Source organism: Sinohyriopsis cumingii, unplaced genomic scaffold (assembly GCF_028554795.1).
Source record: "Sinohyriopsis cumingii isolate HCF-2022 unplaced genomic scaffold, ASM2855479v2 utg000873l, whole genome shotgun sequence".
NCBI classification, from domain to species: Eukaryota; Metazoa; Mollusca; class Bivalvia; order Unionida; family Unionidae; genus Sinohyriopsis; species Sinohyriopsis cumingii.
Window position 1 is genome coordinate 899,092 of NW_028315938.1, and position 60,948 is coordinate 960,039.

The window sequence follows — 60,948 nt, forward strand, 5'->3', positions numbered from 1 at the left end:
CTGGGAACCGCAAGATTCGGCCTACGTAGAACATGCTCGATGGTCACCGAATTGTCATTACTTACCCTTAGTGGGACCGAGACATTGAAGTAACTTACCATAATTTGTTCATGGATACTTTACACGAGAACATTTGTGCTTTGCCTGTGGAGTTGAGAGAACGCATTTACCGAGAACTGATCAAAATACAAGTGAAACGTAAAGAACAATTGCATCCGTTACGTCACCGGTGTTTGAACCACTGGTACCTGAAGGCTATACAAGGACTGATTGAGTTGAAAGTGTTCCATTGGACAGACATTGATCAACGACCCCCTGGTTTTAAAAAGGAATGGTTTGGTATGGACGGTTCTATCTACTACATTGTAAACGTACTGCATCGAATTCCAGAAGAAAAGTTAACGAATTAACAACATCTTGTACACAATGTCAACTTGGTGAAAGAGGAAACTTCTGAACGAATTGTAACGTGTAAATTAGTAACTAAACGATTTAGATTCGACAATGAATTGAAACCATGTCTGTGCAAACAGTACATGTCTTGTGTCAGACAAAAGAGGATTTAGTATGACCTATTCATGGATACTTTGCTAGAGAACATTCGTGCCTTGCCTGTGGAGTTGAGAGAACGCATTTACCGAGAACTGATCAAAATACAAGTGAAATGCAAACGCAAAGTTATTGAACCGTTTTTAAATTATGCTCTGTTCCAAAGTATAAGAAGACGGATTATGAGCGGATATTACATCAGGCACAAAGGTAAACGAGGCTATTGGCCACCACCCAAGGATTCCAAAAACAGTGTATATACTTATGGATACTTTACAAGAGAACATTTTGGGCTTGCCTGAGGAGTTGAGAGAAAGGATTTACCGAGAGCTAGTGAAAATACAAGTCAAACGTAAAGAACAATTGCATCCGTTACGTCACCAGATCTGTAACCACTGGTACCTGAATGGTATAAGAGAACTGATTCGTCAGAAATTGTTCAGTGGTCAGACCTTGTTCAATACTTCCAGGCCCCCGATGATCCACGTGTTGATCATTTTGGTTACTTCGAGATTCACCTAGTGCAACACATTGAGAAAGATAAGGTAAAGGATTACCGAAATATTTTACGTGGAATCTACTTAGCGGAAGAGGAAACTTCTAAACAAAGTCTGACGTTTCGGTTACAGTATGCAACATTTAGATTCCCCACTGGAGAACAAAGATCTCTGGCTAGAAAGTACGTGTATTGCATCCGAAAAAAAGAGACTATAAAAACAGGATGCCATGCCGCGACTTATGTCGTATGTAAACCAACAGATTCCGTGGAAGGAACTCAATGACCATATTCAAACCGTGGATCATTACCATCGATTATTACAAGAACTGTATCCATTCAGTTTGGGTCGACAAGTGGTGTGTGTCTTAGTGACTTGTTTTCTGGGATTTCGTTTACCAGCCGATTATTTGTGGACTCTTTACGATCAGTACTTACCACCTCAATGGCCTTAAATGGTCACGAAAAACTCCTTTTGCTCAAAGCCTTGCGCTTTCATCTGGATACTTCTAGACTTCAACAGGAAAAAAAGATTCGTCAACTTTTAGCTACCGAAGACGTGTATGACGATGTGTGTGTAGCTTGTGACTTACATCCCCATTGGACAGATGTCCGTGCCTGGAAAGAATGGGATTTTGAGGCTTGGACCCAAGAAGTGGTCCAGTATGCACGAGAGTTGTTCAAGGACAAAAGTTACGTTTCAACCCGTGTTAGTGACGGTGCCAGAAGAACCCGTCACCCAGGACAGGACTGTCGTGGACAGGCCTGAAAGACCCTTTCGGGAGGACACTTGTGTGACCTTACCCCCTACTATAGAACTGGTTAGAACATTACCTAAAACATGTTGTACAGACACTTGTGTTTATTCCACGTTAATGGTTATCATGTGCCTTTTATCCTTGTACTTAAGCCTTTGGCTTTTATGTATTTTTGTCTTTCGTATTCATGTTTGAAAACATTCAATAAACGTGTCCTGAAAAAAGTATATAAACTCTTGTCTTGTTTGTTTTCGTGTCACAAGTTACATTTCTCACACTATGGCTACCTCTGCTGTCTCTGCTCCCTCTTCCTCTACTGTCAAAGTCATCGACGAACACTTAGATCGTGCCAGTTGGGAGGCTTTGTTTCCTCGCCATCCCTTTAACATGCTCATTGCTGGACCTAGCGGTTCAGACAAAACCGAATTCGTCAAACGTTTGATCGAACATAAACATCATTTGATCGATCGGCCACCTCAGCGGATCGTGTGGTGTTACAAAGAGTGGCAATCGGCGTACAGCCTCTTGCGAGAAAGTCAAGGCGATTCCATCGTGTTTGTGGAAGGCATTCCTAAAGAAGACGACGGTATCGTCTCTGACTCCCGTCAAATCCATTTGGTCATTTTCGACGACATGTTAGGAGAAGACGAAGAAGAAATTAAATTTTGGTATACGCGCAAAGGGCATCACCGTAATGCCAGTGTCGTTTACATCACTCAAAATTTGTTTCAACAAAGTAAAGCCCATCGCACCATCAGTCTCAATGCGCATTACGTAGTCTTGTTTAAAAGCCCTCGAGATAAATCGCAAGTGCAAGTCTTAGCCAAACAGTTAGGAACGCCTTGGCTGACTCAGGCGTACGACGATGCCACTCAAACTCCACACGCCTATTTACTCGTCGATTTGAAACCTACAACCCCCGAGGATTTGCGATTTCGTACCCACTTGTTTCACCACTGGTGCCAAGACGGAGGGCCTGTCCTGTACACGTCTCCGTCCTCGACTTAATTTCACTCCACATAACAAAAATCTATAAAAACCTCAGACCCTTTTTCGTCTGTTTCACACAACGTCAACATGACGTCCCTTCAGTCGCATCTTCCCGTCAAATTGATTCGTGCCTTGTATGGCATCAGTCGAGAAAAAAAAATCCACAAATACGAGCTCGTGTCTTAGAAGCTAGTCTCAAAGAAGTCTTACGATGGTTCACGGTGACGGCAAGTCAAATACTCCAAGTAATCATTCAGATTCCTCATCAAACCAAACGCTTTTTCGATCGAAACAAAGTCGCTTTGGTCCAACTGGCCGATCCCCACATCGACACTCAAACCAAAAAACAAATCATTTTGAAACCTGGAGGGAGCGGTACTCTAGGAGGGGTCATCATTCGCTCTCTCTTAAGATGGGATCCTAATGCCCCCAAAGTTATACCCAAGAAAAAAGTCCAACGAAGCCCGAAGAAGAAAAAGAAAAAGACCAGGTCCCCAAGGAGAACTTCTCCAGTGGCGGTACCCTCCTCTTTCCAGACACCACCCCGGAAAAAGAAAAGAAGCCCCCAGAAAAAGAAACAGAGAAAAAGTCCCCAGAAAAAGAAAAGTCCACAGAAGAAAACTAGTCGCAAGAGAGGCACTTCGGCCAGGACTCAACTTTACACTCGCAAACCAGTGACTGCGTCTCCGGCATCCTCACGTTCATCCATTTCTCCGTTGATGACACCAAGAACTGAAGAGTACTTGGAGACGTTGATCACACCAAGAACTTCTCCGTTGATGACCCCAAGAACTTCCTAAGTGGCAGGACCCTCCAATTTAGTGTCAGTGGCTGCTGCTCACAAAGTACCTTCTCCCAAAATCAAAGTTCAAGAAAGATCGGGCATGTTACAAAGTTTGCTGGATTTGTCCAAGCAAGAACTGGCTCGATTTAGTCCGTTGCGTACCCCTGCACGACGTGTCATGCCTGTCCTTAAACTAATACGACGTAAAGACAATCAGTGGCGACGCGTTCCAGTATAAAAAAGGCCTGTGACCAAGTCGGGGTATCAGTGTTTTTGGTGCTCCTGAAGACTCAAAGATGTCACCCTCCAGAAAACCCCAAGGAAAGAAAAGGAAAGGACTACCACCACATTTAGTCAAACATGGGGACATGTTATCTGTCCTGTCCAAAGCTTCTCCACATCTACGAAAAAAACTCATTCAATCGGCCTCCAAAGAGGTCATCGATACCGTGTGCGAATGCTATTTGAAAGTCTTGAAAGGCACGATCCCTTTGTCCGAACACCAAAAACAATGCTTAGGCAAACATCGTCACATTCTTCGCCAAATGGTTCCAAAAAAAATAATTCCCATTCGTCAATAAAAGAAGATGTTGGTCCAACGTGGAGGCATTTTACCCCTCTTGTTAGGTCCCATACTGAAAGGAGTCTTGGGAACCATGTTGGGAGGACTGGTGGGAGCAAGATAAAAAGGCCTCGGAAGTCCCAAGATCTCAGAATCGACCCCTGACAACCCCATGGAAGGACGAAAACTGGCTTTAGTGTCTTACAAACGATGGATGGAATACCATCGGTGGCAAGAACAACGCACCCCGCATTTACCTCCCAATCCCAATTTGAGCGAGATGTCCCAGTTACAACACGAATTGCAGTCCTTGATGGATCGCCAAGACTTGTCTGAAACAGAAAAATCGCAAAAGTACGGTCAACTCTTGCTACGACTGCAACTCTTTCACCAGAAAGCTTTAGACGAAACAGCTCTACCTACTCTAAAAGATTTTAAGACCTTGATGAAAAGTCCAGCACCATCACCAGTACCAGTACCAGTACCAGTACCACCACTAGCAGTGACCAAGACAGAAAAAGGAGAAGAAGTAGAAGAAGGGTTTCAAACTCCACCAGAAAAAGGACGCAAGTTAACAACACCACCTACCTCCAGAATTGGATGGATTAAAAAGATGATGGCCACCCCTTCATCATCACAAGAGAAAAATAAAGCGAAGACAGAAGTGAAGACAGAAGTGAAACAAGAACCGATATCCCCCGCTCAGACATCCTCCTCTTCAACACCTATTGCCAGTCGCACACGCAAAGCATTGCAATCCAAGAAAATACCCCAAGAGAAAAAAAGTAGCATCCTCCAAGAGTGGGTGCCTTATTAACACACCAACCAACACAAAAAAATGGAAAAAGTCTTAGCCAGCATTTACTACGATCCCTCGCATCCTGCAGGTTACGCAGGAGTTCAAAAATTGCATCGTGCTGACAAAACTCGACTGAAAAGTCTCCGTTTACCTCAAGTGCAACGATGGTTACAAGAACAAGCTACCTACACTTTACACAAACCCATTCGACGCAAGCTTGACAGAAGTCGCACCCGAGTGGAAGGCATCGATCATCAATGGCAAGCCGATTTAGCCGATGTCTCTCATTTGGCCAGCTACAATCGTGGCTACAAATATTTGTTTTGTGTCATCGACGTCTTTTCCAAATTTGCCTGGGTCGTGCCCTTGACTTCCAAATCCAGCAGCGAGTTAGTACGAGCCCTGCAACGGGTGTTGAAACAAAGCGGTCGTCACCCTCTTCGATGGCAAACGGACAAATGCACCGAATTTCTGAACCAAGCTTTCCAAAAAGAATTAAAGAAACGTGACATTCATTTTTTTACCACCGAGAATCCCGAAACGAAAGGCAGCATCGTGGAACGTTTTCAACGCACTTTGAAAGAACGCATGTGGAAATATTTTACGCATCACCACACTCTGAAGTACATCGCCATCTTACCTCACCTGGTGCAAGCGTACAACCAATCTTACCATCGAAGCATCGGACGTGCCCCGCAAGACGTGACTCCCGACAACGAAGTGTTGGTGTTTGAGCGCCTGTTCGGTACGTCCCCGACGAGGGCTGTCCCCGAGAAAAGTGGAATTTTGGCCGTAGGAGATTGGATGCGCATTGGCAAAACCAAATGCACTTTCGACAAAGGTTACTTACCTAACTGGACCACCGAATTGTTTCTCATCACTGGACGAGTGCATGACCGCCATCCTGCCGTCTATAAATTGGAAGAGATGAGCGGAGAAGTGCTCAAAGGAACGTTTTATTTGCCCGAGTTACAACGTGTCACCAAAAAAGAAGACGATGTGTACGACATCGAAAGCATTCTCGAACGCAGAACCCGTAAAGTGGGCAAACGACGTGTCAAAGAAGTCAAAGTACGTTGGAAAGGATATCCACCCAGTTTTGATTCTTGGATCGACGCTTCGCAAGTCATCGACTATAAAAAGAAGTGACCATCATGACCTTTCACACAGACGCAGCTACGTCGACCACTCCTTCACCTAATTCTTCTGTGCAAGATTTACGAAAACAACCCTTGTGGGTGTGGTGTGGAGAACGTGTGCCTAAAACGCAAATCGTCTTTTTCTGCCAAATCTTCGTGGTGTATTGTGTCATCGGGGCAGCCATTGCCAATTTGAGTTTGCAACAAGGAGACAAACAATTGTGGACCATTTTATTGAGCAGTTGCATCCGTTACCTGCTTCCTAATCCCTCCCTGAAATTCACCTCGAACGGGAACCACGGGAACCATGTGTCCAGTGCAAGTGCCAGTCACCACTCCAACCACAACCAGAACCCCATTTTGGGCGGAGACACGCCTCTTACGTCCGGTAACCCCTCGGACAGCCACAGAACTCTGGAATTATGAGTCACCAAAACCAATTCTACTTAACCTTACCCAGTGACAGTTCCATGGAGGTGTTTCCCCACAACACGTTGTGCTGTTACACAGCCAAATTACCGCAGGCCATCAACTTAGATCACGAAGCCCATTGGGAAGTGGCTTTAGTGGAAATCATTCACCCGACCCAAGTCCTCAATGTCCTTCCCAATCAAAATTTTTTGATGTGGAAGTTCATGACGAGCAATTGCAACGCTACTTGGATGAGAACGTCAAATATGACAAGAAAACCCGTACACAAATGTACACCACCTATCACTTGTCCATTCTCCCAGGCTATTATTTTAGTGGTCATCATTTGGTCAGCACCATAGCCTCCAGGTTTAATGGCGTGTTTGGGAAAGCTTTGGAGCATGTCAACAAAAGTGTCACCCTGGAGTACCACAAAGTAGCTCGTCGCTTCTTGATGAAATTTGAACGGAGTAAAATCCTGTCCAATTTATTTTGTCCTGAATTGTATGACATGTTGGGCGGAGACATGAACCTGAGAATGGCCATGATGAAGAAAAACGAATTACCCATCGTTTACGACAACGAGTCTTTTAGCAAGTTATTTCGTGCCCCGGTAGAACTGAACCAAGGACTGAATTTGATGTTCGTGTATTCCGATGTGGTGGAGTACAACGTGGTGGGACACACCTCCGTGCCGTTACTGCGTGTCATTCCTATAAAAGGAGATTTGGGACAAAATATTCCATTCACCAAAGGAAAAGTCACGGTGAAACTCCATTTTCGAAAACGGTTCTCTCACGATTCGTAAGTCATGTATCCAGTATACCGAGGGGTTGCTCGACAGCGAGGACACGGTTTAGGAGATATGCTGAAATCGGCCTTTCGTTCGGTGGCTCCAGTGTTGAAACCAATGGTGACACGCGGATTGCACGCATTGAAAGATGCGGCACTGACGCAAGGCAAAGAATTTCTCCAAAATGTCATCATCGACAAGTAAAACCCTAAAGAAGCTTTCATGAGGGCAGGCAAAAATGTCTTGCTGCAAACAGGCAAAGACATTTTAGGCCGACGAGACACACCTATAAATGCCCTGCACGCTACCGAGTCAGGCATTCAGCAAGGACAAGGCACAGAGAGACGACGAAGAAAACACCCTTTGACCAGACTTCGAACTAGAAAGGCCAAGAAAAGAAGAACCGTTCGAGACTTAGACGTTTTCGATTATTGAGAAACAGCAACAAAAAAAATGATGCACCGAGAATCTTGCGCCTGTTCCAAGTCGGAACTGGACCTGTTTGCCATGCCCCCCACCATGATGACCATGCAAGAATCTCAGTGGGTGGAATTTCACCCCGTCTCCTCATTGACAGCCTCAGCTCCCATCGAGTTTGAAATTAAAGGACAGCCCGAAGATTACATCGATCTGAATAGCAGTTACTTGTACTTGAAAGTCAAAGTTGTCAATGAGGACAATTCGCCCCTAGATGGCGATGAGGTAATAGCTCCCGTCAACAATTTCATGCATTCCTTGTTCAGTGGAGTGGACTTGTACTTGAATAACAAACTAGTCAGTAGCAGCATGGATACTTACCCTTATCGTGCCTACCTGGAAAATTTCTTGACGTACGGAATAGATGCCAAGAACACTCATCTCAATGCCTGTGTGCTATGGGAAGCTGACGAAGCTGAAAAGTTTGAAACATTCGAAACTAATGCAACCAAAGACAACAATGATGGATTTGTAGAACGAAGAAACAGAATCATGGGAGCCAACATAAGTTTAGAACTGATGGATCGTTTGCATTTGGAAATGTGGTTGCAAGATAAATATTTGCTGAATGGGGTAAATGTTCGCCTGAGACTGAATCGTAGCAGTGCGGCTTTCCATTTGATAGGTACTACTGCTTGCAAAACTGTCATCGAGGAAGCCAGACTCTACGTACGACGCGTAGAAGTGTTACCTAAAGTGGGAAACGACATCAGTCAGACGTTGAGCAGAACGACCGCCAAGTATCCAATACGACGCGTGGAAGAGAAAACCTTCACCATTCCCAAAGGACAGCGATCCATGATCGAAGATCATCTGTTCCAAGGACAGTTACCCAAACGTTTGATCGTTGGTATGGTCGAGAATACAGCCTTCAACGGAGCTGCCGATAAAAATCCTTTCTACTTTCAACACTTTGGTGTGTCAAAGATCGAAGTCAGTCTCGATGGCAAAGCCTTGTGTACCCCGACCTTTCGAACCTAACTTTGAGAAGAAGAATTACTTGAGATCGTACTTGTCCTTGTACGAAGCTACCGGACAGTTAGGAACCAACACCAGTCATGGCATTCCGTACGAGGATTATGCAGGAGGCTATGCTTTGTGGGCTTTCGATTTCACTCCAGACCAAGGCAGCGACGAGGGACATTTTCACCCTATAAAATCCGGCCAGATTCGTGTGGAAATTCAGTTTGCAACCCGAGACCCTGATGTAACGGTGAACGTCATCCTGTATGCAGAATTCGATAATACCATAGAAATCAACAGTTTGAGAGAAGTCATTCTAGACTATTAGAAACCATGGAAAACTGTTATCCCTCTTTACCTAGTGGAGAAACTTTGGAGATGGAATGTGAGAAGACTGTGGAAGAAGAAGAAGTGATCATGATGAAGTCAAGATGGCCAGAACAAGAAGCACATTTAATCTGCTGTTTTGCCAAACACTTGGTCGAAAAAATGACGGAACTGATCAAGAAAAATTGCTATGGATGTCAAAACGATCATCCCAGTCAAATTCAACACGATAAATGCCTGATGCTGAGTCAAGAAGAAAAATTGGACGAGTATCTCGACGAGGCTTGGAGTCTTATCTCGGAAGAAGACGTGTGGCACCAGTGGTATAAAGACTTGCGTGAACATTCTTGTCCACCATTAACCACTCAAGAGATCCATCGTATCGAAGCTCTCCTGAATCAGAGTGAGGAGACGAAACGAAGAAACGGTTATTTGTCAGACATTTTCAAACAAAAAGTCAGGATCGAATTGACGACTTATTATTACCTGGGAAGAAGAAGAAAAAAACAAAACATGTATACCTGGGAACTTTATTATCTTTTGAACCACAGTTCGTACACGGCTTCTTGGAATCCTGTCGTCTGTGCTAAAGATGAACTCCCTCATCGCAAACCTCAAGACCATCTAGCTTATGTCATCAACACGGACGACAGTCATCTCCCAGGAACCCACTGGGTAGCCGTCTACTTTCCTCAAGAAGGATGTGTGGAATATTTCGATTCGTATGGATTGCCCCCTTTGGAAGACGATATCATTGACTTTATGAGAAGAAATGCTCAGACCACCCGATTCAATAATGTGAAATTACAAGGCACAGATTCCTTGGTGTGTGGACAATATTGTGTGTATTTTCTGCATCATCGCAGCCTGGGCTATTCCTTAGAACATTTAGTGACTCATTTTGATCCTCGTTCTTCTTCTAGAAACGATGTGAAAGTAGATCGATGGTTTTGTGACCATTATGCTTATCTTTTGTCTCAAGCTAGGAAACGTAGTGTCCATCAATGGCCTAATGATTTCCAACAGTGGAAATCACAATTTCATTCACAACGTTGTCAGCCCTGTTTAAAGTAGAGTGTGAATTGAAAAAAAATGTTTGTGATTTAAAAAAAATGTTTGATGTTATATTGTTGGATTATTGTTTAATAAATGTTAGAGTTGTTATTTAGTGTTAAGTGATTTTTGAATAAAAAATGTTGTGTTTTGAAAAAAAAAATGTGTTTGTCTTTGTTTGACTATAAGAATGTTTGATTGATGCTCTTTGACTTCTTACTATCCCTCTCATGACACTCATTGAACGTTTCGGCTCGAAAACCGTGGAGGGATGTTTTCCTTCACGTCCGCGCTTTGACTTCAAGAACCGGGGAAGTTTCCAGTCTAACCATCCATTGTCGACTCATCCTCCTACGAAGATGTGCTCCAAACTAGCTAAGCTAAACGAAGCCTACGTGAATTTGCATAGGGTCAGACACAGTCTGATACCGAAGCCAGAAGAGATAGAGAATGTGAGAATGTTAAAAGTCACTGAAGACCTGATAGAAGAGCTCTTCAGAGAAGAAGTGAACAGGGAGAAAGAGGAATGTACAGAAAAGTACAGACTTCAGAGACAGAAGCAACAGCAACAACAACAACAACAACAGCAGCAGCAGTAGCAGCAGCAACCTGAACCTGACAGAGGCTTTGTCGATTGTCGTATCGACACCAAAGAGTTCTTCTTCTCTTTCCGAAGAAGCAGACCTATCGCCAGAAAGTCTATCCTCAGAGGACATCGCATTCTTAGAAACTAAAAGATTGCCATAGCAAACAAAAAAAAAAAAAACAAAAAAAAACAGCCCTTGTCAGGGCTACCCCAATACTCTAGAAAAAGAAATAACCATCAATTTGCCAATGTGTGTAGGTAGAGCAGTGTGAATATAAACACTAACTCTTTTTTATAGTGTGAGGGTATGTGTTGGTGTATAGGATTGTGTGTTTGTAAGTGCTCAGGTACGTTGGTGTGGATAGTAGATTAAGATGATGGTTTTTTTTTTTTGCTGTTTGAGGTGTGCGGAGAGTAGATTTGGGGTTTGATTGCTTTGCGTATGTGGATAGTATATTGAAGTGATTAATGAACATTTTTTTTTTGGAATAGTGATGGGTAGTATTAAAAAGTGAGTGAGTGTTTCTTTTAGGTCCGCGCGTTGTTGGGTCATGATCTAGGTCAGATCAATTTTATGTTTTTAGGGGATGTTTTCCTTCACGTCCGCGCTTTCACTATAAATTGAAACTCGCTGGGCAGTCTAGCTCCCCTTGTTGATTGATCAACACCAGAATGAACACCAGACTAGCGAAACTTTTGGAACTTCATGTGCATCTGGAATATGCCAGGTGCCTGTTGAACGAACTGTCCGTGGAGGCCATTGTCGAAGAGGGAAGAATGAGAGAGGAGGAGGAAAGAAGAAACAAAGAAGAGGAGGAAAAGGAGAGAAGAAGAAGAAATTTCAGAATCCCAGAGACAGAAAATTGGGATTCTGAAGCTATTTATCCTCCCTCTGCTCTCTCCCCAAAAAAAGTAAAAAGCAACTCGGGAACAAGATTTATATGTGGTGCCAGGCCTGGAAGGTGCCATCATTAACCAGGTGTCCATGAAGTTTAAAAAAAACAGCCCTTTTCAGGGCTACCCAATACTCTAGAAAAGAAATAACCATCAATTTGCCAATGTGTGTAGGTAGAGTAGTGTGAATATAAACACTGACTCTTTTTTTATAGTGTGAGTGTATGTGTTTGTGTTTGTAACTGATAACGTAAGTTTGTGTGAATAGTAGATTATGGGTTTCTTTATTGTTTCTTAGCGTATGTGGAGAGTACAGTTAGGGTTTTATTATATGAAATGAGAAAGTGGGGGATGTTTTCCTTCACGTCTGCGCGTTGTTTGGTTATGATCTAGGTAAGATCAATTTTATGTTTTAGGGGGATGTTTTCCTTCACGTCCGCGTTTTTCGTATAAGAACCCACAGTATTCGTCGTCCAAACCATTCTACAAAGAATAAAAAAGAAGATGACTTCGAACCACCTTGTCAAAATGCAAAAATTACAAGACGTTTTGGACAATTTAGGAATAATGGAGCAGATGTTAGTGAAACTCAATGAAGACCACTATTCCTATAGTCCCCATCGAGTAAAGATGGAGATTAATAACTTAAGAAAAGTAAAGGACATAATAAGTGGTGTCATGAAAGAGATAAAGGAGGAGAAGGAGGATGAAGAGGAAAGGATAAGGATAAGAGAATGGAATGAAAAAATTGAAAAAGAAGAAGAAAATGAGAAGAGGAAGAAAGAAGAGGAGGAGAAGAAAGAAGAGGAGGAGAAAAAAAAGAAGAGAAAGAGTGTAGGAGAGAAAATAAGAACTTGGTTGAGAAAAAGAAGAAATTAGAAGCAGAAGAAGAAGAAAACCCAAAGGCCCTTTTCAGGGCCACCCACATTTCTCGAAAAGAGAATGATTTTCAATTGCCTACCCCTTTTTTTTATTTTTTTTTTTTTAAAAAAAAAAAAAAAAAAAATCCCATGTTCAATTCCCCCTTGTCCCTAGATAGACCCACACTTTATTCCCCCATGTTCAATTCCCCTTCTCGCTAGAGTTGCCCACGATTTTTTCTCCATGTTAAATTCCCCTTGTCGCTAGATTTGCCCACGATTTTTCTCCATGTTAAATTTCCATTGTCGCTAGATTTGCCCAAGGGTCTCTGTAATGCTAATTCCAATTGTCGCTAGGGTGCCCCTATTCACTACTTCTTTGATATCAGTTGTTAAAGAAACATCGAAAGTGATGCCATAATTATTGTTCAGGAAAAGGTTTAAATGCACGTGATATTTTTGCATTGACAAACTATTAAAATTATAGAATCATTCCAAATTTACGCTTGTATTTATTATATATGTGACTGTCTGTGGGAAGCTTCAAACTTCGATTATTCCGGTAAAATAAAGTAAACACTTTTAGAATATTTATAAGTCGAAAATAATTACACAGAATCAAATGGAATCAGAAGCAAAACTAAAATATGAAACAAAACATTAAAGAGATTTGACACGGAAAATCTTGGACGAAAACTTAAATTTTTCAAGCAAGCATGACGATGGTGCAGTAGCAAAGTTCCGAAAAGGGGTGTTTGCATTTAAACGGAGCTGCGTACTAATGTAGAAATCCAAATATTGTAGTGGCGCTCGCAAATTTTGTAAGTTTATTATGATTAATCTCAAAACTGTATTCATAACTTCAAGCAAGACTTGCTGCTACTATCACTGTAATATTAACGCTGCCAACTCCGCCAGAATTATTGGGACCATAATATCACATCTGCAAATAAAGTTAGCTATTAGATTAATAGAATTTCTTTTAAAAACCTTCATGTATATCCCTTTGAAACCATCAACTTTTTAACAAAATATAGAATGAAAGTTTCCATCTAGTGCATAGAATTTGAAATATAAGGTACAAATATATAAATAAATGAAGATATACTGACGTCAGTTGGGGTCCTTTTTGTAGGTCTGAATCATTTTAGGGAGACATGGGATTGTATGATCAGTTTATACAATCAAGGAGGGAGTCCCTTGTAACATCTGGAAAATTGAATTATTATTCTAGGTACAAGACTAAGTTTGAATGGAAGCTGACCTGTATACAGTTCTGAGTTCTAAATTTATAATAGCTCTTTCTCATTTTAGAACAGTATTAGATAATCTTGCTGTTTAAATAGATCGCTATGGAAATCAATCCAGAGATGATGGCATTTATTTGGGTATTATGTAATCAGAATGTTATTGAAACAGAGTATCTCTGCTTCTTTGGATGTCCACTGTGTTGTGTCCTTCCAACACACACACACACACACACACACAGATATATATATCTTCTCAGCCAAAACATAGCATTATTAGACTAGGCAAATACGTTTGCTTATCAACGCTATTTAGATAAGACACACTTAATTTTATTACTAGATTCTCTTTGTAAAATAAAAGTGATAATATCAATGAAGTGAATTACAAGAAACAATTCCACTGCCGCGTCGATACTAAGATAAGCGTGAAATTCGAATTTATTCTTAGATGCTTACCTGGCCGAGTAGTCAAATGGCTGCCTCGCGTTAAAGCCGACTCCAGGTTAAATCCAACAAGGCTCGAATACGCTTGTCTTAATGTGCTATCTTACTTTGAATTGGGAAGGAAAATTATTTTACTGTTTACATTTTTTGTGTGAATAATGACAAACCACAGAACAGCAAGAAATATCCTCCTTCGATTCGTTATACAGATTACACACAGAGTAATCTTGCTAGGCATAAAATAAAACAAACATTGTCTTACTATAGACTGAATAACGGACATATCTCATCTTGTGGGTGAAACACTTAAATATTGCCACTCGTGAAAATGCTGAGTGGTCAGACCTTGTTGAATACTTTCAGTTAGTGAATGAGTTTTTCACCTATTCGACGAAATATATCCGTTGTTCACTTGTCGCAAGCAAATAACCCCTCTATCATTAAAACTTCTTCATTGTTTGCTTCTTTAGGATTGTTTTTGCAGACAATACTTGCCAATACATTTATTGTATAATAAGCACACTATCTTATCACTGTTAGACAATACGACTAAAATATTTTAAGCTGATTCTTATGCATACTTTAACTGCTACAGTTATATTATCAAACCGGTTGCACATTGCTTGCATTAATTAACTTCGTGGCCAGAACATTTAGATTTATATATGAACGTCAATGACCAAATTAACCCAGTGCTGGAGTACCCATTTAGTACACTAAGCACGTGCTTAGGGCACCAGACAAAATTCAAATTAATTGTTGATCATAAAATTGAATGAATTATATATGACCATGAACGAGTATTTTGATCTGGAATGATGGCAACACTCGTATTTTCCCACATTTTAGCTTTTAATATTCTTTTTTAGCTTCACATTTTTTTTGGTGGGGGGGGGCGGCATAACATTTTCAGAGCTAAGGGCCCTGGAAGTAGTGAATGGGGCCACATTAGGGACAATGGGACTTAGCATTAAAAACACCCCTGGGACACTTTAGGGACAATGGAAATTTAACATGGAGAAAAACGCTGGGCCACTTTAGGGACAATGGGAATTTAACATAGAGTTTGGGTCTGTCTAGGGACAAGGGAAATTAACATGGGAATAGAGTTTGGGTTTGTCTAGGGACAAGGGGAATTGAATATGGGATTTTCTTTTTTTTTTTGAAAAGTTGTTTTTAAATTTAAATTTAAATTTAAATTTAGAAAAGGGTAGGCAATGGAAAGGCTATCTCTTTTCGAGAAATATGGCTGGCCCTGAAAAGGGCCTTTGGGTTTATGTTAATGTATCCATTAACATAAAGGGCACCGCATTGGTCTTCTTCTTGTCCTTAGGCTGCGTTTCACTGTAGGACCGTAAATCAGGACTCTTTTGAGGCATCCTTGTCTTTCTACGTAGATCCTACGTATCCACAGACTGGTGTTTGTCCTGTGGACAACGGTCCACTTGGATCGGACATACATGGGTATGTCCGTCCGGAACATCATGGAAGACACAAGCGTAGAAGATTGCACATCGGTCCACATCTTGAAGCGACGAGAACAAGTGAATCAATGCACTGAACTGCGCTTATTTATAGGTAGAGGTAGGATTGAAACGGATTGAGATCATTCACCAATCCAAACACGCGTTACAAAATTCAGTCAGCCCGCATCAAATCCGAAGAGATTAGTCTGTGACGTCAGTTGGTCTATATAGATTCGCTAGCGCTTGTGTGCAGTCAATCTATGCGACAGTGATTCAACATGACGGAAATTCAGAAAACGATCCATTGGGGTGCACCAGCAGGGGAGACTGCCCAAGGGAACCCGGACTTACTTTCAGAAGAGGTACATTGGGATTTTGTGGATTTTCTTACCTCGCAAGAATTTGTTCCGGAACCTTCGTCTCATTCTTCGTTACCGCAAGTGGAGAATTTTAGACAGAGACAGAAAGAAGAATTGGAGAAATTTATGCAACGACAAAATGAAGCGGAACAAGCTTTTCTCCTACAGCAACAGCAACAGCAACAAGAAGAGGTAAGAAAAAAACAACAGCAACAACAGCAAGAAGAAGTAGCAGCAAAGAAACAAGAGGGTGAAAATCAAACGGCTACGGTACTGTTGGACATTTTAGCGGAGTTAAGAAGTCTGAAACAAATGTATCAGACTTCTTTATCACGACCGAAGAGAATACGACCTTCCCGAGCTAAACACGCCAACCCTGTGACTAAGCCTGTCGTACCACCCTTGGTGATTTCAACCCAATCATCAGAAGTAGGCCTTGGCCGTGGCAAAGGCTTAAGGCAGTTAAAGTTGATTGGTTAAACTCACTCCTACACCATAAAGAAAAAAGGCCCTTTTCAGGGCTACCCACATTTCTCGAAAAGAAATACAATTTCAATTTGCCAATAACTCAAAAATAAACCCCACCCATTTTACCCTTATAGTACGTGTCTGTGTATGAGTGCGTGAGTGTAGCTTCTTATTTTAAAATCAAAACTCAAAGACACTTACCTTATATCATTAATGTATTCTTTTATCCATTTTTTACAATCCAATTTACAATTCACAACAGAACACTTTAATTAAAAGTTCATTGACTTCTTCTTTCTCCTTGTTTAGTCTCTCTGTTTTTTGAATTTCTTCACCGTTTTTTCCTCATTTTCTTCCCTTCTTCTTTTCTTCTCCTGTTTCTTTGCCTCTTTTAAATATAATTGTCTTCTTTCTTCCTCTTCTTCCTCTGAAGAATCCCTCTCTTCTTTCGAAGAATCCCTCTCTTCTTCCGAAGAATACCTCTCTTCTTCTGAAGAATCCTTCTTTTCTTCTGACTCCTCTTGTTTCTTTTTTGGGCAATCTGGAGACCAATGTCCTTTTTTCTTGACAATAATAACAGATATCGTGACTTTTGTCTTTTTTAGCCCCTGTTTTTTTTTTGTTTTTTTTTTTGACGGTCTGGACACTCTGAAGACCAATGCCCTTTCGTCTGACAGATATAGCAAGTATCCTGACTTTTATCTCGAAAGGAAGGAGAGTAGTCCGTAGGCTGGTCTGAAGAGAATTTTATAATGACCGCTAGCAAAGCTATGACGAAACGTTCCATTTGGGTAGTCTCTTCCATCGTTGTGCTCGGTTTGAGAGTGAAATGAATAGTGAAAGGACAAGACACACACCCTTTTATATACACTGGTTTGTCATGACTATAAATTAGTCTATGGTGTTTAAACTTGAGTCATTTGACGTTTTGCACTCAAGATGAAACGATCCTATTCATTCGAGAAGAAAGAAGAAGAAGAAGAAAGTAAGAGGCAGAAACGTCATCTATCGCCTCGTACCAGGGCTGAAATCTTGGCACAAATTCATGCCAGTGATTTTGAAGAGGACATGAGTGAACCAGAATCCGAACCCTCTAAACCAAGTTCACCACCCTTAGTCAACCCTGAAAAGTACTATTCCATTCGAGAGACGGAAAAGCGCTCCTCTAGAAAATTTAGAACCACGGCTTACACCTGCACGGTGAAGTTTAAAGATTTCAAGGCCGACGTACCCTTGGAGAAAGCAGAAGGGTTTATCACCGAGATGTGGGATTTTTTGCTCACCTCACTCAAGCGACAATGTCAACCCAAAGAAGACGATCGCTTGACACTATCCATAGATCACGACGGTTTGAAATCCCCTGTTTGGATCGAGTTTAGCAGACCCGCAGAACTAACCCCTTCCAAAGTCATGGACAAGATTCAACACGTACAACAATCTAATGACCAGTTTGACATCACCGATGGTAAAGCCACACTGAAAATGGCTCACGTCTCTCTTCCTCAAGGGACAGGACGCAAAAAGATGTTATTGGTGGACGACCTTCGCAACACCAAAAAGAGTCTCGTCCGAATTAACAACCCTCAAGACCACATGTGCTTAGCCCGTGCCATCGTGGTGGGACGAACCTATGCCAACAAGAACGACACGGTAGAATGGAAAAGAACCTGGGAGAACATTCAAAAATCGAACCGAACCAAACAACGAAACGAAGCAGAACTCCTGTTGCAACAAGCTGGCCTGTCCAAAGACACACCCTGTGGCATTCCTGAGATGCAAAAATTGCAAGATGCCCTAGCTCCACGCTACACCTTGAAAGTGCACCCTCAAGAAATGCGCGGACCTCTGTTGTTTCGAGGCCAAGACTTTAAGGACGGAAAATACATTCATCTTTATTATCACGATGACCATTTCGATACCATTACCACTATCACCGGATTCAGTTATTACTGTGAGAAATGTGATTATGGTTATAACAATCGAGAGCAACACAAGCATTGTGGATGGAAATGCCCAGGATGTTTGGCCTCTCCACCCTGTCTGAGCGAAGAACCAGTGCCTTGTTCGACTTGTCTGCGCACGTTTGTCAGCCCTACCTGTTACCAACAACATTTGAAAACACATGGTTCACAGAAGAAATGTGCTTGTCAACTGCTGAGGTTGTGCCCTACGTGTAGACAAGGCATGCGTACCAACAGTACCAAGGCACACGTATGTCGAGGAAAGAAAAAATGTCACATTTGTCACCACATCGTCGACTTGGAACACCAATGCTACGTGCAAAAATACCAACCCCCACCAGAGAAAGAGGACGGTCACAAGAAGAAAAGCAATTTCATCTTTTTCGATTTCGAATGCATGCAAGAGACCGGCATTCACATTCCTAATTTCTGCGTGGCTCATCGAGCGTGCGAGAAGTGCATTCAAGAACCTATCTTCAGTCATTGCCCTCACTGCAGCAAGATTCCTGGAGGACGTGAAAAAATCTTTCGGGGACCGAACACGTTAGACGATTTCGCTCGATGGGTCTTAGACCCCGTCGACAAGACGTGGAGCCAAGAGGACATCGAACGTTACAGAGATTGTCATCGTCATGCCACGGTGATGGCTCACAATTTCTCCGGATACGATGGACAGTTTCTTCTCAGATACTATACGGAACAAGGCACCGAGCGTCCTAAAGTGACTTTGAACGGAGCCAAAATCATTTTCATGCAAGTGGGACAAGTGCAGTTTAAAGATTCGATGAGTTACTTGGCCATGCCTTTGAGTCGAATGCCTAAAACGTTTGGAATGACAGAAATGGCTAAAGGGTACTTTCCACACTTTTTCAATACGGAAGCCAATTAACATGCCGTTTTACCCCATTTACCTGAGGCTCACTATTACGACCCCGACAACATGCGTACCGAACAACGAGAAGCTTTCTACGTTTGGTACCAAGCTCACGCCTCGGACCCTTTCGACTTTCAGGAAGAAATGCTAAAGTATTGTCGTTCCGACGTGGACATTTTACAACGTTGCTGTGCAAAATTTCGAGAACTGTTCATGGAACACGGAGGGGTCGATCCTTTGAAAGAAGCTTGCACCATTGCCAAAGCGTGTTCCTTAGTGTATCGACAACGATTCATGCCTGAAAACACTGTGGCTGTCATCAGTCCTCAAACGACCCACTTTGTCAAACGTCAATACTCGGTCAAAGCCCTACGTTGGTTACATTACTTGTGCGACAAGGAAGACAAGTGGATTCAGCATGCCCGCAACGGAGAGGGCGAAAAGACCATCGGAACGTATTCGGTCGATGGCTGGGACTTAAAAAACCCCAAGATCGTGTATGAGTTTAACGGTTGCTTATTTCACGGATGTCCCGTCTGTTACCCTGACCGTGGCACTAAAAATCAGTTTTTGCAACGAACCATGGAAGACTTGTACCAGGACACTTGTCAGCGGCGCCTAAAGTTAGAACAGGAAGGATACCAAGTGGTAGAAATGTGGGAACACGAGTACGATCACCGTATGAAAACCGATCCCGAGTTTAAACGCCTCGTGGAAGGTTACCAGTTCATGGACCCGCTGAACCCGAGGGATAGTTTGTACGGAGGAGGGATCAATGCCACCTGTTTGATGTACCAAGCCGACGAAGAGAAATGAGAAGAAATCAAATACTTGGACGTGTGTTCGCTGTATCCCTACGTGTGCAAATATTGTCGCTTTCCTGTAGGGCACCCGCAATTGTTAAGGGAACACATCGACCTGAAAAACATTCGACAATACGAAGGCTTGATCAAGTGTAAAGTTTTGCCTCCCACGAACCTATACCATCCCGTCTTACCTCACCATTGTCAAGGCAAACTGATGTTTCCCTTGTGCCGTACTTGTGCCGAAACGTGCAACCAAGATCAGCCTTGCCATCACACCCAGGAAGAACGGGCCTTGACGGGAACCTGGGTCAGCATAGAATTGTTCAAAGCTCTGGACATGGGATACCAACTGTTAGAAGTGTACAAAATTTGCCCCTTTCCCAAGACACAACAGTACCACAAGGGTGATCCTACTCAGAAAGGCATTTTCGCCGACTACGTGGATGCCTTTTTGAAACTGAAACAAGAAGGTAGCGGCTATCCTTCCTGGTGTCACACTCCCGAAGACCAAATAAAATTCAAAGAGACATACTACGAACAAGAAGGCATCTCTTTAGACTACATCGAAAAAAACGAAGGCAGGCGATCGTTTGCCAAAGTGATGTTAAATTGCTTGTGGGGTAAAATGGCACAACGACCGTGTTTACCCAAGACGGAATATTTGACAGAACCTTCCCGCTACTTCCAGATGATTCACGACAAAACCAAATACATGAAACGTCGTTCGAGAGGATTTGATCTTGGTCAATTACGAAGAAGATCTGGACTTGGTACAAGACGACCCTTTTGGAAATGTCATCATTGCGGCTTACGTGACAGCTCATGCTCGCTTAAAATTGTACGAAGCTTTAGGACTGTTAGAAGAACGCGTCCTGTACTTTGACACGGACAGTTGCATTTACATCCATCACCCGAGTCAACAGCACCCTGACATCGAAGGAGACCGTTTAGGAGCCTGGACAGACGAGCATCCCGACGACAAGATTCTAAGTTTCGTCAGTGGCGGCCCCAAAAATTACGGCTACGAATACCGGGACAAACAAGGAGAAGTGCACACAACGTGCAAAGTGAAAGGTCTGACTCTGAATTATCGTACCAGTCGAGTGGTAAACTTTGGGGTATTGAAAGAAGCCTTGCAATCGGGAGAGGATGGAAACTTTAAAGTGACCACCTATCAACCGAACAAGATTGTACGTTTACCCACTCACCAAATCGTCAGTCGACCCTTGGAAAAAGTCTATCAAATTGTATACCAGAAGCGAGTGTGACTTCCCAATCACTTTACGTTGCCGTACGGTCACGTCGGTATTGGTCTGTATATAAAAAGGAACCCTAGGCAAGATCGATAGTTCATTGTTCATTGAAGTATCTTACCATGTCGTTGACGAAGAAGAAACCAGATTGGTTAGGAGTCAAATGTTGGACATCACCGAGACCAGGGATTTTAGGCTTGGACACAAGAGGTGGCCCAGTATGCACGAGAGTTATTCAAGGAAAAAAGTTACTTTTCAACCTGTGTTAGTGACGGTGCCAGAAGAACCCGTCACCCAGGACAGGACTGTCGTGGACAGGCCTGAAAAACCCTTTCGGGAGGACACTTGTGTGACCTTACCCCCTACTATAGAACTGGTTAGAACATTACCCAAAACATGTTGTACAGACACTTGTGTTTATTCCACGTTCATAGTTATCATGTGCCTTTTATCCTTGTACTTAAGCCTTTGGCTTTTATGTATTTTTGTCTTTCGTATTCATGTTTGAAAAAAAAAACATTCAATAAACGTGTTCTGAAAAAAAGTATATAAACTCTTGTCTTGTTTGTTTTTCGTGTCACAAGTGACATTTCTCACACGATGGCTACCTCTGCTGTCTCTGCTCCCTCTTCCTCTACTGTCAAAGTCATCGACGAACACTTAGATCGTGCCAGTTGGGAGGCTTTGTATCTTCGCCATCCCTTTAACATGCTCATTGCTGGACCTAGCGGTTCAGACAAAACCGAATTCGTCAAACGTTTGATCGAACATAAACATCATTTGATCGATCGAACCCCTCAACGGATCGTGTGGTGTTACAAAGAGTGGCAATCGGCGTACAACCTCTTGCGAGAAAGTCAAGGCGATTCCATCGTGTTTGTGGAAGGCATTCCTAAAGAAGACGACGGCATCGTCTCTGACTCCCGTCAAACCCATTTGGTCATTTTCGACGACATGTTAGGAGAAGACGAAGAAGAAATTAAACTGTGGTTCACGCGCAAAGGGCATCACCGTAATGCCAGTGTCGTTTACATCACCCAAAATTTGTTTCAACAAAGTAAAGCCCATCGCACCATCAGTCTCAATGCGCATTACGTGGTCTTGTTTAAAAGCCCTCGAGATAAATCGCAAGTGCAAGTCTTAGCCAAACAGTTAGGAACGCCTTGGCTGACTCAGGCGTACGACGATGCCACTCAAACGCCACACGCCTATTTACTCGTCGATTTGAAACCTACGACTCCCGAGGATTTGCGATTTCGTACCCACTTGTTCCACCACTGGTGCCAAGACGGAGGGCCTGTCCTGTACACGTCTCCGTCCTCGACTTCATTTCACTCCCCATAAAAAAATCTATAAAAACCTCAGACCCTTTTTCGTCTGTCTCACACAGTGTGAACATGACGTCCCTTCAGTCGCATCTTCCCGTCAAATTGATTCGTGCCTTGTATGGCATTAGTCGAGAAAAAGATCCACAAACACCAGCTCGTGTCTTAGAAGCTAGTCTCAAAGAAGTCTTACGATGGTTCACGGTGACGGCACGTCAATTACTCCAAGGAAGCATTCAGATTCCTCGTCAAACCAAACGCTTTTTTGATCGAAACAAAGTCGCTTTGGTCCAACTGGCCGATCCCCGCATCGACACTCAAACCAAAAAACAAATCATTTTGAAACCTGGAGGGAGCGGTACTCTAGGAGGGGTCATCATACGCTCACTCTTAAGATGGGATCATAATGCCCCCAAAATTATACCCAAGACAAAAGTCCAACGAAGCCCCAAGAAGAAAAAGACCAGGTCCCCAAGGACAACTTCTCCAGTGGCAGGACCCTCCTCTGACCAGACATCACCACCCCGGAAAAAGAAAAGAAGCCCCCAGAAAAAGAAACAGAGAAAAAGTCCCCAGAAAAAGAAAAGTCCACAGAAAACTGGTCGCAAGAGAGGCACTTCGGCCAGGACGCAACCTTACACTCGCAAACCACGATCTGCCACGGCAGTGACTGCGCCTCCGGCATCCTCACGTTTGTCCACTTCTCCGTTGATGACACCAGGAACTGAAGAGTACTTGGAGACGTTGATTACACCAAGAACTTCTCCGTTGATGACCCCCAAAAGAACTTCCCCAGTGGCAGGACCCTCCAATTTAGCGGCAGTGGCTGCTCTCACAAAGTACCTTCTCCCAAAATCAAAGTCCATGAAAGATCGGGCATGTTACAAAGTTTACTGGATTTGTCCAAGCAAGAACTGGCTCGATTTAGTCCGTTGCGTACCCTTGCACGACGTGTCATGCCTGTCCTCAAACTGATACGACGTAAAGACAATCAGTGGCGACGCGTTCCAGTATAAAAAAGGCCTGTGACCAAGTAGGGTATCAGTGTTTTTTTGGTGCTCCTGAAGACTCAAAGATGTCACCCTCCAGAAAACCCCAAGGAAAGAAAAGGAAAGGACTGCCACCACGTTTAGCCAAACATGGGGACATGTTATCTGTCCTGTCCAAAGCTTCTCCACCTCTACGAAATAAACTCATTCAAACAGCCTCCAAAGAGGTCATCGATACCGTGTGCGAATGTTGTTTGAACGTTTTGAAAGGCACGATCCCTTTGTCCAAACAACAGAAACAATGCTTAAGCAATCATCGTCACGTTCTTCACCAAATGGTTCGAAAGAAAATTCCCATTCGTCAAAAGAAGAAGATGTTGGTCCAACGTGAAGGCATTTTGCCTCTCTTGTTAGGTCCCATACTGAAAGGAGTCTTGGGAACCATGTTGGGAGGACTGGTGGGAGCAAGATAAAAAGGCCCTCGGAAGTCCCAAGATCTCAGAATCGAACCCTGACAACCCCATGGAAGGACGAAAACTAGCTTTAGTGCCTTACAAACGATGGATGGAATACCATCGGTGGCAAGAACAACGCACCACGCATTTACCTCCCAATCCCAATTTGAGCGAGATGTCCCAGTTACAACACGAATTGCAGTCCTTGATGGATCGCTAAGACTTGTCCGAAACAGAAAAATCGCAAAAGTACGGTCAACTCTTGCAACGACTGCAACTCTTTCACCAGAAAGCTTTAGACGAAACAGCTCTACCCACTCTGAAAGATTTTAAGACCTTGATGAAAAGTCCAGCACCATCACCAGTACCAGTACCAGTAACAGTACCACCAGTACCAGTGACCAAGACAGAAAAAGGAGAAGAAGAAGAGGAAGGGTTTCAAACTCCACCAGAAAAAGTACGCAAGTTAACAACACCACCTACCTCAAGAATTGGATGGATTAAAAAGATGATGGCCACCCCTTCTTCATCACAAGAGAAAAAGAAAGTGAAGACAGAAATGAAACAAGAACCGATATCCCCCGCTCAGACATCCTCCTCCTCTTCAACACCTATTGCCGGCCGCACACGCAAAGCATTGCAATCCAAGAAAATACCCCAAGAGTAAAAGAGTAGCATCCTCCAAGACTGGGTGTCTTATTAACACAAAAAAATAAAAATGGAAAAAGTCTAAGCCAGCATTTACTACGATCCTTCGCATCCTGCAGGTTACGCAGGAGTTCAAAAATTGTATCGTGCTGCCAAAACGCGACTGAAAAGTCTCCGTTTACCTCAAGTGCAACGATGGTTACAAGAACAAGCTACCTACACTCTACACAAACCCATTCGACGCAAGTTTGCCAGAAGTCGCACCCGAGTGGAAGGCATCGATCATCAATGGCAAGCCGATTTAGCCGATGTCTCTCATTTGGCCAGCTACAATCGTGGCTACAAATATCTGTTTTGTGTCATCGACGTCTTTTCCAAATTTGCCTGGGTCGTGCCCTTGACTTCCAAATCGAGCAGCGAGTTAGTGCGAGCCCTGCAACGGGTGTTGAAACAAAGCGGTCGTCACCCTCTTCGATGGCAAACGGACAAAGGCACCGAATTTCTGAACCAAGCTTTCCAAAAAGAATTAAAGAAACGTGACATTCATTTTTTTACCACCGAGAATCCCGAAACCAAAGCCAGCATCGTGGAACGTTTTCAACGCACTTTGAAAGAACGCACTCTGAAGTACATCGACATCTTACCACACCTGGTGCAAGCGTACAACCAATCTTACCATCGAAGCATCGGACGTGCCCCGCAAGACGTGACTCCCGACAGCGAAGTGTTGGTGTTTGAGCGTCTGTTTGGTACGTCCCCGACGAGGGCTGTCCCCGAGAAAAGTGGAATGTTGGCCGTAGGAGATTGGGTGCGCATTGGCAAAACCAAACGCACTTTCGACAAAGGTTACTTACCTAACTGGACGACCGAATTGTTTCGCGTCACTGGACGAGTGCATGGCCGTCATCCTGCCGTCTATAAATTGGAAGACATGAACGGAGAAGTGCTCAAAGGAACGTTTTATTTGCCCGAGTTACAACGTGTCACCAAAAAAGAAGACGGCGTGTACGACATCGAAAGCATTCTCGAACGCAGAACCCGTAAATTAAGCAAACGACGTGTCAAAGAAGTCAAAGTACGTTGGAAAGGATATCCACCCAGTTTTGATTCTTGGATCGACGCTTCGCAAGTCATCGACTATAAAAAGAAGTGACCATCATGCCCTTTCACACAGCAGACGCAGAAACGTCCACCACTCCTTCTTCACCTAGTTCTTCTGTGCAAGATTTACAAAAACAACCCTTGTGGGTGTGGTGTGGAGAACGTGTGCCTAAAAAGCAAATCGTCTTTTTCTGCCAAATCATCGTGGTGTATTGTGTCATCGGGGCAGCCATTGCCAATTTGAGTTTGCAACAAGGAGACAAACAATTGTGGACCATTTTATTGAGCAGTTGCATCGGTTACCTGCTTCCTAATCCCTCCCTGAAATTCTCCTTGAACGGGAACCCCGGGAACCTTGTGTCCAGTGCCAGTGCCAGTCACCACTTCAACCACAATCAGTGCCAGTCACCACTTCAACCACAATCAGAACCTCATTTTAGACGGAGACACACCTCTGACGTCCAGTAACCCCTCAGACAGCCACAGAACTCTGGAATTATGAGTCACCAAAACCAATTTTACTTAACTTTACCCAGTGACAGTTCCATGGAGGTGTTTCCCCACAACACGTTGTGCTGTTACACAGCCAAATTACCGCAGGCCATCCCCTTAGATCACGAAGCCGATTGGGAAGTGGCTTTAGTACAAATGATTCACCCGACCCAAGTCCTCAATGTCCTTCCCAATCAAAATTTTTTTGATGTGGAAGTTCATGACGAGCAATTGCAACGCTACTTGGATGAGAACGTCAAATATGACAAGAAAACCCGTACACAAATGTACACCACCTATCACTTGTCCATTCTCCCAGGCTATTATTTTAGTGGTCATCATTTGGTCAGCACCATAGCCTCCAGGTTTAATGGCGTGTTTGGGAAAGCTTTGGAGCATGTCAACAAAAGTGTCACCCTGGAGTACCACAAAGTAGCTCGTCGCTTCTTGATGAAATTTGAACGGAGTAAAATCCTGTCCAATTTATTTTGTCCTGAATTGTATGACATGTTGGGCGGAGACATGAACCTGAGAATGGCCATGATGAAGAAAAACGAATTACCCATCGTTTACGACAACGAGTCTTTTAGCAAGTTATTTCGTGCCCCGGTAGAACTGAAGCAAGGACTGAATTTGATGTTCGTGTATTCCGATGTGGTGGAGTACAACGTGGTGGGACACACCTCCGTACCGTTACTGCGTGTCATTCCTTTCAAAGTGGATTCTGCCACGAACGCTGACGAGGAAGGTGGAAACACTTACCACGTTCACCGCGAATTTGTCCATCCTCACTATTTGCCGGTCAGCAAGTCGTATTTGGACACGGTCAACATTGCTATAAAAGGAGATCTGGGACAAAATATTCCATTCACCAAAGGAAAAGTAACGGTGAAACTCCATTTTCGAAAACGGTTCTCTCACGACTCGTAAGTAAATCATGTATCCAGTGTACCGAGGGGTTGCTCGACAGCGAGGACACGGTTTAGGAGACATGTTAAAATCGGCCTTTCGTTCGGTGGCCCCGGTGTTGAAACCGATGGTGACACGCGGATTCCACGCCTTGAAAGATGCGGCACTGACGCAAGGCAAAGAATTTCTCCAAAATGTCATCATCGACAAACAAAACCCTAAAGAAGCCTTCATGAGGGCAGGCAAAAATGTCTTGCTGCAAACGGGTAAAGACCTTTTGGGCCGACAAGACACACCTATAAATGCCCTGCACGCTACCGAGTCAGGCATTCAGCAAGGACAAGGCAGAAAGAGACGACGAAGAAAAACCCTTTCACCAGACTTCAAGCGAGAAAGGCGAAGAAAAGAAGAACCGTTCGAGATTTAGATGTTTTCGATTATTGAGACCCAGAGAAAAAAATGATGCACCGAGAATCTTGCGCTTGTTCCAAGACGGAACTGGACCTGTTTGCCATGCCCCCCACGATGATGACGATGCAAGAATCCCAATGGGTGGAATTTCACCCCGTCTCCTCACTGACCGATTCCGCTCCCATCGAGTTTGAAATCAATGGAGAGCCCGAAGATTACATCGATCTGAATAGCAGTTACTTGTGCCTGAAAGTCAAAATTCTAGATAAGACTGGAGGTGCTATAGACGATGAAGCAGTAGCTCCCGTCAACAATTTCATGCATTCCTTGTTCAGTGGAGTGGACTTGTACTTGAATAACAAACTGGTCAGTAGCAGCATGGATACTTACCCTTATCGTGCCTACCTGGAAAATCTCTTGACGTACGGAATAGATGCCAAGAACACTCATCTCAATGCCTGTGTGGTATGGGAAGCTGACGAACCTACCAAGTTTGAAAATTTGGAAACTGATGAAAAGAAAGACAACAATGATGGATTTCTAGAACGAAGAAAGAGAATCACGGGAGTCAACACAAGTTTAGAACTGATGGATCGTTTGCATTTGGACATGTGGTTGCAAGAAAAGTATTTGCTGAACGGGGTGGATGTCCGCCTGAGACTGAATCGTAGCAGTGCCGCTTTCCATTTGATGGCTGATAGTGACGGTTACAAAACCAAAATCCTAGAAGCCAGACTCTACGTACGCCGTGTGGAAGTGTTACCTAAAGTGGGAAACGACATCAGTCAGACGTTGAGCAGAACGACCGCCAAGTATCCCATACGACGCGTGGAAGTGACAAACTTCACCATTCTTCTACTAGAAACGATGTGAAAGTAGATCGATGTTTTTGTGACCATTATGCTTATCTTTTGTCTCAAGCTAGGAAACGTAGTGTCCATCAATGGCCTAATGATTTCCAACAGTGGAAATCACAATTTCATTCACAACGTTGTCAGCCCTGTTTAAAGTAGACTGTCAATTGAGAAAAAAATGTTGGTGATTTGAAAAAATTGTTTGATGTTATAGTGTTGGATTATTGTTAAAAATGTTAGAGTTGTTGTTTAGTGTTAAGTGATTTTTTGAATAAAAAATGTTGTGTTTTGAAAAAAATGCCTATGTCTTTTGTTTCGCTATAAGAATGTTGGATTGATGCTCTTTCATTTCTTACTATCCCTCTCATGACACTCACTGAACGTTGCGGCTCGAAAACCGTGTGGGGGATGTTTTCCTTCACGTCCGCGCTTTGACTTTAAGAACCGGGGTTGTTTCCAGTCTAACCGTCCATTGTCGACTCATCCTCCTAAGAAGATGTGCTCCAAACTAGCTAAGCTCAACGAAGCCTACGTGAATTTGCATAGGGTCAGACACAGTCTGATACCGAAGCCAGAAGAAATAGAGAATGTGAGAATGTTAAAAGTCACTGAAGACCTGATAGAAGAGCTCTTCAGAGAAGAAATGAACAGGGAGAAAGAAGAATGGACAGAGAAGTACAGACTTCAGAGACAGCAGCAACAGCAGCAACAACAGCAACAACAACAACAGCAGCAGCAACCTGAAACTGACAGAGGCTTTGTCGATTGTCGTATCGACACCAAAGAGTTCTTCTTCTCTTTCCGAAGAAGCAGACCTATCGCCAGAAAGTCTATCCTCAGAGGACATCACATTCTTAGAAACTAAAAAAGAATGCCATAGCAAAAAAAAAAACAGCCCTTTTCAGGGCTACCCCAATACTCTAGAAAAGAAATAACGATCGATTTGCCAATGTGTGTAGGTAGAGTAGTGTGAATATAAACACTAACTCTTTTTAAAAAAATGTGAGGGTATGTGTTTGTGAGTTTGTGTGTTTGTAAGTGATCAAGTACGTTGGTATGGATAGTAGATTAAAATAATGTCTTTTTTTGGTGTTTGAGGTGTATATTTGGGGTTAGATTAGATTGCTTTGCGTATGTGGATAGTCCCTTGAAGTGATTTATAAAAAAAAATTAAAATAGTGATGGGTAGCATAAAAAGTGAGTGAGTGTTTTTTTTAGGTCCGCGCGTTGTTGTTTTTGGTCATGATGTAGGTAAGATCAATTTTATGTTTTTAGGGGGATGTTTTCCTTCACGTCCGCGCTTTCACTATAAATTGAAACTCGTTCGGCAGTCCAACTACCTTTGTTGATTGATCAACACCAAAAATGAACACGAGACTGGAGAAACTGTTGGAACTTCATGTGCATCTGGAATATGCCAGGCGCATATTAAATGAACTGGCCGCGGAAGCCATTGTGGAGGAGGGAAGGATAAGAGAGGAGGAGGAAAGAAGAAACAAAGAAGAGGAGGAGAGAAGATATAAAGAAGAAGAGGAAAGAAGATACAAAGAGGAGGAGAGAAGATACAAAGAAGAGGAGGAGGAGGAGGAGGAAAAGGAGAGAAGAAGAAGAAATTTCAGAATCCCAGAAACCGAAAATTGGGATTCTGAAGCCACATATCCTGCCTCTGCTCTCTCCCCCCAAAAGGTAAAAAGTAACTGGGGGATAAGATGTGTATGCGGCGCCAGGCCTGGAAGGTGCCACCATTAACCAGGTGTCCATGAAGTTCCAAAAAAACAGCCCTTTTCAGGGCTACCCAATACTCTAGAAAAGAAATAACCATCAATCTGCCAATGTGTAGGTAGAGTAGTGTGAATATAAACACTAACTCTTTTTTAAGATAGTGTGAGGGTATGTGTTTGTGTGTTGGTGCTTGTAAGAGCTAAGGTATGTTTGTGTGAATAGTAGATTATGGGTTTCTTTATTGTTTCTTAGCGTATGTGAAGAGTATAGTTAGGGTTTTGTAAGCGCTTACGTACGATTGTGTGTAGAGTAGATTATGGATTTTGTTTATTGTTTCTTAGCGTATGTGGAGAGTATAGTTAGGGTTATGTAAGCTCTCACGTACGATTGTGCGGATAGTAGATTATGGATTTTGTTTATTGTTTCTTAGCGTATTTGGAGAGTATAGTTTGGGTTATGTAAGTTCTCACGTACGGTTGTGCGGATAGTAGATTATGGATTTTGTTTATTGTTTCTTAGCGTATGTGTAGAATATAGTTTGGGTTATATTATAAGAAATGAAAAAAGTAGGGGATGTTTTCCTTCACGTCCGCGCGTTGTTCGGTCATGATCTAGGTAAGATCAATTTTACGTTTTTAGGGGATGTTTTCCATCACGTCCGCGCTTTAACTATAAAGCTAACAGTTTAGCCATTAGAACCCATTCCACGGAATAAAGACAAAGAAAATGGTGGTAGCAACAGCGTTACTGAATCATTTGATAGACATTTATTATTGGATAGTAGATGTTACGTTTGTCATGGAGAAGATAGAGAAAGAATTCAAATTAGAAAAGTGTCTCGACTATTTTAATAATTTGAAGGAAACAAAGGAGATAATAACAGGAATGATGGAAGAAGAGGAAAAGAGACTGAGAGGATTGATTGACCCGCCTTATGTAAGAGTTGGAAGTTTAAAGGAAACACTTGAAAATGTCATCGAAGTCAGGTGCTTCTTAGAAAAGATATCGAATTGGACGGAGTGGCGATATGTAAAATGGGGGTTGGACCAGCTGACAAAAACGGAAGAAGTAATGAGGAATGTGCTGACCGAAGAGGTCAAGAAGATCAAAGAAAAGTGGTCAAAGGAAAGAAAAGAAGAAGAAAATAGAAAAAAAAGGATGAACTAGAAAAACTGAACACAAACTGGATGAAAATCCAAGAGAAGTTCCGGGCCATGGGCCACCCGGACTGGCTGCTGGAAACAGAAAAGAAGACGAAAGGAATGATGGACAAAATAAGAGGATGGTGGAAAAAGTTAAGAAGTTAAAAGAAAAAGAAGAAGAAAAAACCCAAAGGCCCTTTTCAGGGCCAGCCATATTTCTCGAAAAGAGATAGCCTTTCCATTGCCTACCCTTTTTTAAATTTAAATTTAAATTTAAATTTAAAAAAACTTTAAAAAAAAAAAAAAAAAAAAATCCCATATTCAATTCCCCTTGTCCCTAGACAAACCCAAACTCTATTCCCATGTTAATTTCCCTTGTCCCTAGACAGACCCAAACTCTATGTTAAATTCCCATTGTCCCTAAAGTGGCCCAGCGTTTTTCTCCATGTTAAATTTCCATTGTCCCTAAAGTGTCCCAGGGGTGTTTTTAATGCTAAGTCCCATTGTCCCTAATGTGGCCCCATTCACTACTCCTGGAAGACCTTAATCCGGAACTGAATTAACCCGTTACCTGACGCAAGTGAAAAGCATCTAACTCCCAACCTCCAAAAAATAACATCCTTATCGGTCTATCTAACACGAAACAAGGACAGAAAATTAATTATCTCCTGTCTTATCCGCGAAATCAGACATGTAGACCGCTAGGTAAGGTCAGAAGTTATCTATCCTCGTTGCGATTTATTAAAGTTTGTAACGTCATTCGTGGTACATATGTTCCATAAACTTGCGACTTGTAGATGAATACTCTACTATCAACACTAGCTTAACATCATAAAACACAGTACTTTTCACCTGAACAGAGCATGTCATGTGATCAGCAGCACGATGCTTCTGTCTGAACAACTTCAGTTTTTCTTCCAAAAATCACGAGGTATTTCCCTGTTAATGACAGAAAAGGCAGAGAGTACTTCAACTAGATGTTATATCGGTCATGGATAACGTGACAGTCATGTGCACAGTTATATTTAAACATAATTGTAAGGTGGACTAACTCAGTGTTCTTGTCCTGGGACCTAGAATTACCTACCTGACTAGGTGAGCACTTCGAGCTCGAATTACCAACCTGACAAGGTAAACGCATCAAAATGTTATGATCGAAAGGTATATTTTTCTGGTTCTTAAAAATCTTTGTGTAAAGATTATTTTAATTTTTGATTGACTAAGCATACCGTATTATATTTGTGATGAAATGTCAATTCGGATAAATAGCATTTCACATCACTGATGCTCTCGCTCTTTTAATGATGTGCCAGAAGTATGTCTTTGGTACCTATCTGCAAAAACCCACATCACCCTAGTTAGTTTTGTTAATTGTGCTAAATGTGTTAATTGTACTCAAGCATATGTCATAAGATCGACGTTTCGGACTTCGGCTTTGTTATCTGAGACATGTTATTAGAATACTGTGTTCACTTTGCTAAGTATACTTTTTCCACTTCAAAACTTTAATATTTGGATCAAAACATGTAGCACCTTTGCAGAGGTATCCGGTTTATATTGGAAACTCTTTACAAACTATGTAGCCTGTCCGCATAGGAAAACTAGGCACAGTGGATGATTCAATATGTAATCCTTAAACTCCTGTATAACATATTAAAATATACTTGATTGTCCGTATGTACTACATATTCACACCCGCAATGTAACTTTGTGTTTTAAAAATCCAAAATGTTCATTTATATTTCTTCTCCATTATCTGTAAGTAAAAATATTCGCGTATTCAAATTCAAAGAGATACTTCTATAATCTCCTGATTCCACATGTAATTATATAAATTAAAGTATACAATCAAAGTGTAAATCGTATCTTTATTTTATCGAAAATAAGTTTATTGAAATTACATCACCCGGTATTTGAATGTTATTGAATTTTAAAGCTATAGAAAAGAGCATATAATTATTAGTCATTCGTGAAATTGCTTAGAAAGATACATTGTTTAATGACAGATAACGTCTGGAGCTAGTTCTCAAGTATGCTTGGAGACGTTTTCCTGTGTTTTTGAGCAAAAAATGATAACGATAATATCTCTTAAGACAGTTAACAAGAATTGCAGATAATATTGGGAACGAAATCGTAAGGTTTCGAAGTATTTGGTCTTCTTCATGACAGTCTCTATTGGGGCTATGATTGGCATTTTAGTTTGACTCTCAAAGTACCCCATACAATACATAATTAAGGTGATATTAGGTAATAAAATTTATGAAATTTCCTCAGATGTTTAGTGTGTTCGTTTTGGCGGGTCTCGTGGCTTTGAGTGTTGCTGGACCAATCAAACTTGAGCTTAACGGCGAATGGGAATTTTTCAAGACCACGTACAACAAGAACTATGCCCAAGAAGTAGATCTAATGCGGTAAGATAAGGGAGAATCTAGATTTTTATCACATCTTGGAATTCTTGTTCTTTTATGTGTTTTCTTTCAAAAAAATGTAATAAAGGGTAGTTCCTTTTATGATGACAGTTAGATAGGATTTTAGTTTAAAACAGCAAATGTACATTTTATTTTTAGTGCCAGTAGAAGCCTGAAGTAACTAATTATAAAAGTAAGAGACTGGATTTTTCAAAACCTAGAATCGAAGGCATCCAAACACATGTATACATTTTGCGATTTTGTCTTATACTTCCGCTCAAACTAATTTTCAAGCACACTGCATGTTCTTTGAAATGAAAATAGCAATTAAGTCTTCTTTGGAGTAACAGCATGTGAAAATGAATAGACAACGCTAGCTCGTTCTCAACTTTATAAATTTGAAAACTTTTACTGCCAAAATTACAGATAAACCATCATGATACTGTATATTTCCTCAACATTTATTAAATATAATTTGCATTGAATATGACGAAAGGCGATCTGATACGTTGAACAGGTAACAAGTTGGATTTACGGGATTTTGTTGACGTTTTACGGCACAGGAACGCTCGAGGATAATATCGTGCGAGCGTAACTTCAGCTAAGTTCCTTGCACAAGGGCACTTCATTGTAGCCTGTCTGGAAGGATCCAATGATTTGAAGCGAAACGCACACATCTGGTCCATCATTCAGCCATCGCGACTTCACAATACGTAACTGCAACGTAGAATCGTTGTAATGTAAACACATAACAACGAAAGATATCTAAAGTTTTTAAGATAAATCGTAAGATTATTTCATGATCGGGTCCATTCCGTATTTGAGTAAACTAATTAGGAATTCATAATGTTTCAGAATAGTTCACAATTTTAAAATCTGCCTTCTGTTTCAGACGCATCATTTGGGAAAAAAACCTGAAGCTCGTGCAGCACCATAACATATAAGTGGATCGTGGCGTGCACACTTTCTGGCTCGGAATGAACAAATACGCTGATATGGTAGCTTCACAGTTTGCTCGTCAATAAAAAAAATCTATAAAATTAAAAGCTTTGATTTTATACAATCAGTTTCAAATGTTCAGTTTCCTTATAGATTGCGAATGTGTGTAAACTTATCAATCTTAATGTACCGTTTATAGTATGGAAGTTAGAAACATATTTTATCAGTCAGTCCTGGTAATTATTTCAAAATCGATCATCCTTCACTGCATGTTACATGCATACTACCAGCTATCTCTGCCACCTTCTTTTATCCCTTCATCCTCATATTCCTGCTGTTTATTGCTATGTTGGGAATCATCATGTTGCAGATAATTTTGCTGGAGATGTGAAGAATTGTTTTTGGAGTGAACGTTCACATATCCTTCATATTTTTTTGATATGTATTCTTCTTCTTCTTCTTCTAATAATAATAATTATAATAATAATAATAATAATAATATTATTATTATTATTATTATTATTATTTTTATTATTATTATTATTATTATTATTATTATTATTAAGTCATCTGAGGAGTTTGTTAGAGCAATGAATGGATACAGAGTGAACGGAACCAAGACTTTTCAGTGCGGAAAGTCCATTGCCCCAAGTCACGTTAAGTTATCTGACCTTCCAACTACAGTTGATTGGAGGAACGAGGGTTACGTCACTGGGATTAAACACCAGGTAAATACATATCCACCGGTCGCTGGATATCACAACTGTTTCTCTTTCTTCAATAATGACGTGAAAGTTTAAGCGTGCTGTAATAGAAGCATAATTTTAGGACAATTAAATCCGACCAATGCATGTTTTGTATCACACATTAGTCTGATAGATTCGATTGCTGCAGCATTTGTGTTCCATATTTATTAGATTATGAGCTTATATTATTGATTTTCCTTGTATTCCATTTCATGAACGGGGCGGGTTAGGCCTACGCATTGATCCAAAGAATGACGTATTTGTTCAAAATATTTTACAACACAAGACCTAATGGCAAAGTGCAAAGAATTGGTTATCAATTAAAACTGAAAATACGACCACTTTTTGTATCATGGAATTTCAGTTTTGACGGAGACGTTTCGAATAGTAACGCTTGTTGTCCTTCAACGATGCGATTCAAGCCATTGATGAAGATTACAAGTAAACACCGTTTCAACTCAAACTGTGGTTCCCATAGAGCTTTACTATACTGGAATACCCCTCTGAATATCAACACTTCCTGACCCTAACATACTGTGTATATAAAAGCCTAATTTTTCAGCTATGATGTTTAACGGAATTTCTTTAAAGTTGGTTATGTATTGTCTCACTTGTTTATATTTTTCAGGATAATCAACAAAGTTAAACTTGTCATGGCCTATTCATATTTACATACTAATTTAATGTTAGTGTTAGCAGTGAAAACATCTTGAATGGTTATTTATAAAGGTATTGTTGTCCCATGTAGGGCCAATGCGGGTCATGCTGGGCTTTCTCAACCACTGGGTCTCTGGAAGGGTAGCTCTTCAAGAAAACCGGAAAACTTGTATCCCTTTCTGAACAAAACCTCGTGGACTTCCGGAAGGAAGGTAAGGATTGAAAATACTCCAAGTTTTGCAAAAGATTGAACATACGAAAATATTTCCAATGTTCCAAATTTCAAAAATTGTTTTCATAGCAAAGTAAATTATGTGAAATCAAGCATCAACTACTGTGTCTGACATCTACTTGTAGTACTTTCTAATCCTACGTAATTATATCTCATTGTGCTACCCTAAATTCCCACTGTCACCTTCTCGTGGAACATGTTGCATATCAACAATGACGTTGGACGCCATATAAACAATACGGTGGAACACCAGCGCACTGCTGGCGACACCTATGCAAAATAATCCCTCAGATTAAATCTAATCTATTGTCATTGTAATGTATCAATTCGGATTGGGCAACACGTTCTCCAACTTAGGAACAGTTTATTCTGTACATAAACGCACTTAGGATCATATGCGCGCGCGCGTGTGTGTCTGTGTCTTTGTGTGTGGCGTGTGTGTGTGTGTGAGAGAGAGAGAGAGAGAAAGAGAGAGAGAGAAAGAGAGGAACACTAATATGCATGATAATGGTATTGTGGATCATGTGTGTATGTGTGTGGCGTGTGTGTGTGTGTGTATGAGAGAGAGAGGAACACTAATATGCATGATAATAATATTAGCACTCATTTCATACATATGAAGAAAATCGTCTGTCTTCCTAGATTAATAAAGGAACAACTTTAAAAACTTGATACGTTAGATTATAATTTAATTGTGATGAACCTTAAAGTATCGGGACTATAGTCACCATCAGAGTAGTGATAACAAATTAGTAATAAAATTCTCTGTTGATCTACATTACGGTTACTCTGTAAAAATAATTAGATTCATAATGATGATGGATTTACATGGTTCGTAAATAAGCCATTATTAAGAGAAATACAATTATTTATCATTTTTTGTAATGGTTCATTTCACCATATATATATATATATGTGTGTGTGTGTGTGTGTGTGTGTGTGTGTGTGAATAACGTCCAGAGTAGTGAATAGGGATAGTATAGCGTCAATGGGACTTATCATTAAAAAGACCCTTGGGAACATATAGCGTCAAGGGAAATTTAACATGGAGAAAAATCGTGGGAACATATAGCGTCAAGGGAAATTAACATGGAGAAAAATCGTGGGACTGTTGAGCGTCAAGGGGAATTTAAACAGGGTGGGACTGTATAGCGTCAAGGGAAATGGAACATGGGATTTTTTTTTAAATTTTTTTAAAAATTTTTTTTAAAAAAAGGGGTAGGCAATTCAAAGACTATCTCTTTTCGAGAAATATGGCTGGCCCTGAAAAGGGCCTTTGGGTTTATGTTAATATTAATATTAACATAGATGGCATCTCTCACATCTTCTTCTTCTTCTTAAACTCCTTCTAACTGCCGGTCCATACACAAGTACCCTCTTCAGACATCCTTGTCTTTCTATATAAACTCTCCTCATCCATAGACTTGTATCTGCCCTATCAACAACAGTCCACTTGGACCGGACATACATGAGCATGTCCGTCCTGAACATCATTGTTGACACAAGGGTTGAAGATTGAACGTCGGTCCACATCTTGAGGCTCCGAGAAACAGGTGAATCAATGCAGTGAACGGCGCTTATTTATAGGCAGAGGTAGGATTGAAACGAATTGAGTTCATTCACCAATCCGAACACGCGTTACAAAATTCAGCCAGCCGCATCCAATCCGAAGAGAGCAGTCTGTGACGTCACGTAGTCAATATAGATTTGCTAGCGCTTGTGTGCAGTCAATCTATGCGACAGTGATTCAACATGACGGAAACTCAGAAAACGATCCATTGGGGTGCACCAGCAGGGGAGACTGCCCAAGGGAACCCGGACTTACTTTCAGAAGAGGTGAATTGGGATTTTGTGGATTTTCTCTCTTCGCAAGAATTTGTTCCGGAACCTGCGTTACCTTCTTCATTACCGCAAGTGGAGAATTTTAGACAGAGACAGAAAGAAGAATTGGAGAAATTTATACAACGACAAAAGGAAGCGGAACAAGCTTTTCTCCTACAGCAACAGCAAGAAGAAGAGGTAAGAAAAAAACAACAGCAGCAACAGCAAGAAGAAGTAGCAGCAAAGAAACAAGAGGGTGAAAATCAAACGGTCACGGTACTGTTGGACATTTTAGCGGAGTTAAGAAGTCTGAAACAAATGTATCAGACTTCTTTATCACGACCGAAGAGAATACGACCTTCCCGAGCTAAACACGTCAACCCTGTGACTAAGCCTACCGTACCACCCTTAGTGATTTCAACTCAATCATCATCAACATTACGTAGTCCAGAAGTAGGCCTTGGCCGTGGCAAAGGCTTAAGGCAGTTAAAGTTGATTGCTTAAACTCACCCCTGCACCAAAAAAGGCCCTTTTCAGGGCCACCCACATTTCTCGAAAAGAAATACAATTTCAAATTGCCAATAACTCAAAAAAATATTCAACAGCCCATTTTACCCTTATAGTACGTGTCTGTGTATGAGTGCGTGAGTGTAGCTTCTTTTTTTTGAAATCAAAACTCAAAGACACTTACCTTATATCATTCATTTATTCTTTTCTCCATTTTTTTACAATCCAATTCACAATTCACAACACAACACTTTAATTAAAAGTTCATTCACTTCTTCTGTCTCCTTGTTTAGTCTCTCTGTTTTTTGAATTTTTTCACCGTCACACTCTTTTCCTCTTCTTCCTCCTCCTCGCTTTCTTCCCTTCTTCTTTTTTTCTCCTGTTTCTTTTTCTTCACCTGTCTTCTTTCTTCCTCATAAGAATCCCTCTCTTCCTCTGAAGAATCCCTCTCTTCTTCTGAAGAATCCCTCTTTTCTTCTGACTCCTCTTGTTTCTTTTTTGGGCAATCTGGAGACCAATGTCCTTTTTCTTTACAATAATAACAGGTATCTTGACTTTTGTCTTTTTTAGTCCCTGTTTTTGTTCTTTTTTGACGGTCTGGACACTCTGAAGACCAATGCCCTTTCTTCTGACAGATATAGCAAGTATCTTGACTTTTATCTCTAAAGGAAGGAGAGTAGTCCGTAGGCTGGTCTGAAGAGAATTTTCTAATGACCCCTCGCAAAGCTCTGACGAAACGTTCCATCTGGTTAGTCTCTTCCATCGTTGTGCTCGGCTTGAGAGTGAAATGAATAGTGAAAGGATAAGACACACACCCTTTTATATACGCTGGTCTGCTATGACTATAAAGTAGCTCATGGTGTTTGAACTTGAGTCATTTGACTTTTTGCTTTCAAGATGAAACGATCCCATTCATTTGAGAAGAAAGAAGAAGAAGAAAGTAAGAGGCAGAAACGTGATCTATCGCCTCGTACCAGGGGTGAAATCTTGGCACAAATTCATGCCAGTGATTTTGAAGAGGATATGAGTGAACCAGAATTTGAAACCTTTAAACCAAGTTCACCACCCTTAGTCAACCCTGAAAAGTACTATTCCATTCGAGAGACGGAAAAGCGCTCCTCTAGAAAACTTAGAACCACGGCTTACAAATACACAGTGAAGTTTAAAGATTTCAAGGCTGAAGTGCCGTTAGAGAAAGCAGAAGTGTTCATCACTGAGGTGTGGGATTCTTTGCTCACTGCACTCAAGCAACAATGTCAACCCAAAGAAGACGATCGCTTGAGACTTTCCATACAACACGACGGTTTGAAATCCCCTGTTTGGATCGAGTTTAGCACCCCTGCAGAATTGACCGCTTCCAAAGTCATGGACAAGATTCAACACGTGCAACAATCTAATGACCAGTTTGACATCACCGATGGAAAAGCCACATTGGACATGACCCACGTCTCTCCTCCTCAAGGGACCGGACGCAAAAAGATGTTATTGGTGAACGACCTTCGCAGCATTAAGCGTAGCCTTGTCCAAATTCACAATCCTCATGACCAGATGTGTTTAGCCCGTGCCATCGTGGTGGGACGAACCTATGCCAACAAGAACGACACGGTAGAATGGAAAAGAACCTGGAAAACTATTCAACAATCGGACCGAGCCAAACAACGAAATGAAGCAGAACTCCTGTTGCAACAAGCTGGCCTGTCCAAAGACACACCCTGTGGCATTCCTGAGATGCAAAAATTGCAAGATGCCCTAGCTCCACGATACACCTTGAAAGTGCACCCTCAAGAAGTGCGCGGGCCTCTGTTGTTTCGAGGGCAAGATTTTAAGGACGGAAAATACATTCATGTTTATCATCACGATGACCATTTCGATACCATTACCAGTATCACCGGATTCCTGGGATACGGTTATTACTGTGAGAAATGTGACCATGGTTATAATAATCGAGAGCAACACAAGCATTGTGGATTGAAATGCTCAGGATGTTTGGCCTCTTCACCCTGTCTGAGCGAAGAACCAGTGCCTTGTTCAACTTGTCTGCGCACGTTTGTCAGCCCTACCTGTTACCAACAACATCTGAAAACGCAAGATTCACAGAAGAAATGTGCTTGTCAACTCCTGAGATTGTGCCCTACGTGTGAACAAGTCATATGTACCAATGCTGCCAAGGCACACGTATGTCGAGGAAAGAAAAAATGTCACATTTGTCACCACATCGTGGACTTGGAACACCAATGTTACGTGCAAAAATACCAACCCCCACCAGAGAAAGAGGATGGTCACAAGAAGAAAGGCAATTTCATCTTTTTCGATTTCGAATGCATGCAAGAAACCGGCATTCACATTCCTAATTTTTGCGTGGCTCATCGAGCGTGCGAGAAGTGCATTCAAGAACCTATCTTCAGTCATTGCCCTCACTGCAGCAAGATTCCTGGAGGGCGTGAAAAAATCTTTCGGGGACCGAACACGCTAGCCGATTTCGCTCGATGGGTCTTAGACCCCATCGACAAGACGTGGAGCCAAGAGGACATCGAACGTTACGGAGATTGTCATCGTCATGCCACGGTGATGGCTCACAATTTATCCGGATACGATGGACAGTTTCTTTTGAGGCACTATACGGAACAAGGCACCGAGCGTCCTAAAGTGACTTTGAACGGAGCCAAAATCATTTTCATGCAAGTGGGACAAGTGCAGTTTAAAGATTCGATGAGCTATTTGGCCATGCCTTTGAGTCGAATGCCTAAAACGTTTGGAATGACAGAAATGGCTAAAGGGTACTTTCCACACTTTTTCAATACGGAAGCCAATCAACACACCGTTCTACCCCATTTGCCCGAGGCTCACTATTACGACCCCGACAACATGCGTACCGAACAACGAGAAGCTTTCTACGCTTGGTACCAGGCTCACGCCTCGGACCCTTTCGACTTTCAGGAAGAAATGCTAAAGTATTGTCGTTCCGACGTGGACATTTTACGGCGTTGCTGTGGAAAATTTCGAGAACTGTTCATGGAACACGGAGGGGTCGATCCTTTGAAAGAAGCTTGCACCATTGCCAAAGCGTGTTCCTTAGTGTATCGACAACGATTCATGCCTGAAAACACCGTGGCTGTCATCAGCCCTCAAACGACCCACTTTGTCAAACGTCAATACTCGGTCAAAGCCCTACGCTGGTTACATTACTTGTGCGACAAGGAAGACAAGTGGATTCAGCATGCCCGCAACGGAGGGGGCGAAAAGACCATCGGAACGTATTCGGTCGATGGCTGGGACTTAGAAAACCCCAAGATCGTGTACGAGTTTAACGGTTGCTTATTTCACGGATGTCCCGTCTGTTACCCTGACCGTGGCACTAAAAATCAGTTTTTACAACGAACCATGGAAGACTTGTACCAGGACACTTGTCAGCGGCGCCTAAAGTTGGAACAGGAAGGATACCAAGTGGTGGAAATGTGGGAACACGAGTACGATCACCGTATGAAAACCGATCCCGAGTTTAAACGCCTCGTGGAAAGTTACCAGTTCATGGACCCGCTGAACCCAAGGGATAGTTTGTACGGAGGAAGGACCAACGCCACCTGTTTGCTGTACCAAGCCGACGAAGAGAAAGGAGAAGAAATCAAATACTTGGACGTGTGTTCGCTGTATCCCTACGTGTGCAAATATTGTCGCTTTCCTACAGGGCACCCGCAATTGTTGACGGAACACATCGACCTGGTCAACATTCGACAATACGAAGGCTTGATCAAGTGTAAAGTTTTGCCTCCCACGAACCTATACCATCCCGTCTTACCTCACCATTGTCAAGGCAAACTGATGTTTCCATTGTGCCGTACTTGTGCCGAAACGTGCAACCAAGACCAACCTTGTCAGCACAGCCAGGAAGAACGTGCCTTGACGGGAACCTGGGTCAGCGTAGAATTGTTCAAAGCTCTGGACATGGGATACCAACTGTTAGAAGTGTACGAAATTTGCCACTTTCCCAAGACACAACAGTACCACAAGGGTGACCCTACTCAGAAAGGCATTTTCGCCGACTACGTGGATGCCTTTTTGAAACTGAAGCAAGAAGCCAGCGGCTATCCTTCCTGGTGTCACACTCCCGAAGACCAAATAAAATTCAAAGAGAAATACTACGAACAAGAAGGCATCACTTTAGACCACATCGAGAAAAACGAAGGCAGGCGATCGTTTGCCAAAGTGATGTTAAATTGCTTGTGGGGTAAAATGGCACAACGACCGTGTTTACCCAAGACGGAATATTTGACAGAACCTTCCCGCTACTTCCAGATGATTCACGACAAAACCAAATACATGAAACACGTGGACGTCGTTCGAGAGAATTTAATCTTGGTCAATTACGAAGAAGATCTGGACTTTGTACAAGACGACCCTTTTGGAAATGTCATCATTGCGGCTTACATGACAGCCCATGCTCGCTTAAAATTGTACGAAGCTTTAGAACTGTTAGGGGAACGCGTCCTGTACTTTGACACGGACAGTTGCATTTACATCCATCACCCGATTCAACATCACCCTAACATCGAAGGAGACCGTTTTGGAGCCTGGACAGACGAACATCCTGACGACAAGATTCTAAGTTTCGTCAGTGGCGGTCCCAAAAATTACGGCTACGAATACCGGGACAAACAAGGAGAAGTGCACACGACGTGCAAAGTGAAAGGACTGACTCTGAATTATCGTACCAGTCGAGTGGTCAACTTTGGGGTATTGAAAGAAGCCTTGCAATCGGGAGAGGATGGAAACTTTAAAGTGACCACCTATCAACCGAACAAGATTGTACGTTTACCCACTCACCACATCGTCAGTCGACCCTTGGAAAAAGTCTATCAAATTGTATACCAGAAGCGAGTTCGACTTCCCAATCATTTCACCTTACCGTACGGTCACGTCGGTATTGGTCTGTATATAAAAAAGGAACCCTAGGCAAGATCGATAGTTCATTGTGACTACCAAGACCGAGCGAACAAGATGAATACTTTCAGAGAAACACAGAACAAGTTGTTTAGAAGGGCACAATTCAAGTGTGAGGCTTCGGAAGTGGAATGCGATTGTGAGCCTTGCGATGGGTACGATGCTGTACCTTGTGACCTGAGCGATGCCGTAAAGCATCATGGGAACTTTAGTGCCCCTACCCCTATGATGGAAAGTGATGCTGTGCGTGTCAAACCTGTGGGATGCGAAAGTGATGCCGCTCGTCCTCTTGGACATTTTACTGGGTTTCGTTTTAAAGGGGAATGTTCACCTTCACGTCTACCCCCCTACGGATGTCATCCAGCCCTGAGCAAACTCCTACCCATGTCACTCAACCCTCATCGAAACGAACCTGTGAAAGACGAATATTCGTTCCCTGTGCGTTTGTCGGAATACTGCGACTTTGAAAATCGTCTTCAATCGTTCAAAGGAAAATGGCCTAAGTATCTGGGAGGACCGACCCCCGAAGAATTAGCCAGAGCCGGATTTTTCTACTTGGGCGAAGGAGATAAAGTCAAGTGCTTCAGTTGCGGTGTGTCACTTCACCACTGGGAACCGCAAGATTCGGCCTACGTAGAACATGCTCGATGGTCACCGAATTGTCATTACTTACCCTTAGTGGGACCGAGACATTGAAGTAACTTCTTACCATAATAATCTGTTCATGGATACTTTACAAGAGAACATTTGTGCTTTGCCTGTGGAGTTGAGAGAACGCATTTATCGAGAACTGGTCAAAATACAAGTGAAACGTAAAGAACAATTGCATCCGTTACGTCACCGGTGTTTGAACCACTGGTACCTGAAAGCTATACAAGGATTGATTCAATTGAAAGTGTTCCATCGAACAGACATTGATCAACGATCCTCTAGTTTTAAAAAGGATTGGTTTGGTATGGACGATTGTAGTTACATCATTGTAAACGTACTGCATCGAATTCCAGAAGAAGAGTTAACGAATTACCAACATCTTGAACACAATGTCAACTTAGTGAAAGAGGAAACTTCTGAACGAATTGTAATGTGTAGATTAGTGACTCAACGATTTAAATTCGACACTGAAGTGAAACCATGTTTGTGCAAAGAGTACATTTCTTGTGTCAGACCAAAGAGGATTTAGTATGACCTATTCATGGATACTTTACAAGAGAACATTCGTGCTTTGCCTGTGGAGTTGAGAGAACGCATTTACCGAGAGCTGGTCAAAATACAAGTGAAACGTAAAGAACAATTGCATCCGTTATGTCACCAGATCTTTAACCACTGGTACCTGAAGGGTATAAGAGAACTGATTCGTCAGAAATTGTTTCAGTGGTCAGACCTTGTTCAATACTTCCAGGCCCCCGATGATTCACGTGTTGATCATTTTGGTTACTTCGAGATTCACCTAGAGCAACCCATTGAGGAAGACGAGGTAAAGGATTACCAACATTTGTTACGTGGAATCTACTTAGCGGAAGAGGAAACTTCTAATCGAACTCTGACGTTTCGGTTACAGTATGCAAGATTTACATTCCCCACTGGAAAACGAACATCACTGGCTAGAAAGTACGTGTATTCTTTTCGAAACAAAGAGACTATAAAAACAGGCAGCTATGCCACGACTTATGTCGTATGTAATCCAACAGATTCCGTGGAAGGAACTCAATGACCATATTCAAACCGTGGATCATTACCATCGATTATTACAAGAACTTTATCCATTCAATTTGGGACGACAAGTGGTGTGTGTCTTAGTGACTTGTTTTCTGGGATTTCGTTTACCAGCCGATTCTTTGTGGACTCTTTACGATCAGTACTTACCACCTCCATGGCCTTAAATGGTCGCGAAAAACTCCTTTTGCTCAAAGCCTTGCGGTTTCATCTGGATACTTCTCGACCTCAACAGGAAAAAAAGATTCGTCAACTTTTAGCTACCCAAGACGTGTATGACGATGTGTGTGTAGCTTGTGACTTACACCCTCATTGGACAGATGTTCGTGACTGGAAAAAGGGGGGTTTTGAGGCTTGGACCCAAGAAGTGGCCCAGTATGCACAAGAGTTGTTTAAGGAAAAAAGTTACTTTTCAACCTGTGTTAGTGACGGTGCCAGAAGAACCCGTCACCGAGAACAACCACTCGCTTCAGGACAGGACTGTCATGGACATTCCTGAAAGGTCATTCCGGGAGGACACTTGTGTGACAATACCTCATGTAGAGACTGTAAGAACATTACACACTGTCCCTAGGACATCTTGGTTACCCAAAACATGTTGTACAGAGACACTTGTTTATATTCCACTTTGATCGCTTTGCTGTGTTTTATATTCCTGTACATCACTATTTGGGTTGTATGTATTTTTGTCTTTCGTGTTCATATTTGAAACATTCAATAAACGTGTTCTGAAAAAAGTATATAAACTCTTGTCTTGTTTGTTTTTCGTGTCACAAGTGACATTTCTCACACCATGGCTACCTCTGCTGTCTCTGCTCCCTCTTCCTCTACTGTCAAAGTCATCGACGAACACTTAGATCGTGCCAGTTGGGAGGCTTTGTATCTTCGCCATCCCTTTAACATGCTCATTGCTGGACCTAGCGGTTCTGGCAAAACCGAATTCGTCAAACGTTTGATCGAACATAAACATCATTTGATCGATCGACCACCTCAACGGATCGTGTGGTGTTACAAAGAGTGGCAATCGGCGTACAGCCTTTTGCGAGAAAGTCAAGGCGATTCCATCGTGTTTGTGGAAGGCATTCCTAAAGAAGACGACGGCATCGTCTCTGACTCCCGTCAAACCCATTTGGTCATTTTCGACGACATGTTAGGAGAAGACGAAGAAGAAATGAAATTGTGGTTCACGCGCAAAGGGCATCACCGTAATGCCAGTGTCGTTTACATCACCCAAAATTTGTTTCAACAAAGTAAAGCCCATCGCACCATCAGTCTCAATGCGCATTACGTGGTCTTGTTTAAAAGCCCTCGAGATAAATCGCAAGTGCAAGTCTTAGCCAAACAGTTAGGAACGCCTTGGCTGACTCAGGCGTACGACGATGCCACTCAAACGCCACACGCCTATTTACTCGTCGATTTGAAACCTACCACTCCCGAGGATTTGCGATTTCGTACCCACTTGTTTCACCACTGGTGCCAAGACGGAGGGCCTGTCCTGTACACGTCTCCGTCCTCGACTTCATTTCACTTCCCATCAAAAAATCTATAAAAACTTCAGACCCTTTTTCGTCTGTCTCACACTCAGTGCGAACATGACGTCCCTTCAGTCGCATCTTCCCGTCAAATTGATTCCTGCCTTGTATGGCATCAGTCGAGAAAAAGATCCACAAACACGAGCTCGTGTCTTAGAAGCTAGTCTCAAAGAAGTCTTACGATGGTTCACGGTGACATCATGTCAATTACTCCAAGGAATCATTCAGATTCCTCATCAAACCCAACGCTTTTTCGATCGAAACAAAGTCGCTTTGGTCCAACTGGCCGATCCCCGCATCGACACTCAAACCAAAAAACAAATCATTTTGAAACCTGGAGGGAGCGGTACTCTAGGAGGGGTCATCATTCGCTCACTCTTAAGATGGGATCCTAATGCCCCCAAAGTTATCCCTAAGACAAAAGTTCAACGAAGCCCCAAGAAGAAAAAGACCAGGTCCCCAAAGAGAAGAACTTCTCCAGTGGCGGGACCCTCCTCTTACCAGACACCACCCCGAAAAAAGAAAAGAAGCCCCCAGAAAAAGAAACAGAGAAAAAGTCCTCAGAAAAAGAAAAGTCCACAGAAGAAGAAAACTAGTCGCAAGAGAGGCACTGCGGCCAGGACGCAGCCTTACACTCGCAAACCACGACCTGCCACAGCGTCTCCGACAGCCTCACGTTTGTCCACTTCTCCGTTGATGTCACCAGGAACTGAAGAGTACTTGGAGACGTTGATCACACCAAGAACTTCTCCGTTGATGACCCCCAAAAGAACTTCCCCAGTGGCAGGACCTTCCAATTTAGCGGCAGTGGCTGCTGCTCACAAAGTACCTTCTCCCAAAATCAAAGTCCATGAAAGATCGGGCATGTTAAAAAGTTTACTGGATTTGTCCAAGCAAGAACTGGCTCGATTTAGTCCGTTACGTACCCCTGCACGACGTGTCATGCCTGTCCTCAAACTGATACGACGTAAGGACAATCAGTGGCGACGCGTTCCAGTATAAAAAAGGCCTGTGACCAAGTAGGGTATCAGTGTTTTTTTGGTGCTCCTGAAGACTCAAAGATGTCACCCTCCAGAAAACCCCAAGGAAAGAAAAGGAAAGGACTGCCACCACGTTTAGCCAAACATGGGGACCTGTTATCTATCCTGTCCAAAGCTTCTCCACCCCTACGAAAAAAACTCATTCAAACGGCCTCCAAAGAGGTCATCGATACCGTGTGCGAATGTTGTTTGAACGTTTTGAAAGGCACGATCCCTTTGTCCAAACACCAGAAACAATGCTTAGGCAAACATCGTCACGTTTTTCGGAAAATGGTTCAAAAGAAAATTCCCATTCGTCAAAAAAAGAAGATGTTGGTCCAACGTGGAGGCATTTTACCTCTCTTGTTAGGCCCCATACTGAAAGGAGTCTTGGGAACCATGTTGGGAGGACTGGTGGGAGCAAGATAAAAAGGCCTTCGGAAGTCCCAAGATCTCAGAATCGACCCCTGACAACCCCATGGAAGGACGAAAACTAGCTTTAGTGCCTTACAAACGATGGATGGAATACCATCGGTGGCAAGAACAATGCACCCCGCATTTACCTCCCAATCCCAATTTGAGCGAGATGTCCCAGTTACAACACGAATTGCAGTCCTTGATGGATCGCCAAGATTTGTCCGAAACAGAAAAATCGCAAAAGTACGGTCAACTCTTGCAACGACTGCAACTCTTTCACCAGAAAGCTTTAGACGAAACAGCTCTACCCACTTTGAAAGATTTTAAGACCTTGATGAAAAGTCCAACACCATCACCAGTACCAGTACCAGTACCGGTACCAGTGGTCAAGACAGAAAAAGGAAAAGAAGAAGAAGAAGAAGGGTTTCAAACTCCACCAGAAAAAGTACGCAAGTTAACAACACCACCTACCTCCAGAATTGGATGGATTAAAAAGATGATGGCCACCCCTTCTTCATCACAAGAGAAAAAGAAAGTGAAGACAGAAGTGAAGACAGAAGTGAAACAAGAACCGATATCCCCCGCTCAGACATCCTTCTCCTCTTCGACACCTATTGCTGGCCGCACACGCAAAGCATTGCAATCCAAGAAAATACCCCAAGAGAAAAAGAGTAGCATCCTCCAAGAGTGGGTGTCTTATTAACACATCAACCAACACAAAAAATAAAAAATGGAAAAAGTCTTAGCCAGCATTTACTACGATCCCTCCCATCCTGCAGGTTACGCAGGAGTTCAAAAATTGTATCGTGCTGCCAAAACGCGACTGAAAAGTCTCCGTTTACCTCAAGTGCAACGATGGTTACAAGAACAAGCTACCTACACTTTACACAAACCCATTCGACGCAAGTTTGCCAGAAGTCGCACCCGAGTGGAAGGCATCGATCATCAATGGCAAGCCGATTTAGCCGATGTCTCTCATTTGGCCAGCTACAATCGTGGCTACAAATATTTGTTTTGTGTCATCGACGTCTTTTCCAAATTTGCCTGGGTCGTGCCCTTGACTTCCAAATCGAGCAGCGAGTTAGTGCGAGCCCTGCAACGGGTGTTGAAACAAAGCGGTCGTCACCCTCTTCGATGGCAAACGGACAAAGGCACCGAATTTCTGAACCAAGCTTTCCAAAAAGAATTAAAGAAACGTGACATTCATTTTTTTACCACCGAGAATCCCGAAACCAAAGCTAGCATCGTGGAACGTTTTCAACGCACATTGAAAGAACGCATGTGGAAATATTTTACGCATCACCACACTCTGAAGTACATCGACATCTTAGCGCACCTGGTGCAAGCGTACAACCAATCTTACCATCGAAGCATCGGACGTGCCCCGCAAGAAGTGACTCCCGACAACGAAGTGCTGGTGTTTGAGCGCCTGTTTGGTACGTCCCCGACGAGGGCTGTCCCCAAGAAAAGTGGAGAGTTGGCCGTAGGAGATTGGGTGCGCATTGGCAAAACCAAACGCACTTTCGACAAAGGTTACTTACCTAACTGGACGACCGAACTGTTTCGCGTCACTGGACGAGTGCATGGCCGTCATCCTGCCGTCTATAAATTGGAAGACATGAACGGAGAAGTACTCAAAGGAACGTTTTATTTGCCCGAGTTACAACGTGTCACCAAAAAAGAAGACGACGTGTACGACATCGAAAGCATTCTCGAACGCAGAACCCGTAAAGTGGGCAAACGACGTGTCAAAGAAGTCAAAGTACGTTGGAAAGGATATCCACCCAGTTTCGATTCTTGGATCGACGCTTCGCAAGTCATCGACTATAAAAAGAAGAAGTGACCATCATGCTCTTTCACACAGCAGACGCAGCTACGTCGACCAGTCCTTCTTCACCCAGTTCTTCTGTGCAAGATTTACAAAAACAACCCTTGTGGGTGTGGTGTGGAGAACGTGTGCCTAAAACGCAAATCGTCTTTTTCTGCCAAATCTTCGTGGTGTATTGTGTCATCGGGGCAGCCATTGCCAATTTGAGTTTGCAACAAGGAGACAAACAATTGTGGACCATTTTATTGAGCAGTTGCATCGGTTACCTGCTTCCCAATCCCTCCCTGAAATTCTCCTCGAACGGGAACGTTGTGTCCAGTGCCAGTGCCAGTCACCACTCCAACCACAATCAGAACCCCATTTTGGGCGGAGACACGCCTCTGACGTCCATTAATAACCCCTCGGACAGCCACAGAACTCTGGAATTATGAGTCACACTAACCAATTTTACTTAACCTTACCCAGTGACAGTTCCATGGAGGTGTTTCCCCACAACACGTTGTGCTGTTACACGGCCAAATTACCTCAGACCATCCCCTTAGATCACGAAGCCCATTGGGAAGTGGCTTTAGTGGAAATGATTCACCCGACCCAAGTCCTCAATGTCCTTCCCAATCAAAATGTTTTTGATGTGGAAGTTCATGACGAACAATTGCAACAGTACTTGGATGCCTATGGCAAATATGACAAGAAAACCCCTGGCACAAAAAATCAAAAGTACACCACCTATCACTTGTTCATTCCCCCAGGCTATTATTTTAGTGGTCAACATTTGGTGAGCACCATTACCTCCAGGTTTAATGTCGTGTTTCTGAAAGCTTTGGAAAGTGTCAAAAAAAGTGTCACCATGGAATACCACAAAACAGCTCGTCGCTTCTTGATGAAATTTGACGGGAGTAAAATCCTGTCCATTTTATTTTGTCCTGAATTGTTTGACATGTTGGGCGGAGACATGGACATGAGAATGGCCATGATGAAGAAAAACGAATCACCCATCGTTTACGACAACGAGTCTTTTAGCAAGTTATTTCGTGCCCCGGTAGAACTGAACCAAGGACTGAATTTGATGTTTGTCTACTCCGATGTGGTGGAGTATAACGTGGTGGGACACACCTCTGTACCGTTACTGCGTGTCATTCCTTTCAAAGTGGATTCTGCCACGAACGCTGACGAGGAAGGTGGAAACACTTATCACGTCCACCGCGAATTTGTCCATCCTCACTATTTGCCTGTCAGCAAGTCGTATTTGGACACGGTCAACATTACTATAAAAGGAGATTTGGGACAAAATATTCCATTCACCAAAGGAAAAGTCACGGTGAAACTCCATTTTCGAAAAAGGTTCTCTCACGATTCGTAAGTAAGTAAGTCATGTATCCAGTGTACCGAGGGGTTGCTCGACAGCGAGGACACGGTTTAGGAGACATGCTGAAATCGGCCTTTCGTTCGGTGGCTCCGGTGTTGAAACCGATGGTGACACGCGGATTGCACGCCTTGAAAGATGCGGCACTGACGCAAGGCAAAGAATTTCTCCAAAATGTCATCATCGACAAACAAAACCCTAAAGAAGCCTTCATGAGGGCAGGCAAAAATGTCTTGCTGCAAACGGGTAAAGACATTTTGGGCCGACGAGACACACCTATAAATGCCCTGCACGCTACCGAGTCAGGCATTCAGCAAGGACAAGGCAGAAAGAGACGACGAAGAAAACACCCTTTCACCAGACTTCAAGCGAGAAAGGCCAAGAAAAGAAGAACCGTTCGAGACTTAGACGTTTTCGATTATTGAGAAAGAGAAAAAAATGATGCACCGAGAGTCTTGCGCTTGTTCCAAGACGGAACTGGACCTGTTTGCCATGCCCCCCACCATGATGACCATGCAAGAATCCCAGTGGGTGGAATTTCATCCCGTCTCCTCTTTGACGGAATCAGCTCCCATCGAGTTTGAAATCAAAGGACAACCCGAAGATTACATCGATCTGAATAGCAGTTACCTGTATTTGAAAGTGAAAGTGATCAAAACGGACAACACCAATCCAGGAGGCGATGCTAGAGTAGCTCCTGTCAACAATTTCATGCATTCCTTATTTAGCGAAGTGGACTTGTACTTGAATAACAAACTGGTCAGCAGCAGCATGGATACTTACCCATATCGTGCCTACTTGGAAAATCTCTTGACGTACGGAAAAGAAGCCAAGAATACTCATCTGGATGCTTGCGTGGTATGGAAACCTGACACAGCAGGTGTAGGCACGTTTAGCGACACAGTCCTGACAGAAGATGACAATCCTCACAATGTGGGGTTTAACGACCGTCGTAAGAAAATTCTGCAAGGGCGAAGTTTAGAACTGATGGATCGTTTGCATTTGGACATGTGGTTACAAGAAAAGTATTTGCTCAACGGGGTGGATATCCGTCTGAGACTGAATCGTAGTAGTGCCACTTTCCATTTGATGGCCCATGCCAACGAATACAAAACTATCATTCAAGAAGCCCGACTTTACGTGCGTCGTGTGGAAGTGTTACCTAAAGTGGGAAACGACGTCAGTCAGACGTTGAGCAGAACGACTGCCAAGTATCCGATACGACGCGTAGAAGTGAAAACGTTCACCATTCCTGCTGGACAGCGATCTATGATCGAAGATCATCTGTTCCAAGGACAGTTACCCAAACGTTTGATTGTTGGTATCGTCAGGAATTCAGCCTTCAACGGAACCCACGATCAAAATCCTTTTGAGTTTCAACATTACAATGTGTCCAAGATCGAAGTCAGTCGCGACGGCAAGACCTTGTGTACCCGACCCTTTGAGCCCAACTTTGGTGTCGCAAAGAATTATTTGAGATCGTACTTGTCCCTGTACGAAGCCACGGGACAGTTAGGAACCAACACCAGTCACGGTATTTCGTACGAGGATTATGCAGGAGGCTATGCTTTGTGGGGTTTTGATTTCACTCCAGACCAAGGCAGTGACGAGGGACATTTCCACCCTATAAAATCGGGCCAGATTCGTGTGGAACTTCAGTTTGCAAATCCACCTCCAGATCACACAGTGAACGTCATCCTGTATGCAGAATTTGACAATACCATAGAAATCAACAGTTTGAGAGAAGTCATTCTAGATTACTAGAAGTCATGGAAGACTGTTATCCCTCTTTACCTAGTGGAGAAACTTTGGACATGAAATGTGAGGAGACTGTGGAAGAAGAAGAAGTGATCATAATGAAGTCGAGATGGCCAGAACAAGAAGCCCATTTAGTCTCCTGTTTTGCCAAACACTTGGTCGATAAAATGACGGAATTGATCAAGAAAAATTGCTATGGATGTCAAAACGATCATCCCAGTCAAATTCAACACGATAAATGCCTAATGTTAAGTCAAGAAGAAAAATTGGACGAGTATCTGGACGAAGCTTGGAGTCTCATCTCGAACAAAGACGTGTTGCACCAGTGGTATAAAGACTTGCGTGAACATTCTTGTCCACCATTAACCACTCAAGAGATCCATCGTATCGAAGCTCTCCTGAATCAGAGTGAGGAAACAGAACGAATAACCGTTTATTCGTCAGACATTTTCAAGCAAAAAGTCAGGATCGAATTGACGACTTATTATTACCTGTGAAGAAGAAAACACAAAACAATGGATACCTGGGAACTTTATTACCTTTTGAACCACAGTTCGTATACAGCTTCTTGGAATCCTGTCGTCTGTGCTAAAGATGAACTCCCTCATCGCAAACCTAAAGACCATCAAGCTTACGTGATCAACACGGACGACAGTCATCTCCCAGGAACCCACTGGGTAGCCGTCTACTTTCCTCAAGAAGGATGTGTGGAATATTTCGATTCGTACGGATTGCCCCCTTTGGAAGACGATATCATCGACTTTATGAGAAGAAATGCTCAAACCACCCGATTCAATAACGTAAAATTACAAGGCACAGATTCTTTGGTGTGTGGACAGTACTGCGTGTATTTTCTGCATCATCGCAGCCTGGGCTATTCCTTAGAACATTTAGTGACTCATTTTGATCCTCGTTCTTCTGCTAGAAACGATGTGAAAGTAGATCGATGGTTTTGTGACCATTATGCTTATCTTTTGTCTCAAGCTAGGAAACGTAGTGTCCATCAATGGCCTAATGATTTCCAACAGTGGAAATCACAATTTCATTCACAACGTTGTCAGCCCTGTTCAAAGTAATTAGTATTTGAAGAAAAAAATGTTTGTGATTAGAAAAAGATTGTTTGATGTTATAGTATTGGATTATTGTTAAAAAATGTTAGAAATGTTGATGTTTAGTGTTAAGTGATTTTTGAATAAAAAATGTTGTGTTTAGAAAAAAATGCCTTTGTCTTTTGTTTAGCTATAAGAATGTTGGATTGATGCTCTTTCATTTCTTACTATCCCTCTCATGAACGTTGCGGCTCGAAAACCGTGTGGGGATGTTTTCCTTCACGTCCGCGCTTTGACTTTAAGAACCGGGTTGTTCCCAGTCTAACCATCCATTGTCGACTCATCCTCCTACGAAGATGTGCTCCAAACTAGCTAAGCTCAACGAAGCCTACGTGAATTTGCATAGGGTCAGACACAGTCTGATACCGAAGCCAGAAGAAATAGAGAATGTGAGAATGTTAAAAATCACTGAAGACCTGATAGAAGAGCTCTTCAGAGAAGAAATGAACAGGGAGAAAGAAGAATGGACAGAGAAGTACAGACTTCAGAGACAGCAGCAACAGCAACAACAACAACAGCAGCAACAACCTGAAGCTGACAGAGGCTTTGTCGATTGTCGTATCGACACCAAAGAGTTCTTCTTCTCTTTCCGAAGAAGCAGACCTATCGCCAGAAAGTCTATCCTCAGAGGACATCGCATTCTTAGAAACTAAAAAAGAATGCCATAGCAAAAAACAAAAAAACAGCCCTTTTCAGGGCTACCCAATACTCTAGAAAAGAAATAACCATCAATTTGCCAATGTGTGTAGGCAGATTAGTGTGAAAATAAACACTAACTCTTTTTCAAAAAAAATGTGAGGGTATGTGTTTGTGTATAGGATTGTGTGTTTGTGTGTTTGTAAGTGATCAAGTAGGTTGGTGTGGATAGTAGATTAAAATGATGTTTGTTCTTTTGGCTGTTTGAGGTGTATATTTGGAGTTAGATTGGATTGCTTTGAGTATGTGGATAGTCTATTGGAGTGATCTATAAAAAATTTTAAAATAGTGATGGGTAGCATAAAAAGTGAGTGAGTGTTTCTTTTAGGTCCGCGCGTTGCTGTTTTTTTTTTTTGGTCACGATCTAGGTAAGATCAATTTTATGTTATTAGGGGATGTTTTCCATCACGTCCGCGCTTTCACTATAAATTGAAACTCGCTGGGCAGTCTAGCTACCCTTGTTGATTGATCAACACCAAAAATGAACACGAGACTGGAGAAACTGTTGAAACTTCATGTGCATCTGGAATATGCCAGGCGCATATTAAATGAACTGGCCGCGGAAGCCATTGTCGAGGAGGGAAGGATAAGAGAGGAGGAAAGAAGAAACAAAGAAGAGGAGGAGAGAAGATATAAAGAAGAAGAGGAAAGAAGATACAAAGAGGAGGAGAGAAGATACAAAGAAGAGGAGGAGGAAAAGGAGAGAAGAAAAAATTTCAGAATCCCAGAGAGCGAAAATTGGGATTCTGAAGCGACATATCCTGCCTCTGCTCTCTCCCCCCAAAAGGTAAAAAGTAACTGGGGGATAAGATGTGTATGTGATGCCAGGCCTGGAAGGTGCCACCATTAACCAGGTGTCCATGAAGTTCCAAAAACAGCCCTTTTCAGGGCTACCCAATACTCTAGAAAAGAAATAACGATCGATTTGCCAATGTGTGTAGGTAGAGTAGTGTGAATATAAACACTAACTCTTTATTAATAGTGGGAGTGTATGTGATTGTGTGTTTGTGTTTGTAAATGTTGAAGTAAGTTTGTGTGTTTGTGTTTGTAAATGATGAAGTAAGTTTGTGTGAATAGTAGATTATGGGTTTCTTAGCGTATGTGGAGAGTATAGTTTGGGTTATATTATATGAAATGAAAAAGTAAGGGGATGTTTTCCTTCACGTTCGCGCGTTGTTGGGTCATGATCTAGGTAAGATCCATTTTATGTTTTTAGGGGGATGTTTTCCTTCACGTACGCGCTTTAAGTATAAGAACCCACAGTATTCGTCGTTCAAACCATTCTTCATAGAAGATGGCTTCAAACCACCTGGATAAATTTCAATCATTGCAAGACGTCCTTGACAATTTGGGAATGATAGAACAAATGCTCGTACGACTAGTTGAAGATCACTATTCTTATAGTCCGCATAGAGTAAAAATGGAAATTAATAATTTAAGAAAAGCAAAGGATATGATAAGTGGTGTGATGAAGGAAATAAAGGAGGAGAAGGAGGATGAAGAGGAAAGGACAAGGATGAGAGCATGGAATGAAAAAATTGAAAAAGAAGAAGAAAATGAGAAGAGGAAGAAAGAAGAAGAGGAGGAAGAGAAGAAAGAAGAGGAGGAGAAAAAAAAGAAGAAAAAGAGTGTAGGTGAGAAAATAAGAAGTTGGTGGAGGAAAAGAAGAAATTAGAAGCAGAAGAAGAAAACCCAAAGGCCCTTTTCAGGACCAGCCATATTTCTCGAAAAGAGATAGTCTTTGAATTGCCTACCCCTTTTTTTAAAAAAATTTTTTAAAAAAATTTTTAAAAAAAATCCCATGTTCCATTTCCCTTGACGCTATACAGTCCCACCCTGTTTAAATTCCCCTTGACGCTCAACAGTCCCACGATTTTTCTCCATGTTAATTTCCCTTGACGCTATATGTTCCCACGATTTTTCTCCATGTTAAATTTCCCTTGACGCTATATGTTCCCAAGGGTCTTTTTAATGATAAGTCCCATTGACGCTATACTATCCCTATTCACTACTGTCCAGCCACTACTTTAATAAAGATAATATTTAAACTCATACAATTTTACTTACAGTGAATGTCATAATAGGAAAGATCTACAAAAATAATAACTCTATATGTAATCCTTCATCTTCTCGTTTTATAAGTCATGATTCTTAAACAGAAATGTAGAGGAGTTAATAATGGGTGAGAGTGGAGGTTTTGCAAAGGAAATTAAGATATTGTCTTTTATAAATGGAGACGAATTGCTCGGTTTAGCTACATATCAACACTCCGTGAAACAACTGAGGAAACGATAATGTAATAATCGTACATGATGCTCCGAAGGACAGTGGATTGTCAGAACCATTATGCTAAATGAACGACATATGCTGGGTTTCACTAAATATTCTTCTCGAAATATACTGGACGTGATGCCTTTCTTTATGTTTTCCTTGGTTTTTCATGTTGTATGTGTGAATTTATTTCATATATCTCCATCGCGTAGTTTCGACTTACTTATCGCACTCTTAGACGAAGAAAAATGAAAACGCTTATTGTTATTTCCATACTAAAAGATAACACTTTGAACATTTATTGTCAGTACCCTTTTATCGCTAGGAAATGATGGTTGCCAGGGAGGTCTTATGTACCAGGCTTTTGACTACCTTATCCAAAATAAGGGTATTGACACGGAAGAGTCTTATACGTACAAGCCAAAGGTATTCTCTCTCACACATACACACAAACAAAAGAACACAGCTTACAAGAAATTCACCTCAATATAGTAGGCACGTCTTTAAATCATTTCAAAGTTTACGGTTCGAGCATAATGCCTTCGCTTTACCATTCTACCACTGATTTTTGCATCCTAGAGGAAATCCAGCTGTAGCACATTTTACACATAAACAGTGTATATATTTTTAAAGGTTTGAAACAGTTTACATGCCACCTGAAATATGTGCAAAGGTATATTATAACATGCATTTAAACTCCTCCACTATTTATATGTACCAATGTCGATCTCGGCTTTGATCATTATTAGTTGTCATTAAATTTAAGATCCTACTTGAGTGTCATCTACCCATCAGCACCCTACATTTGTCTTTGAGAGTATACAGTGTTAGTTGTTAGGACTTCTTTGCTACTGAAGTATAAAATAGAAACTGACGATAGCAAGAGAAAATCGTAATAGAATGTATAATTGTTTTCATCGTTATTATATTCAGAATGGAGCATGCAAGTTCAAAGAGGTTAATATTGGAGCCACTGAAGTGAGCTGTATGGATATCGAACATGAAAGTGAAACGGACCTTCGGGCGGCCGTAGCAAGGGTTGGCCCTGTCTCGGTTGACATAGACGCTTGTCATATATCCTTCCAACTATACAAAAGTGGTGTTTACACTGAGAGTGCGTGTAGCTAGGTTAATCTTGACCATGGAGTTCTAGTTGTTGGATACGGTATTGATGGGTGCAATGACTACTGGCTAGTTAAAAACAGGTATGGAACATGTATATATTTGTTTGCATGTTTATGAGCTGGCTTACTTGGTTAGTGAACAGATTCCATTTATGACACTAATATGAGAAGCTAAATTTGAAACCAAACATTTCGAAAACGAAACAAGCTTTAGACGCCTTTCCCGGCCTTCTTGCGAATGAAGTATCTTACTCGGATTACGTCTTTGCCACTGAAGTTTAGGAGAAGGTTTGAAATCCAGTTAGAATTCTGTACGGAATCCGAAACTATGTTTTATAATATGATGTGAGTCATTTTGATCCATTAGTCATCACTGTATATAGAGAAGTGGAGCTCAAAATCAAAAGAATATTTATTAATCAAGATCTAATATTTACTAACATAACTTACTGGTTTAAATTCACTTTGAAAATCAATTAAGATTCGACCTTACAACATGAGATTTGAACGAATAAACTGTCGTTATTTAGAGTTAGCTCCGTGCAACATATTTAGTCTTGCGCCATGCTTGGAATGTATTCCGATGTTTCGGACAATCCTACATGTACTTTCTGTGGACAAGACCAATGTGCAAAATATAATTAATCAATGTTACCATGATCGAACGCGATTTAAGATAATATTCATTCCGAAAACTTCAACTTCTTCGGAACTGGAACGACCATGGCGATCATAAAACTGGGACCAATTTGTATCTTATAACGACTATATATTGCCAACTTGTTTACTTAAGGTTTCCATAAGAAACACCAACTTGTATAAAAATAAAGACTCAGAGGTCGAGATAGGTATTTGCTTTATATGACGGAGAAGTTACTGTAGATTTATTTGAACCAGAACAATGTATGTGTGTGTGTGTGCGAGAGAGAGAGAGAGAGAGAGAGAGAAAGGTGTGTGTGTGTGTGTGTGTGTGTGGATTTACTCCTATTTGCGGCCAGCACAAGCCCAAACCCACGATACATAGAAATTTAGAATATAAATTGCCGGTAACCTTTCGGGTTTTTATGAACTTTAAGAAATGCTTCACTCACCTAGTACGTTTCATAACAATATTTCATATAATTAATTTTCCTCTTTCAGTTGGGGCACGAGCTGGGGCATGCAGGGATACATTATGATGGCTAGAAATACTAGCACCATGTGTGGTATTGCAACTCAAACCAGCTTTCTCAGCGTGTAGGATTCATTGTATTGTTGCACGAAGTGTTAAGATAGAACTGTGATACTTGACTTTCTCCCAGGATGCATTGTTAATATATGTGGTACCTGATTGCTTATTTATAAATCCAATATCATCTGATATTCAATTTTTGCAACAAAACATCAAACATTCTTGCAATTGGTCGACTCATCTATATTCCATTAATATATAACCCATTGATGAGACATTTTAGCCGTCTGTTACGACAAATTTTAGTATATAAAACAGATTTAGAAACGTTGATGCGAAAGATATTGGAAATAAGAAAAGAGATAATTTATTACAATGGTAATACTATTTGGAGTGATATAATGAATGTATTTTTTAGCAAGAGCATAAATAAATACGTCAGTAAATCGTTGAGTGAACCAATTTATGGTAACGTATCTTCAATGTGGCTAACTGCCAAGTGGAACTTACCAGTATCTTATAATTTCGCTATCGCAGTAGGTAGCAAGTTCCATTCCGTCAGGTTTTATGCAACTGGACAGTCAGCAGCCGCGTCTCAAGTATAAATCAGAATGACGATACACATAATATAATGACAGTGTCCTGCGTCAATGAAACAGAATGACGTTACACAGAATATAATGACAGTGCCCTGCGTCAATGAAACAGAATGACGATACACAGAATATAATGGCAGTGTCCTACGTCAAAAGACCATATTGATTATTATTTTCTAAACTGCATAGATACGGCAATAACGATAACGACAACATCAAAACAACAACAACTAATACAAGTTCCAATATTAATTTTATGATTTACTCACTTTCATTACGTATAAAAAAGCAATACGAACATATTATATTCTTTGCTTAATAATAACAGTTATATTAATTACCGCATTAACCATCATCATCATCGTCAACATTATCATCATCTGATATCTAAGTATCATAAACGAAGCAGGCCAAAAACAATTTTCACATACCATGGAGAGCATGCGTCATGATATAATAAGATATTAATAAAATAGAAGCATTTAATCTGTATTTGTGAAAGTTTTGTTTGGCTTGCTTTTACGGCATATCAACACTTTGAAGGTGTTATCGTGCTGAGGCAAGTGGTGTAGAGTGCATTCGCTGTCATATACCATGGTAGCCAATATAGTCTATTTCGATGGTGGCATGGTCGGAATCGAATCGCGCCGTTCTGGTCACGAATCTAGCATCTTAAAGCATAGAGCCGTGGTGACTCTGAATGAATAATGTATGTATAATTAGGTATTAAGCG

The 60,948-nt window shown here is 42.0% G+C and overlaps 1 pseudogene across 1 annotated transcript; it reads left to right on the plus strand.

The window, feature by feature from the left end:
* Positions 1–32,172: 32,172 nt before the first annotated feature.
* On the plus strand, positions 32,173–59,824 carry LOC149773139 (cathepsin L-like; annotated as a pseudogene). Its single transcript, XR_016417454.1, has 8 exons — positions 32,173–32,501; positions 33,645–33,781; positions 34,671–34,776; positions 35,284–35,445; positions 36,212–36,332; positions 57,650–57,750; positions 58,258–58,529; positions 59,589–59,824. The product of XR_016417454.1 is annotated as a cathepsin L-like (transcript).
* The last annotated feature ends 1,124 nt before the right edge of the window (positions 59,825–60,948 follow it).